Here is a 72,089-nt window from a genome sequence, read left to right as displayed (position 1 = left end):
ATCTTTTCTTTTTTTTTTGTAACGTTAAACCGCATATAACTATGCAATTTTTCTGTGGATTCTAAATAAATTGGCTTCTTTCTCGTATATAACGACCATTTCTTTCCGTGTGGCAATGAGATTTTCTATAAACTGAGTAACGGAAAGAAAGCAAAAACCAAAACGAACAAGCCATAATGAGCCTCCTAATCCCCTACATCTTGTTGCAAATCACTCCAATCGTACTCGCAGCCCCTAATTTAGCAAATGCTACAGTAAACAATAAACAAACACTCGGCCAGCCCCTCGTAGTGCGCATCCCCTAATGAAGCAGATCATTCTACCGGGCGTTGTTACAGTGAGTTGTATTTACAAACAGGTGTGGATCTCTTTAAAAGCCCGAAGAGAAAATGACCCCCCTCCCCCCCCCAAAAAACACTGAACAAAATATCCTGGTATCTATTAATAAGGAATAAGGAACGAGTATCAGCCTTAGGCGAATAATGTGACTCATCACTTAATCTAAAACTCCACTGTCTCAGCAGTTATACTTTAAGAGGAGCTTTTGTGTTAATACCTGGTTTTCGAGCGAATTTTTTCCATTATTGATTTCTTTTACTGAAGCAACTTTGACAAATAGTGGTTAATGCAGTGGCGTTTCTAGCACGGGTGTCTACCCCCCCCCCCCCCCCCCCGTCTCCTTCGTTTAATATAAACTTTAAATGTTGTATATAAACATGAAGGTCGTAAACTTTTCGGAAACAACTCGTTTTTATTTTTGTGGTATAACGAAAGTTTAAATTTAAAGACCAGAATATATTACGAATGGCATTTTATGTAAAATTTGCCCTAGACGCATAATTTAACCCATTTTACTCGCAATATTGAGCTCGTTGAAATTAAATATATTTTAATTTAGGGGGGAAACTTTAGAATTCAAAAAAAAAAATCCTTTTTTCCAGTCTCTTAAATCCACATTGTCCCAGATGGATGTTTCACCGGGCAGAACAGTCCCTAGGCTTCTGTACCCCCTCCCCCCCTCTCCCCCCAACAAACACATAGTGACACTGTTGGTTAATGCTTAATGCGATATTTCTTTCTGTATTACGTATCGTGAAATAGATTACTATGGGGTATTTTTATTTCGTAATAAATGCTGTGTGATAATAGAGACAGTTTTGAACTTCTTAGTTTCAAACGTACATAATTATATTTAAAAAACAAGAATTTTAAAAAGTTGTGCTTAAACGTTTACTTACCCCCCTCCCCCGGAAATCTTCATCATTCACCAAACGTTCCCCTTTATTCTTATGTGTGAAATTTAAAACAGTAAATCATTTTATTTCGCTTAATTTTCATGATTTGAAACATTTAAATTTTTATTCCTTAAAAATTTAACTTTAAACTGACACCGTTAAAAATATCCCTTAATCTTTGAACTCCTAAGAACGAAACCATGAATATAAAACTGAGATCACTTTTAATGATTCGCTTTCGGTTTTTCAGAAGTGAAAAAATTTGCTTTATCCCAAGTAAGTGATCACTCCCAACCAGTGGAACAGCACAACATTTTCTGGTCGCTTTTGTTTCGAAATTGTATAGAAAGAAGTTACGGTTGCATGTTCATCACAGAGAAAACTTTCTAAGCCTTATTTCTTAACATAAATTACGATTAAATTGCGACAATTTAGTTAACGATTGTTAAAGTTGACGTAATCCCTTTTGGCCCAAAACTTGACACTTAACTCTGTTTGGAAACATAACACGAATTTCATCCCGTCCAGTGTTTACAATACGACCAAACATTGTTCTGAAATATGTTGTTACACATGGACTGCTATAATTTCCGTCGAAAAACTAATTTTTAAAAATTTTGACTGAACTTCTTTTGGAATAAAAACCGTGAAATAGACAAACCATTCAACAAAAAATTACGTAACGGATTTAATATGTTAATTTTAAAGGACAGAAAATGGCATTTATCTTCAGAGCTTCTCCTCTGTGAATAACAATAAGGCATGCTAAATGATAATCGTTATTTCAATCACGTTTCTAGATATTAAAAGCCACTCCGTTCTCTTCAGCTTTTAAAGTGACAATTACAATATACGTTTCATTTCCCCGTTTAAGAGATAGCTACTGATTTGAAGTTTTTGGATTATCATTAATTTTCATTAAAATGAAGTCCAACTCAAAAAAAACCAATGTTGACCTTTCTTTTATCTGCAGCACTCTAAATAAAATGCAGTATTTTTGGAAGGAGATATTAGAAATCACTATTTGCACTACTGCTTTGAATACCTAAAATATTTTTACTAGGGTATAAGAAGAGGAACAAAAGATAGGGTTATTTGCTCTTTGACGATGGGCGGCAAGAAATTCTGACACAGTTACTTCAACAACGGGCTAAAAAAAATTAAAAACCTGGTGGCCTCAAACGAAATTACCGTGCCTCTAAGTACAGTAGCCGCCGCTTATATAAATCACGTTTGTTCTAAACAGTTTTGATTCCATAAAGCGGGCGATTCAATAAAGCGGCTGATTCAATAAAGCGGCTAATTCAATAAAGCTGGATTTTATTCTGATTTGGAAAATTTATTCATTAAAGCTGTTGATTCAATTAACCACTGATTCAATTAACCGACGTTCACTGTACTAGATCCGTATATGGCATTCACGATTCCTTCGGCCCTATTATGAGGTTTTCGGTTTCGGATTCAAAACGGGATTGGAAAAATAGAAATCTCATCGTTTCCATTCTGAAATAAGTCAGCTGGAACATTACAAGCTTATCAGATAGGAAAAGTGAGAATTGATCTCACTGTGAGATGGGATGGTTTTTCGGAAAGAAAGTATGTCGTGGTTTTAGTATGCATTGGTTAAGAATTTATGAAGCTTGAAGCTTCTTTTATTTATTTACTTATTTTTTGCAAATTTTAATAGCGGACATATATTATTATTATTTCTTTACTGCTTTGCAATTCAGAAGAAAACCTTATACCTCGACCAAAAGCAGGTTTGAGTATATTTCGTGGCATCTACTTTTCAGTAAAACCTGCTGCCAATTTTGATCGGTTCTACCTGATTTCGGTTTAGACCTAAAAGCAGACTCATCATTTAAGGGGGCGGTCAGAAAGGGGCAGTTAGTGACCTGCATTTGAGAAATTATTGTATTTCGAATTATACAGGTGTAGTTATTGTTGTTCTTCGATATAATGTGCATTGAACATGTACCCTTTGACCCCTTCTCACCCCCCTTCTATCATGAAATACTTGACATGACGTTCCTGCCTAAAATTAAAAGTATTTGTTGATTGAAATAAAGAAATATTTACCAAATTTAACTCTGAAATTGTCATTTATTTTATTTGGGAATGTAATAGTATCGTTGGCAATCAGTAGAAAATAAATTTAAAATGCAGTAGATTTAAATTCCACTTAAAATCGATTTTTTGTTTTCCTCACATGCACTGTTAGCAATGGGAGGCGCGAATTCGTTTTTCATTTATTCATCAGCTTGACCCGACTTAGGAAACCCGCTTGATTATTCCTCAGACACAAATAATAGGAAAAGTGTTATTTATACTTAGACATGATGAGCAATAGGAATTGCTTAATTTCCTAGTTAGCAATATGGAACTGGCAATTTATTTACAATCCATAAACAACAAAAAACATGAGTTTATGTTCCATGTTTTTCAGCTAATTTTCAAACACATTCATTAGGTTCGTTAAAATAAAAATATCCATTATGGTTAAAATAAAAGTTCGTTATGGTTAAAAAAAAATATCCATTTTCTCTTTTCTTGCCCTTCCAACAAGCGTTTTCGTCAATCTTGGAAATTGAAACTTATCTTCAAGATTTCATTCTGTACAGTAAAAGTAAAATGAATTTAGATGTTCAGTAAATATTTCCTTGAAAAAAAAGTAGGTTTTTTAATCATCTTTCTGTTGAGAAGATTCTACACCTGATTTTCCAATTTTCCATGAACGGAACTTAGTGGTGTTCAATGAATGGTCATTAAAATTGTTATAATGTCTGCTAATTTCTTACAAATTGTGTGAAAGTTTTTTTTTCTTCATGAAATGTGCTTTTATGGCTTTAAAAACCAATGCATTACTCTTGAACACGCAACACCCATAATCTCCTAAAGTTTTCGGAAATTGCTCACCTAATTCATCCGAAATTAGTGTATCATGTTCTTTTTTACCGCATTCGTGCATGTACTTTTTTTTCTGTAGTTGAAAACAAATATGCAAAATTTTAGAACACAACAAAATTTTCAAACATTTACAAATATTCAACGTTTTCGAAAACTTAATTGAATAGTAGCAAGCATGTAAATATTTCTTTCTTAAATTTTTGAAGTTCTAAGGCAAATAGAAAATGAAAATAAAATAATTGAAAGTTACTGGAATGAAACTTAATTTTGTTCAATTTTTTTCCTTCTCTCTAAAAACATACTTAATGTTTGAGTAACTTTCTATGGTTAAGTCGATAGTTTTATGGTACGGAACATTATCACCGAATTTAAATTGTAGTCATCTTTACTTCATTAAAGCTATGATAATTGTATTACTGCATTTACACCAATATTAAACTATATAAAAGTGAAAAAAAATAATGTTTTTGTAAAAGAAATTTAAATATATTGCGTTCCTTAGACGAAGGATTGCATTTAGTTTTCCTGGAAAGCTAAGTTAATGTTCATATTTAACATAATCTTTCGATGAATATTAAAAAAAGTGAAAAACGTTTCTCTAGAAAATTATATCGAAATGTACGACAAAAGATTTCTTTTTTCTTAACCCAATTTATTGCATTTGTTTTCCTTTAAGTATTGTTGTATACATTTTGATTCTAATGTTTCCCCAAGCATTTATGAACAAAAAAACATTCAAGCTCAGAAGTTAGTGATATAGTTTGAATCCAAAACATTTATTTTCTTTTGTAGCTTCTAATGTGTTTACTTATCATAAACCGATAACAAATTTTGATCATCATGTTTTAACTGATCAAGCTTATTAGTACGATTTGTTTTATCAAAGACTTTTAAAGAGTTTCAAGATTCACAGACAATTCATTTTTAGTAAAACTTATTCATTACTTGCTTTTATCTCACATTCCATTTGGATTAAAGAAATTTTAGAGAGTATCTGTTTTTACTCCTGTATCATCGTATAAGAGGTTAGCAATTTTTAGAGCGTATGAAGAAGAACTGTTTAATTACCTACTCCATCTGGTATTCCATCCGGAGCAATGAATTTTTAGAGAATAGGAATAATATTAATGTCTGTTTTTACCTCTCTGTTATGAAGTATGTTTAAATATGTATTAATTTCGTGCTTTTCTTTGTTATCTAACTGAATGAAGGTTTTTTAGAATATCTGAACAAAAACTTTGAATCAGTTTTCAATTCTTAGTTAATGAGAATAAAGAATGAATCTGTTCTTAATTTTTATTTACTAGGAATAAGGAATTTTTAGAGTAAAAACGAAAAAATAAATTTTCAATTATCTGTTGTTCTCTGTATCTCTATGTGGGGTGGAACATTTTAGAGACTACGAACAAAAAAAAAATTACTGATTACCTGTTTTTCTTTGTTATCCTATCTAAAGTCAATCAGATCCTCTTATTAAATTGCGCAAAACAGGTGCAGTTATGAATGTAAATAAAAATATTTTAAAGTCACATATGCCGAAATTTACAAGAAAAGCCTCTAATTCTGCTTTCTCTGCATGATTGTTTAATCAGTTACGTCAATCGAGTAACAGATTTTTCTTCCACGAAAGCCGGAAATTTACTTCTAGAATGTGACACAACCCCTTTAAGCACTCTTTCAATCGTAAATGCCAAACTATGCTGTAAAATTGTTGTATTCCTCTACAAAAAAATGGCCGTAGTCGAGTTAGTTACTACTGAAACGGCATAAAATTCACCTGTGCAAATTTTTGTTTTGTGTGCACAAAACAGGCAGAAAACCGGAGTAAGGAAGATGAAGTGGGATTCACTTAATATTAATTCATCCATGTCCTACGTGGAGCATCGTTAACTTGATTCACCTTATATTAACTCACCTGTCCTTGTCGTGATCCCAGCTCCCTGATTTATGATTCTCAAACATGTACACATGGAACTTTCGGGTGATCACCTGCTCCGTGGCCTGTGAGGGACTACGTAAAGTATGGTTCTTGTTTTAGTTCATGGAAATAGAGATCCAAGCCCCCATAAGCACATGTTTGCTTTGGCTCGATGTACATTATGCCTGCAGTAAATGTATCATGGCTTACTGGAATCACGAAAACGTCCAGTCCGTTGCCAAGTTGGAAGCATGATAGCAATGATTTAATTTACTACAGTTAGAGCATTTTATCACAAAATTTACTGTTGTCACTATAGCTTTATAATCATGTTGAACTGTTGCATCGTAATTTGTTTTCCTTGAAAACTGTCTCATATTTCATTACTTATCGTATTACAAACAAATTCAGTGGCTTCCAAACTTTTTCAAATATTGACTGTTATTAGGAGAATTTGGAGATTTTTACTGCCTTTCCCCCTTTTTCATTAAATTATTTATTAAGACAGAAAAGACAATAAAAAGAATTGGTTTGTCCCCATGAATGAACTATATTTGTTTTTCTCTTCGCTTGTGATTTTTGCTTATCCAAACCTTAAAAGGAGAATGTAAGCAAAATTTTGTTGTTTGCACCCTTTGGGTGAACTAAATTTGTCTATCGCACTCTTTTTATTGTTGACACATAAAAAGTATTTTATGTGTATTGTTACACTCAGCGGTGTCCCCCCCCCCTAAGAGCAAGGGCGCACTCCCCCCTAAATATCTCGAAGAACCCCCAAAAACAAGAGCCCTCTCCCCCAAAAAAAGCAAAAAATACCCCTCAAAACAACCCCCCTAAAAATTTCAATGGCGCAGTCTGCGCCCATGACACCCCCTAGGTGGGTACATAAGAATAATTCTTTTAGAAGCAAAACTTTCTTAATTCTACTTCCCTGCACGAAAACTAGGTACTTCATTCCTATTTCATTTACAAACTGAAACTCCACACCACCTTTTTGTAGCTATTCTTTAGGGTAAGAGAAAGATAGGCTGAAATAATGTTACACATAAATATGCAGATTTATGTGTAATATTACGTCAGAGATGATTTGGTGTACGTCAGACACCTATAGAAGATCCAGTTCATTAATTTCCAGGTTTTTTTCCCTTGAAAAATCAGCAAATTAATTCCTTGTGTAAATAAATAAACAAGAAATTTAAACGCATACATATTATGCTGAAAGAGACACTTGTAAACTTTATTTATTACAAAACATGTTATATGTGCTCCAATGTATGGGGGGGGGGAGGGAATGCTCGAACATCATGTTTAGTATGTATGAGAAAATACAAAATATCATCAAAGCCGTATATTCAAGATTTTATGACATTTTCCCCCCTCTCAACCGTTCAGGAGCAAGGCACTTTTTTAATATTTTCCCCCACCATCACAACACAATATTTTTCACAATACTGCAGCGAGCAGAAAAAGGTCAGTAACTGCAAATTTTGCATTTTTTTGCATTCTTGTCATCTATTGTACGTTTGCTTTATTGTATTGTACAAGCTTGTTTATTTGTGTTCCGCAAAAAAAAAAAAAAAAAGAAACAGGAGAAAAAAGCGTCTTAATTTCAACATTACCCTACTGTCAGTATGGAATCCAAAACGCGTTTTTTAATTGTATTTTACTTTATTTATTTATTCATATTTATTTATTTTTATTTATTTATATTTATTTATTTACTTATTTTTTTATAATTATCTACTAATATTTATTTATTTATATAATTGTTTTTTTTTTTTTTTTTGGGGAGGAAACTACCTGAAGCACACACATTAAGAAGTGCAAAGATCAATCAGTCTTAAATATTTTCAATTCCATATGTCTGCTTCATTTTTGTTACGAGAATGCACGGAAAAAATATTTCAGTTTTTCCTGCTTCAGAAAATAACACATAGTATACAATGTTTATTTATTTCTTTGTAACTGTTACGCAATTTGTCTTCATTGCGTCGCAACCCTTTCGTTGAGTGTAAAAAAAAAAGAAGTCGCCTTGGAAGAAGTGATGGATCTCGCACGCCTGTTCCAAGTCACGTGACCCGAAAATTATGAACCCTCTAGTAGCAAAGTAATGAGTGTTAAAAAAAAGAAAATCAGGTCAAATTTGAATACTGCGCTACCCGCTTAAAGATACTGATAAATGCGATAAAAAAGGTGGCTCGGAGAATAAAAAACACTTCAGCGAAAAAAAAATCAAGGTTGCCGCTTAACTTATAGTGTTTTGGTCCGGCTGAAACCTCCACGTTCTTTGACATCGAATAATATTACGTAATTTCGCGCGCTTCTGCGCCCACGTGACCAACTACGTCATAAGAACCACTACGCTCAGTTTTTTTTAATTGGCGGGAAAAGTCGTAAATGGTCTTTTGTTATGTTTGGAAACTTTTTCTCCGGTCAGCTGGCTTCTTCTCCATTTCTTCAAAATATGCTGATGTGTTTTCCTTGAAACGAACCAGCTGTAAAGCGTCTCGGCTCGCAGTATAAAATTGTTTGACATCGAATGGGGATCAAAATTTTATTCTTTTGCATTTCTAATCTGGCTTATTTTTATGAAACGCGAAATTTTTAACTGTTTCAGACAAAATACAAGGGTGCCCACCTAGGAAGAGTCATGGCGCAGATTGCGGCATTGAAATTTTTAGGGGGATTGTTTTAATTGGTAGTTTTTACTTTTTTTTGGGGGGGGGCTCTTGCTTTTGGGGGTCTTTGCGATATTAGGGGGTGCGGTGCGCCCTCGCTCTTAGGGGGGTCACCCCTGAAAAATAGAACATTGAAGTTTTGTGCTCCTGACAGTTTCCATGCGGCGAAAAAAAAAAGCCAATCCCTGATCACCCGACAATAAAAAAAAAAAATTCATCAAATTTCATAGTAGGGTAGACTGATCAGTGAATTAACAGTAAGCGCAATTTCATTTCGAAAAAATTTCGGTAGCATTTGACTGAAAACCATTTTAATTGATACATGTAATTATTCTTAAACAATTGTGAGAACTTTTACGGTTGTGCGTCAGGTTTTTAGGGGGTGTATATGAAAAAACTGCATCAACCCAATGAATGAACGCCCCGCACTAGTGGAAAACCTCAGCAGTTTCTATAAATCAAATCGGGTCTAAAAATATATTTCGTTGAAACGGATATTTCGTTGAATTGATATTCGTTGTAACGGGATTTCACTACTGCCAATTCATCTAAGAAAACACGGTTGGAGCCTTATTTAAAAAATACGACATGTCCATTCACTGGTTCGTCTACCCGAATAACATTTTAAAAAATCTTTGCAATGACACTGCTGTCAAATCTTTCCAACGTCTGCTACGTTTTGCATTTATATTTTCAAAAACGTTTGTGAATTGCAGTTTTACCGTTAGTTATAAAATGATTACATTATTTGACATTCGTGAAAAATATATTTCTCATTGTAAAAAATTCGTAGAATATATTCAGTTATTTATTTCCCCATTCATATTTTACTTCAGACTTCAAAGCGTTTCCTGCATATTTTGTTACGTTACTTGAAGAAGTGTAATTGAGACTTTTTTTTTCAAAGCAGCTTTCTTTTGAATTGAGATTAATGTTGTTCCATATTATTAATAGATCTTGTTTACTGAGTTTTGATCAACTTCTTTAAATATATAAAAGATAAAAGGCACAAAGAGCTGTGTGTTTCCCTTGAAAATTTAAGCACTGCTGCTTGTTATTCATGAATTTGAAATTAGTCAACAAAATAAAAATAAAAACAAATTTCCTTTCATTTTGTTTATGCAAGGGAAAAAACATTTCCCTGTCAGTGATATTTTTTTATTGCACTATAACCATGAAAGTGGAAAAGTAATTTACTTTTAAATTACCCCGCATGTGTATTTTTGTTAATAAAATATTAAGGAAAATGAGTTGGTCTGCAAGACTTCAGATTCCTATATCCTTAGTGAACCTTTTTTTTTTCTAGTAAACATTAGAAATATTTTAGGTGAAGCACTGAAATATTGGATAGTTAATACTTCCTTTATGTGATGAATCTCCAAAAAAAATCCTATTATAAAAAAGAAAGCATGTCGGCCTTTCTGTATATTTATGTGTCTGTATTTCGCGTAGGATCTAGACCATATCACTAATTTAAAAAAAAAATTGATATAAAGTTAGCTCTGAACTTGCTCTTCGAAGGGCAGTTACACTTTTTTCTCTCAAACTCGATTTTCTTCTCTTTTTTAAATTTCAATTTTAAGCACATTTTTCACATAAGTCCACTAAAATGGAGACGAAAACCAATTCTTGCACAGTTCAAATTTTCATACCATTTGAAAGTCTGGTGTTTCCACTTTAGATGCATTTGTTCTACTTTAAGCATCTGCGTTAACTTTGAACGAAATTGTACTTGTTTTTTATGTAGAAAATGTAAAGGTTTCAAATACAGACGATTTTTAATTCCTTTCCTCCTTGAATATTAAATAATAATTTTTCTAGCTATCAAATCACCTGATTTCTCATTTTAATCTTTTCTTTTACCGACGTTACTATTTTGCTTTGAAAAAAGGGTTCTTTGTGTAATCCCGAACCGCGCTGCGAAAATTTTAATTGCTATATATTCAATTTTAACGTCGTTATTTGTCTGTACTTTTACCAATATTCATAGGTAAAATTTCACAAATAGCTAAAAATGGAAAATAGCATTAAGGCTTAATGAGACTAAAACAGTTTTTTCTGCCTAATCTTTTCTACTTTTTCTCTTATCGAAAAATATCGGTCACATAAAGGCAAACATAACAAAACTAAACTTAGCCTTAAAATAGGACACTGAGTTTTGTTTTATCTATTTCATCCTATTTATAAAGAAATTTAGGGGTATTAAGATAATCTTTCTGATAACTCATCAATTGCCCGAAATAATAGAAAAAATATCAACTTTTTACGAAACACTTAAATATTTACAAATGATGGTTCGTTATAGTATTCAACTTACTATTTAATTAAAGATTCCGACAAGAAAAGCCGAGTTACTTGCAACTCAAATTTCTCTTTTGATGAAAATGTAGCAGTAACCATAGTAAAAAAAATAAAAAAAGAAGAAAAAAGAAATTGAGAAGTTGGAAAGAAATTAAGGTAAAGGTTCAATAATTGAGTGACATCACAGTAAAACAGTAAAAAAAAACTTTGTATCGGGTAAAAGGAATTCGTTTTTGATGTAGTTTAATGACTTGAGCGTAATAGAAAATATGAACTCAAACAAGTTGAACTCTGTGAGCGAAAATACCCTTGCTGCAATGACTTTTGTTTACTTTTATCATCTAACAAGAAAATTTTACTTAAAATGAAACAGTATTATGAAAGCACTATAGGGATCTGTATTATTTTGCACTGAATAATAGTATTTTATTTTCTTTCAAACAATTGTTCCATGCTGGTACACTAAAATTTTAATTTTATTTCGCTTAGCTTAACTAACAATGCTCAGTTACTTCCTGTTTTCAAAGCATTGTACTCCAAAAATGAGTCTGTATTGGATGAGTCTTTGAAAACATAGCCTCTGAAAAGCATTCAACGCTTTAAATGACTTTCGATGTAATGAGTGATTAAAGGCACCGATGTAAATATTAATTGCTAAAAAAGTTAATAGCTTTTTAGAATTTCTGTTGTCTTAAAAACCTAGTACACTTTTCTAAATATCCCACACGCACTATCAACTGAGAAAATAAATGTAAATTATTTTTTTTTATTTAAACTTCATCAGTATGCTGAAGAAAAACCAAACAGTTCCGCTAAATAATCGAGGATCTAAAAGTAAGGATTCTAATTAGTTTCTTGTTTGAGTTTGTGAGTCAACAATGAACAAGAACTGTATTTATGCAGTTGATGTTAATTTTGTCGCGGAAAAATGAGAAGGGTCGAGTGTTTTTAGTAATATGCTGTTGTTACACCAGGTTATTCTTGTTCATTATGTAGAAATTCCTATTTTAAATAACACAGGGGTGCCCTCCTAGAAAGGGTCATAGCACAGATTGCGCCATTGAAATTTTAGGGGGGAAGAGTGTTTTGAGTATTTTTCTCTTTTTTTGGGGAGGGGGGCTCTTGCTCTTGGAGGGGGGGGTATGGTCTAAGGTTTTTCAGACCACAGCGCCTTGTTGCCCGTCTGACTCACCATGTTGCGCTTTTGAATTGCTATTTAGCTATCTTTTTTTGACAAACGTTTAGAGTACCACTTGTGTTCCTCACGCGATTAGTGAAATTCAGCTTATCGCGTCAACGATGTCCACTTCCTTGGAAAAAAAAAAAAAAAAAAAAAAAAAACTCTTCCGATCCCCTTTAAGCCTTTAAGAAGACTTTTTATACCAATAGATGCTAATCGTTTTGTGATGGTTCCGTTTTTGCGATAGTGATTTTTCGTGAAGGATCCATTTTTGCGATGCTGATTTTTCGTGAAGTATCCTTTTTTGCATATGTAATTTTTCACGAAGGTTCTGTTCTTGCTATTGTGGTTTTTCGTGAAGGGTCTGTTTTTGTGATTCTGATTTTTCGTGAAAGTTCAGTTTTAGCAATATTGTTTTCTGAAAAAAGGAAATTCTGCAACAGAAAAATTATCCTTTTGGAGGAGAATTTTCAAAATGATTTCACCTCATCTTTCCTCCCTGTTGCGATTTCGCTTTAAGGATGTTGATAGTGAGATTTCTTCCTTCAAAGAGGTATTTTCTAATATAGTTTTAATGTTTTGTGTATCGTTTCACTTTTTCATTTCCTCTTAAAAAAAAAATCTACAACTGACTTTTTTTCCCCTTCTCATGATCCGTAAGCATGCCACAATGCTTCTTTACGTAGCTTTTCTGGATTTTAAAGTTAATACGGTTATGTATTGACGGTTCTTTTGTTAAAAAACATTAAGAGGTTGTATCCATCCTCAAAAGTTTTGTCCAAATTCACAGTTATTTTTTCTGAAGAATTTAGAAAGTTATGAGTTTATTTTTTTTTCTGAAGGATTTCAAAAAGCTTTCTTTTAACCGATAACCCTCGAAAGAATTGGCAAATACCACCATTTCAATACTTTTTGAAGAACAGCATATTAGCATAACGTTGTAATAGATATCTCGAGCGATTTTTTATCATCCTTGCTTTTGCAACCAGGTTATTACTAATTAATTTCAGACCAGACGAGCTTCAAGTTTTTACGGTTCAATTTTGAACGTTGACAGTTATGGATCACAGTGCTATTGAACCCATTTTTCTTTTTATTTTAAATAACCTCTATCTCATCGCTTTTTGTACAAAACATTAAAATGCCTTAACTGTCGAATTCCAGTGCTTATCAATTTATTAGTCAACCAGCGAAATATATAAATGGTTATTTTCTCGGTATGTTTGTGTGTTTTTTAAACTTAATTAACGAAATTTGCTTGCTTTTGACCTCAATTTTCGCCTTTAGTAAACAAACTTTTTAGACAACTTTTCAAGACGTTTGCATAGAATGTATTGTAACAAAGATACCATTTTTTCCTACCATCAAAATCATGGCAAAAATCAAGTTTTTGCTGCATTAAGCTGACGTAGTAATTCCTATAGTTAACACTCTGTTTTGCCAACTGTTTCATTATAACTTCGTTTACGAAATGTTTAGGAGAAATGTTTTATATAAGGTTTTTATGCAATTATTAAAATAGCTTAAAATGATGTCTAAAACTAAACAAACATCTAATCTACATGTAGAAAACTATTTTATTATTTTTTATGTAGTCGTTCCCGTATATATGGAAGCCGTATGGTCCGACTTTGACTTTAACGTAATTTTTGGTCCATTTAACTTGGCTATAAACAGGTGCGACTGCACATATATGTGTCATCAAGATGAATATTTAAGTAATTATGGTAATTCAAAAAGGTTAAGCACCTTTTTTTCAGCACTAAGCAATAGTTTTCATGAATAAGTATTTTATTACATTAATAAAAAAATTCTTGTCTCATATTGTGAAAGTATTGCAATAAATTACAAATAATGTAATAAATTGAATATTTAGCTGTGACTTTAACGTAGGCAAAATTACTATTTTTTCCTAAAATTTACTTTGAATCTAAGAGACGCGCATAATGGTACTAAGTCAATTGAGTGGAATTTACCGACAGTCCGGTTATTACATGCAGAGACTGTAGTTTCGTCCTTGTTATGAACTCTTCGGTCTGTAATAATGAATAACGGAGCTGGTTGTAGATGTCAACTCATTGAAACTGAGAGCGCCAACAAACTGGTAGGTACAGTCAAATTATCTCACCAACGAGAGTCCACAGCTTGGTGCAGTTAACTGGTAAACTGAAGGCAAAGCTTTGGTAATAAGCAGTTAACTACAGCCCTTAATCCAGGGCTATGGTAGAAATACATGCAGTTGGGCATCTGCCACCCAGCTCAGGTTTTCACTATTCCAGACTGATGAGTCCATAACAAGGACGAAATTGCAGTCTCTGGATGTGATAACCGGGTTGTCGTTATAGCGCATGTATTTCTACCTTAGCCCAGACATAAGGACGGAAACTCACAGCTTATTGCTTAGTCGATTGATTTTAGCTCCAGAAATATCGTACATAGACAAATGTATGAAACCAACACCTTTTCTTAATTAGACAGTTTTACACACTAACTTAAAAACCACCGAGTTGAGTAGTTATTCAATGAGCTATTAATTTGGTTTTATTTCAACTAATTATTGCTTCGTTTTGCTCCAAGACTTTAACGAGATATTTTAAACTTTTTTTACCAAACGCACATTTTACCAGAAATTAAAAGAAAACCTAATTATATATCTATTTCACTTTCGTTTCTCATTTTCATTCACTTAAAATGGATAGATGGATAGAATTAGTTAGAAAAAGTTAGAGGAACTTATGTTTAAAATTTTAACTCAATATCAATAGTAAGCCGTTAATAAGATTTCATTTTTCTTGTTTGATATCTATACTGATGTACATAACTCTGCCTTTGAACTAGTCTTCCACTTATGGCTAAAAGATAGGCTTATTGGAATCGACTTCCTATTAAGTCAAAAATCGATTTTAACAATTTGCAAGTAGAAGTTGACTCCCAATCAGGAAAAGAACTGGAGACGAAACAGAGGATTTTCGTCCCAAATTCATTCAAAGCAACAAATTTAAATGAAGAAAAAAACTCCAGACTTAATGCATGCAAGAATTTTTCACCGTTAATCTTTTTTTTTTTTAATTACTAATTTATTGGAACAGGAAACCTGATTTAGAGTTTAAATCTTTACATTTATTTATTTATTTCTGAAAGTTAAAAAACCCCATTTTTTTTCTTTTTTTTAAAACTCTCTATCATTATTTTATGCGGCCCTGGATTTTCGGAACCTCTCTACAGCGAGCTCAAAATGTTACAGCACTTATTTACTATAAAACACCCGAAGGACAAATCGAACTGTTTCCCAAACATTCATTTGGAAAAATATCACAGGCGGAAAATATTTGAAGTGCACATAAAACCACTGACGTATATATAGCCTTACCTTCCCTTTTCCTTATTTTCGCCCAGTTGTCATTATTGAATAACGCAAGTGCTTCGATTCAAAACAGAGAATTTGGTTGTAGCTGCTTAGGGAAATTTCGATTTCCAAGGACGCCGACTGCCAGGCGCTTGTCTTTAACGTGAGTTCGCTGACTGAAATAATGTTTAACTGCTGGCGAAGGCAGCCAAGAAAACTGTTCCTGCTATTTGACAGGTAGTAGTTGCGAAATAGTGCGGCTGATCGGTTTGTTTGCGTCTGAGGAAATTAGTCAACAAAACTGTTAATGTAAAAAAAAATTATAAAAGTTCGAAAATTTGGAATAGTAGAAATAACGAACTATTATATTCAGGGGGCTTGTATACTTTGCTCTAAAATAATAAATAAGCAGATGTGTTTGAGGAAATTTGTCAACAAAGCTGTTAATGCTAAAAGGGAAATTAAAAAATTTTTGGAATAGAAATAACAGTAGCAGTTGCGAAACAGTGCGGCTGATCGGTTTGTTTGCGCCTGAGGAAATTTTTCAACAAAATAGTAAATGTAAAATAAAAGCTCGGAAATTCGTAACAGAAACAACTACTATCATATGCACGGGGAATAGATTGAAAGGGATTTTAGGAACTAAAAAGTTTAACTTTGCTCTCTAAAATAATAAATAAGCAGCTGTGCTTGAGGAAATTTTTCAACGAAGCTGTTAATGCAAAAAGTTAAAGTTAAAAAATTTCGGAATAGAAATAAAAATAGCAGTTACGAAACATTACTGCTGATCGGTTTGTTTGCGCCTGAGGAAATTGTCAACCGATCTGTTTATGTTGAATAAAAGTTCGGAAGTTTGGAATAGAAACAACGAAATATCATATGCAGGGGTTGAGTCGATAAAAACGCATTTTAGGAAGTAATTAAAAGTTTAACTTTGCTCATGAATAATAAATAAGCAGATGTGTTTGAGGAAATTTGTCAATAAAGCTGTTATTGCAAAAAAAAAGAAAGTTAAAAAATTTGAAATAGAAATTACAGTAGCAGTTGCGAAACAGTGTGGCTGATTGGTTTGTTTGCGTCTGAGGAAATTCGTCAACAAAACTCTTAATGTCACATAAAAGTTCGGAAATTTTGAACAGGAATAACGAGTTATGATATGCACGGAGTTGAATCGGTCGAAACTCATTTTAAGATGTAAAAAATTTACCTTTGCCCTAAACTAGTGAATAAGTAAATGTGTTTCAAGAAAACTGTTAATGCTAAAAGCGAAAGTTAAACATTTTTTTACAAACTATCACATACACGTATTATATCGATAGTTAGAAAATGAAAAGTTTATCTTCGCTCTAAAATAATAAATAAAAATGTTTGGCTTCATCAGTGAAAAATTAGTCAACAAAGCTGTAAATGCAAATAACAAATTCAAAAATTTGGAATAGAAGTGATCTTGGTAGCAGAACTTTTTCAGCAGCCTGAGACGTGTATTAAAAATAAAAAATAAAAAATAGTTTTCGAGATAATTCAACATTAGATAAACCATTAAATTTAATTCGGCACCGAAAAAAGCTTAAAAATAAGACGCTAATAAAAGTTCGTTCTACTTGCGGATTCTATCCCAGAAAATAAGATACTATTGACCCGCCCGATTCCCCCCCCCCCCCCATCCCGAATTTTATTGTTTTTCCCCCTAACTAAGAAATAGTCTGCAGAAAGAATCAGCGACGCAACTCGCAGCGTCTCGAAGTTTCTGCTGCCGAGGAAGTGACATACTATCACTTACACTTGTTATACAGGGTGTCCGAGAAATCTTTGACACATTTCAAAAATTCGGTAAAAAAAAATAAACGAGATAGAAAGTAAAATTAAATTACACTTATTACCTCATATAGTAAAATTTTTTTTAATGCAAAAATGGCCGCAAAATTGCAATGCAAAATTGGGTGCGGGAATTTTTAAATCGAGAATTCCCAAACAGGTGGATCGGACGAGAGGGTCCCATCCAGTGGCTCCGGCTTTCTTTCTTTGGGGATTCGTCAAAGACACTGTGTATTCCACCAAAAAGCACAACATTTCAGATCTTAAACATCGCATTACAGCTGCAATCTCACAAGTTACAGAATCAATGCTACAACGAACTTGGTCAGAAATTGATTATAGGATGGATATTCTTCGTGCGACGAAAGGGGCCCACATCGAGGTGTATTGATGCGTTTAAAAAAACTTTACTATATGAGGTAATAAATGTAATTTAATTTTACTTTCTATCTCGTTTATTATTTTTTTACCGAATTTTTGGAATGTGTCAAAGATATCTCGGACACCCTGTATATCTAGGCTTGCCAGATTTCTGAAATGTTCAACCGGGACACCGGAATGTCCCCCCCCCCCTCCGTCGCGTCGCTAGTATTGAAAGGGGTACACTCCCCTAACTAATTTTTGGAGCGTTTTATAGGGCAGTTTCTTCTCAATGCTATAAATAAAAGCTTACTAATCATGAACCTAAAACAGAGGTAATAAAAAATGACATAAGCAGATAAAATTTGAACATTGCACTTCCGAGATGTAAATATTTACAATTTATTTCAATTAGAAAAGGCACTTTGAATGAGGAATAAAAAGTTGCAAATAGACATACTTTTCATTTTATAGGATTTTTAAAAGTCTTTTTTGGTTTTAATCTCCTTGTAAAAACCCTCACAAGCTAATCCGGGATTAATTTTACAAGTCAATGATACAAATGATAAAGTAATTATCCGAAAAATTCATTTACAGTTAACTATTTTTGGTCATTTGTAATCAAATTTATCTTTTTCCGGGACGTAGAGAAAACCGACCGGGACACCGGAATTTTGTTCAACATCCGGGACTGTCCCGGTCAAACCGGGACGTCTGGCAAGTCTATGTATATCTCGCTAGAAAGTGTAATTTCGTTTATCTTTGTTTTATAACAGAAAGTAAACAACTTTATTTGCGTCTGAGGAAATCAATCAACAAAGCTATTATTGCTTTTAAAAAATCGAAAATCTGGAACACATTTCCGCTTGACTGTTTCATTTTAATGAAAATATTTTCCCACAATTTATGTTAAAATAATTACAACTTAAATATTATACTTCCTTCCAACTTCCAACGGCAATAGAAATAGCTGGGGGAAAGGAGGAATGCTATATTTGAGCCATAAAAGCTAATTCGGATAAAAAGTACGAACATAAAAAATTTGATTATATTTCCATTTTAATTCGTCTAAAAAATAAATGTATTAGTGTATTTTAAGTTCAATGGAACTCTAATCTTAAAATATACATGACATTTATCTCATATATTTCTAGTTTATACGGTGCTCTTATTTATATGGTGTTCATCGTATAAATTAATGCGAGTTTATACAATAAAAAAATTGTCTGAACACATGCAAAATTAATGATTTTTTGGCATAAGTCATGGAGTAATTATGTGATCCATAAACCATGGTTATGAGCCAGATCACAATATTTTTCCATTTTTCTCACATTTTATTCATTTTCATCCATGCTGAAAGGAGATTTTTATAAAACAGTATACAATTTTCATCATTTTGAAGTGATCGAAACTGACCACCTTTCAATGCCCTCTCTCATTTTAAGTGATTCGTTCAACAACGTTTACCATATCTTGTGTGTGTGTGTGTGTGTTTTTTTTTTTTTTTTTTGAAAAAACTGGTTTCTAACTCTTAGCTTCATTTGGTTCTGGTATCATAGTATGTACGAAGAAAAAGGAACTAGAGGGTATGCCAGTAGAAAGTCGGGGGTAATCTGTCTGCTCAGTTAACGCGTGGTTTTTATTTACCATTGAGCGATACTGTCACTTAGTCACCTGTCAAGTTTCGTTAAGTCACGTGACGTCCCCTCTCTGACTCAGGTTCGGTCATTACTTTTGTAATCAAGAATCGATCCCGCGTCGTGTATCTATTTAGAAAACCAAGGGGAAAAAAACTTTCGTAGAGAAGTGAAGCATTTTTATTTCTTTACTCAAATCAAGAAGTCAAGCAGGTTGGAATTTTATATTAACTCCAAAAATGAGCATAGGAAATATCTGTTTGTTCTGTGGAACGGAGAAATATACATCCAGAAAAAGAAACTGTGTCAGAGGTTAGTCACATTATTTTTGGTTTTTCAATCATTTCTTTCCTAGATGCCCAGTCATTCAAAATGACGGCTTTCCGAAGGGTAATAATAGAAGTAATTTTTGAGAATACAGGAGAGCTTCTCTTGTTCTGTCAAATGTTTCCCTCTCAGAAACTTATTTGCATTGTGCATTAAGACTATTTCCGTTCTTGAAATTGATACATTGGAAAGCTAGATCGATTTTTATGCACATTTGGAGCGAAAATTACCTTCGCCATGGAAATCAAAATACTGTTCATCTGCGGGTTAACATTTTTTCCTTCCCCCCTCCCCTCCCTGGGATGGAACGGTTGCAGACACTTTTAAAAAGTTATCAAAGCAAGAAGCAGGGGTGGACTGGCTCGCCGGCCCTAAAGTCTGAACACCTTTTTATTTATTTACTTTTATTTATTTTTAAATTTATTTTATTTTTGTATTTTTTGGTGTAAATTTCCTAATTTTTTAATTAAAAAAATCATCTTATTTTTTTTTTATTTTTTGGTGCAATTTCCCCAAATTTATTATTTATTAATTTTATTATTTTTTTTTTCTTTTGAACTCACAAGCCTGTGCGACTTCACTTCGCTTTTTTTTTTCTTTTCTTTAGACCCGTAAACGTGTATACCGTCGTTTTTTTTTTTTTTTTTTTTTTTCCACTTTTTCTTTAATTATTTTCTGCGTTTTTTTTCCCGCCCTTTGGAAGCCAAGGTTGGCGCCCTCTTGCGGGACCCAGTCCACCCCTGGCAAGAAATTCTAAAACATACCATTAAACTACTCTCAGGTTTGTATAAGTATGTAAAATCGATTTTTAGAACTTTTAAGATGTCAATAATGAAATATATAAATATAAAAATTAAACGAAATTGACATGATGAAATGAAGTGCATCAATTCGGCCTATTAATGAAAACCATAGCAAAAGCGTATTCCTTTGGCATGGATTAAGTGAAATAATTCAACTTACTAATACATAAATAAGTGAACTTTTTCAAATATAAGGAAGTGAACTAATTCTATTTAGGACTTGCTAATAAGTTGTAACAACATTCGTTTTAATTGTGATTGCGAAAAATCACATGAATGCTATAGCATTCGCTTAAAAAAAAAGTTATGCTTTCATGTATAACGTTGATTGATGGCTTGCGTTCTCGGACAAAATGTGAATCAAAATGTGGATTTAGCGATTGGTTTGATAATAAATCATCTGTTTTTATCTAGTCACAACATTTGACTCTCACTTGCGAAACAAAAACTAGTGTTGTACACATAGAAGGGCGCAGCAAGGGGGAGGTGGTTAAGCCTACCCTCCCCCTTCATAGGTATAAGTTTAAAATTTTTTACTGAACCTAGTATGTTATATACACATGCAAGTACTGTATGACCCCCCCCCCCCCGGAAGAAAATAATGGCGTAGCTAGTGATACATAATTACTCACTTCGAAAAGTTTAAGCACGGATCGATGAAAATCGTAAAAATGCCATTGAATTCCTTTAAAAAGTACGCGGTTGTGAAAGAAATGTTTTGATTTGCTGATAAATACTTTTAAAGGTCAGAACAAAAAATACCGGTAAATTTATTGCCAAAGGGAGCATTTAAAAAGACTTTCATTTTGAAATAATAGCATTCAAAAGCTAAAACAAAAGCCCTATATATCACCATTTATACCCCAGACAGATAAGTAACAAGTCATAGTGCAAAAAGGAAAAAAATCCTTTGATAGTAACAGTTTATGCAAAAAGTAACGACGCACTGATAAGCAAAAGCTAGGGCATCTTTATCTAAAATAAATTTAAACAGACCCTAACGTTCTCAATGTCGTGAAATTTTCTACTTCACCCGGTCCTTATCATTTAGCCCTTGGCCGATTTTCAGTCGCTAGTTATCTTTTACTTTATGAGAAAAATTGCTAGAATGTGTCAGGTGAAGGATTGATGTTTAATTGCGTATTATCGTGATTTTTTCTCATTTTTATCTATTCAAAAATTATTTAGGTCATTTTTTTTTTAAAGCTGAAGTGTACAACGCTGCACAGGTTTTAAAAGCTACATGCCAATTAATAGGAAAAAAAATGAATAATAAAAGAAAATACTTAAATGTTTTGAAAAAATGAAATAATTAAACATGAGTTAAAGTACCATTAAAGTACCAAGTGTTTAAAATTACATTTACCTTGTTTTATCCCTAGTAAAGCTAATAAACATAACTCAATATTACGGACGAAGGGAAGACGAAATATGCAGTGAAAAAAACACTAGTTTATTTTTTACCGTCAGATACGGGCTTTCTGGCTTTTTTATCAATTGCAATACCCACCGCCAAGTTGTCCAATTGATATGGAAGTCTTTTGTGCTTCTGTTGAACGTGCTATACAATACTAGCCCGAAAACTCGGCCTAATTTAAACCGACAAGTGACCCCAACTATGAAAATGCCTGGATATCGAGAATGCGTGCGCAACAGCTTTTTCTTGGTAGATTTGTATGTCTTGCATGACAGATTGTAGCCGAGTTTTCTCGATTCGGTCGTGTTACCGAGTTCTGAGTGTTCGAAACTCTAATGCAGGGATTCCCAAACTGTGGTCCGCGGACCCCTTGGGGTCCGTCGTCCTTAGTAGGTCCACGGCAAACTTCAAAGGAAAAATGTTTGAAAAACGTTAAATGATGTTTAAATAATGCTTTTGCATTTGAACGAGCTTGTCACCTCCTGACTTCATCTTGTTTCCACTATTAAAATCAGCGCTGAAAACAAAACGTTTTGACGCCATCGAGGGCGTCCAAGCACATATCTAGGCAGCCATTTGCAGATATCGCGAAACAGAACTTTAAGTATGCCTTTGAGTCTTGGAGAAAATGTTAATGCCAAAGGAAAAGAGTTGCAGTTTTATGTATAAGAAGCTTCAAATAATTTTCGATAGCGTTAAAAATATTTATACGCTCTTAGCGATATTGTGGAAAATTTGGTATAATATAAATGGTCTCGACTGTTTAATTATTATAATTTATACAAATGCATTCAACGGATAGGGTAAGAAAAGGGGTGAAAAAATTCCATATGTGTTGCCAAATACTGTTTTACAGAAATCGTTCATCGAGCGTTGTTCAATGAGATCAGTTCTTAGAATATTTCTCTATTCCTACTTAGTTTTCCTTTTTTTATACCTTACTAATTTGAATTAAAAAGTTCGGCTAAACTGAGCTAGATGAACGAATTAAAGGGGGGGGGGGAAAGATGTTTTTGTGAAAACTTGTTTTTAGAAGAAATAGTTTTTTTTTGAAGGTAAAAATATCGACAGAACAATCATAAATTGAAAGTTTCAAATCATATAAAAGTGCAAGATAGTTTTTCCAAAGAAACCACAATTACACATTTTGAATAAAATCACGTGAATTTGAGTTTTATCTATCTTTATTTTCTCTTTCAGTTTCGTTTTAGGCAAATTCCGCCGGAAATTTTGAGAGGAAAAAAAAACTTTGTCTCCGATTTAATATTTAATAGCCTCAAAGTCAGTTTAAAATATATATATATATATATATATATATATATATATATATATATATATATTTACTAATTTTCTTGCAAAATATCATTAATTTTCGCTGATTTTTGAACGTTTAAAACGAATTGCCAGCGCAATTTGAAAATATTTCATTGCGCAACTTTAGCAATTATCGCGTTCTAACTCTTTAATCACAGATTTAACTGAAGTACTTTCTTTATAACCATAGAATTACCTCAAGCAGAGACACACCGCTACCTCGCTCCAATTTGACATCTGTCATTCTCACAACCTGTAAAATCGCGCTCTTTTTTTCCCCCGTCGTCCCTTTCATCTCTCTTCAAAAATCAAACAAAACAAATGTTCGAAGTCTGCGGCTTGGCGCCTTGCCAGGTAAAGTTGCTCTCTCCTCTTTGGCGCATTAGTACCTCTCTCTGCGCTCTCTCTCTCCTCTCTCTGGCGCCTACTGTTAAAAGTGGCGGCAAAAGGTTTGCACTACTGAATACTTCTTCTATTCTGTCTAATGACCCAGCTTATAAATGCGGCCACGTGATTAAGATTTAGTGTAAGATTTAAGATCCGGAACTGAAAATCTTACGAATCAATTGTTTAAACGAAGTTGTAAAATAAGAACAAAAGAGGTCTTTCTAAAAGTAGAAATCGATTTTTTTTATTGTTGTTTAACTTTTGAAAATTTTGGGTTCGACTCGAAAGGATAAATTAACTAGCGTTATTGGGTTTTGGTGAGGTACACATAATTTTATTTTTTAGTGAAACAAATACTTCAGATATTTTTACGTAAATAAATTTTGTTTAAAATTTCAGTTATCTTTCTTTGTTACACATATTGTGAGCTTGTGTGATAATATTGTGTGTGTATATATATATATATATATATATATATATATATATATATATATATATATATATATATATATATATATAATGTGTGTTGTGTGTGTGAGTGTCACTGCGGGGGGGGGGGGGTTAGTACATTCAGATCTTAATTATCCTCATCGCGAGAAATATCTATGTACAAAATCATGCATAAAATCGAACGATCAAGAAAGAAGCGACATGCTTATAAAATAACGTAGTAAATGAGGAGTAAAAATTCACTCTTTCAAAATAAAACTTAGTAGTGAATCCCACTAAAGCTTACTTGTAGTGCAAAAGCTTGGGATGCACATCAATCCTTTAAAACCCATCAAGTCCCCCAAAAGGCCCCTGTGTACAAAAGTATGCATGAAATCAAAGGATCAAGACAGAATCGATGCTTTTATAAAAAATAGCGTATTGGTAATGAGTAGTAAAAATTCACTTAGTTTCAAAATAAATCTTAGTAGTGAGTCTCACGAGCGCTTGCTTGTGATGCAAAAGCTTGGAATTCACTTTATTCATTTAAAAATCTCAAGTCCCCAAAGTGACCCTGTGTCAGTCATGCATAAAATCAAAAGATCAAGAAAAAAGCGTTTATAAAAATGGTTTAGTAATGAGGAGTAAAAAGTCCCTTTATTTCAAAATAAATATTAGTAGTGAGGCTCATGTATCATCTTTTCTAAAATTGTCAGCATCGTGAAATTTGAGTTGAAGAAAATATAAGATTGGAAAAGAGACTGAATTTGTTACAAGCAATTGAGCATTTTTATATTATCAAAAAAAAAAAAAAAAAAGCCAATTGCTTAAATGTTTGATACGTTTGAAATATTTGAAGAAAAAAAAACATTAACAGTAATACGATGCCTAAAAATATAAAAAATGGCCGGATTAAGAATAATTGAAAAACTACATTCTTCGCAACTCCAAAGACAACAAAATAACTCAAGGGCAAGTAACAGTTTTGTAAATCAGTATAGTTCAGATAAGTTATGAGTCTTATATTTCCCTGAAGCTCAACTGCTGACATTAATATTCTAAAAAAGCTGCTGAAAAGAAACATTGCTGATAGATATCATCTTATTTATTCTTACTCACACTCACCTAATGTGATAGATATTACGTTTTACCTGAACTTTTATGCCATTTCGATCAATACATTCGGATAAAAAGATAATATAAAAAGTAACTTTTTCGCTTAAATCTCTCTCTTTAGAGTAGGCATGTCGTAAAACCTCTTATTACTGTGCGCTAATTAACTGCTGTGAGAGATCTGTCAAAGAAGGAAAAGCAGATGTTCAGAGGTTCATCTTGTCACGCAACTTCAACATCACACTTCCTGGACTATTCAATTTTTTTCCCGATGTGTGGTGCGAAGCTGCAGACTTTGTTTTGTTTTACCGTAAAAACTCTCCATGGTGCAAACTGTTTTAAAGATTGATTTCGCGTAATTATGCAATTGATCAGTTAGTTTTTAAGAGCGATGCTTCAGTTTCTATTTTAAATACGATGATTCACGATTTTTGTTTTCAAACACGATGTTTCATGATGTATGTTTTTGAACACGATGTTTCACAATTTCTGTTTTTAAAAACGACGTTTCACAAATTATGTTTTCAAACACAATTTTTCAAAATAAGTTCGGAGCTGTCCTTCTTTTATGCTTTGATTTTTTTTAATTATACAACTGAGCAATTAGTTTTTAAACTCGATGCTTCAGGATTTGTTTTTTAAACACGATGTTTCAAGATTTTTGTTTCTTTAAACACGATGTTTGAAAATAAATTCGGAGCCCTTCATTTCATTTTTATTATTTTTTTAACTAAGCAAATGAGCAGTACATTCTCAAACATAATATTTCACAACTTCTGTTTGCGAACAAGAAGATTCAAAATACATTTTTCTTCATTCTTTTTCCTATGTTTTGACCTGTGATGCTCTTGAATTACTGATTTTACCGAGGTTTTTTCAATCGTTTTCTTTTTAATTGAACTTTTCTTTTTAATTCCGATTTGGTGGATTTTCCGTGCTATGTAAAATTTAGAGCTGTTTGTTTTAAATATGAAGTTTTAAGGATATATAAATATATTTTTAATCTAACTTTTCTAATGTACCGCTTATTTTGAGATATCTTACGTTAAAGTCCGTTCTTTAGATTAATGCTACCTCAACTACTTACTAAATAGATTCTTCATACCACTTATCAGTTTAAAATAATTCATTAAATGCGTTTAAATAAAAATGAATTTTAGTGTAGGTCAATTTTCAATTTGGCATTCTCTCTTCGAGATAAAAGCTTACAAGTTTTTTTATCCATAAATTCCATTATTGAAGAGTAGGGGGAGATTCTTTGCATTCGCTTTAAATAAATTCAAAATGATCACAATGTATTTCCAAAGTTAACTGCAAGTCTTATGAAACAACTTCAATGTTAGTAAAGATTTATTTCATCAGACGGCCACATTCTTCGCATCATGTTGTATGGTAAAATGAAACATTTTGTATGGCTAAATTGAGAGACGTCATCTAACAGGAGTGTAGCGAGGAGTGTTAACCGTGCTCCAAAACCCTCAATTTTAATCCCCCATTGTCCCAGAGATCAATAAAAATTATAACATCGTTGGCGCGAATGAAATATTTCAGACATCAGACAAATTATTCCTCAGAGTGTTGCATAGCTTCTAACAAATCCTTTGTTTTGAAAGAATAAGTCGCCAAGGCGTTTTTTAGTTCCCCAGACTATTAGGCGTGCGGGATTTTCCGCATTCTATTTATGACCTCCTCCCCTACCCCCAATCTTAAAAAGAGGGAATTTTCTAGAAGGCTTCTAGAATAAACTTCTTGTTTGCTATGACGCCCACCCCCCGTCCTCCACTAGTAAAAATGAAAAGTTTGGCTGCGCTACTGCCGCCAAAAGTACCCTTCCACACCTTTTTAATCTGCGTTCATCGCAAAACTTTCGTTATGGGATGCCGTGTTTGCAATGCCATGAACAACAAATGAAAACTGCTGGTGCCTTCGTTTCCTTTCATGTGAGACGAAGAATAAATAAGTGAGAATTTCAATTCGTGTAGTCCAAGTCGATTTCGATTCAATAAAGAACCCTGATTTCTCGGAAGCATGTGGGAATCATTATAACTGGTACCTGAACATACCCTGCTGATTTCAATGGGTGCTCTGAGCACAAGCACGTAGGTTTAAATTACTTTATCACCGTCTGGTGAAGCAAATTCCCCATATTTGGCACCAACTTGCCATGAACCCCACAGCTTTACCTTCGCCATTTGGGGTAATGTATGCGCCAGGATGGGAGTATTTTTACACTCACCGGGAAATAATCTGACCCCCTACAGATCTACTAACGATACTTAGATACCTACTTGTTAAACGGAAACGTAAAAATAAATATCATGAGTGGTCGAGTTTACTTTTCTTATCGGATCTATATAAACGAAGGGTGCGGTAATGTAAAATCCGGTCCAAATATACTTTTCGTAAATAAATAATTGAAAACTTGTCATTTGGTTAAGGTCAGGAAAATGGAAACTTTCTTAGAATTATTAAAATCTGTAATTGGTTTCAAGAGCATTGCATATATGTTATGACGTGTCGCGACAGTTCATTTTTTACGACTCAGGCTTTTGTTTTTCTGGAAGAAGAACTTAAAAAATTTTGGGTAAGATTTAGAAAAGTGAAAGTTACAGCATCTGTGATTAAACGCGGTTGTGGGCCAATTGTCTCAAAAAAGGAGATGAGAAAATCAAACCTGTGATGGTTGGTTTTAATTATTACTGCGAAACTTTTGAAAAACATTTATACAGAACTGTTTGTAAATGAACAGTACCAACATTATACCTCGAAAGTTACGTACAAAAGAAAGTTTGCATTGTATTGTTAATTAACTATTTAATGCCAGCACATTGTCTTCTTGCTGGTAGTTTTTCTTTTTCTTTCTTTTTTTGAGCAATCACGATTGCTTATTGTTCTCATTTGACTGTTTTGATGTCCTATCTTTTTATTTTCCCACCGCCACCCTCCGCACCCTGTCACCGTCGACCGGGTCCTCACGATGCTGCTCCTATTGCGAAAGCCGTCTCCAGGTTGCATCCATGTCCTACACACACGCGCATACATACGCAGCTACACACACACACGCACGCACACACACATACACACAACTACCCACACATTCATGCCTGCACACTAACACAAACACATATGCCTACCCACACATACACATACCCTCCCCCCCACACACATACACACATTCATATACACAACTACCCACACACTTATGCCAGCACACAGACAAACACACATGCCTACACACACACATACACATACCCCTAGACACAAACACACATACCCCACACACAAACACACACGCCTACATACACACACTTGTGATTGCGAAAAACATAATTTGAATTCAAGATGTCAAAATTCAAATTAATTTTTTTTTGGTAATATTTGCTAAATTTTATTAAATGTTTCCATTTCTAGCGAAACGTACAACGGCAACGTAGAGGAAAAAGAAGTAAAATATCTGTGCACTTTAATTTTTCAATTAACAACAGCATGCTTTCAATTTGAAAACGGTTCAAGAGATTAGGTATAATTATTAGGTATGTTATGGGGTCCTCGAGGGGGGAATTGGGTAATGGCACGGACTTCACCATTGGAATGTTTGTGGGTTATATTAGGGGGTCTTTTGGTTTCTCTTTGGTGGTATCATTCATAAGAGGGATGCTTCGGAGCTTTCTGGAGGGCACGCCATCGTTGCTAGTAGCACGGGCTTGCTTGAAATATTAAAATTATTCTTTTAGCGCCCAATATCTTCTACCTAATCATACCAGAATTAAAGCATTTCGTAGATATAAGTTCACAATGTTATTCGATCTTTTTGTTTTAAAGGGAGAGATTTTAAAAAATAAAAATGTTTGAAGAAAAAACGTATTTATTCGTTGATATCAAAGAACTCTCTCAATAAAAAATCTTCGCAATATTTTTCCTTGATATAAATACTTGAGCACAATTGCAGATTCAAGGTTGCTTCATTGAATATTTAAACCAACAATTTTAAGAGCAGCGCAACTGTTTCTGTCATTCATGTGCTATCTTTCTCAAACCACGAAATGACAATTCAGATTCAATTCTTATCTCCAGCGAGTGCCGTCAGTGAGTCGCGATCTTATCTCTGGCAATTGTTACCACTAATAGGCATGCATATTCCTTATAAATGTTAGCGACATGATAAGCGGTAGTACTTTTTCAATGAACAATTCACTCTTGCCCGAGCTATTATGTTCCTGATTTCTGCTTCACATACAGCTGATTTTCGATCATGCATTTGCAATTACTTTACAAACTCAACTTCATAGAATAATGATGCGAAACAGAAATCGAAAGTAGTAAGATCATGTCATCTTCATAAACAGAATGTGTTGACATGTTTTTGATAAATATTTACATCGAAACAACACGAGTTAGCCCTTTTTTGAATACGATGAATGAAAAAAATATAAGGTCTTATTTTATTGGTACTCTGATAAACATAACAAATAACATTATGAAAGTAAAAAAATCAATAAACATCGAATTGTCGGAAGAACTCTATTGCGGAATTAATTCGAATGACGTAAATAAGACAGGTTGTGCGTTTTCAAATTTGTTTCGACTTTGGGATCAACCCCCTTCATATTTTTCTAAAGTTACCAATGCAATGCACATCACATAGTTACCAATGCAATTTCCGAAAAACATCAAAACAATTTTTGATTTATGTTTTCTTCCGACAATATTGATGATTACTGGTAGATTAACTTTTATATTGTTGTATGTAAAATACATTATTTACCTACATCTATTTATTTAATCTTGACTTATACATTTTTTATGCTCTTATGGCGACTACTTTTTTATACACATAGCTCCAGCTCATGTATAAAAGAAAAAACAAGAAAGAAAGAAAAAGGAACGAGGAAAATTATGGGAGTTGCCAAGAAACCTCTTCTTAATCATTTAAAAAGAGATTTCTTGCAACTCCGAAACATGTGTATGCAATTTTCATTGCAGTGCATTAGAATGTTGTTTTAGTGTAATATATGCAAATACAATCATATTCCTGGAGGATAGACATTGGCACGATTATTCTCGCAGGTAAATAACAGGCTATTACATGCAGCAAACGAAAACCACTCTCCTCCCACATTCGCGCCGCCATCAAAATTCTGAACCAATCAAAAAATTTCATCTGCTCTTTTCAGCAGTCTATGCAACTTGATTGAATTAAGCCTGTCCGTGATGCCGTTTTAGGTTGGGATTGTAGTTGACGTTTGAGCAAACTATACTTCAGCATATGCTCCTGCATAACGAGCTCGAAGACGTAAATGAATTAACTCTTGTCACTTTTGCGTTACGCATTAAATAACCATGCGTACATATAATTAAAACGGTGGCCGAACTATCTTTGGCACAAAATAAATATTCGTGTTTTAAAGACTCACGATACACGAATAAACATTTTCCAGGGAGGGAAAAAAAGTTAGTACTTTGAAGAAAATTTCGGGCAGCTTAACTGGTGTAAAAGAAAATTTTCAAACAGAAAAGACATTTCCAAAAGTGGAGTTTGTTTTTTGAAATTTACTCCATTAATAAATGTTGATATTTAACTGATTTTTTTTCCAGGTATGAGAATTTGCTTTTGGATAATAAGTCTTCTTTTGATTTTAAGAATATCAAAAATATACTTAATAATGCAAGATAATTCTAATATTCTTGAAAATGGTTCCTAGAAATTAACACTTAATTATCTTTATCAGGTGTTTATTTACATTTTGCTTTGTTCCCATATTGCAGTTTTATTTTAATCACTTTTTTATTACTATTATTAAATTTAGCATAAGGCATGGCTATATATTTTATTACGTTTAAAGGTATTTTTTCAGAATTCAGGTCTTCAAAATCCTAGCCTTGCTAACAACTGAAGCAATAATTTGCAAAATAATTTATCTTCTCTTTCGCTACCTAGGGTAACGGCATCAGTAACAGACAGTGATAAATTTGGATTTAAATAATAAGAAATTTAGGTGGGTAAAACTTATGTGTTTGCGGCCCATGAATACAGTGCAATCATCTAGTGTTATCAGAGTGAATTTTGTGATTCAGTTGGTATATACAAGGCGTTTGTTTTTTGAAAGACGTTTGTTTTTTATACAAGGCAGTGGTGGAAGGTTATGAACAGCTACCATGAGGTCAGCTGGTGTTTCATGTACATTTGAATTTAATAAAGGCTCTAAAAATAAAGAACTTTTGCACATTTGAAGAGAAAAAGACAATTTCGTCCATTATTCATCCTTTCCTCAGTCTATTTGTTATGGGTATCATCAGATTTTTCGGTGTCTGTTACTGGGGGTTGGACCTTTTCTCGAAATTGAGCAAATAAAAATAGAATTAACTAACTCGGAGGATCCAGATGCAGCCAAACGTTAGATGAGATATAGTTGCATGAGAGAAAAATAGTTTAAAAAGTTTAAATACATTAAAATGATCAGAAAATTAAGTGCCGCTACCCTACTAATTAAAGAAGTAAGATTTCAGTGAAACTAAAAGAATACACAAAAAAATATGGAATCTCTTAAAATCTTAATCGTGATGCATGGTCTAAATCCAAAGTTCATCATTCCCTTTTAACTCTTCACCAATTAAAAGGAAGAGCTTATCTCTAAAGAGTCTAAACTGTCATGTCATTTCGTCTCTTCTTCCCTTCTGAACTTAGAACCTGGAACACAGTCCCTCTTCTTTCACTAACTGCTTTATCGGAGCAGGAAGGCACAAGTACATTGCATCATTTTATCTGCTCCGTTCTTTACTCCTTGATTTGTTCCATATTCGAGAGCATTTGTTGTTGTTTATGTGCCCCCCCTGCTAGGCACTTGTCACCGAAAAGAGATAAATGTGCGCTATGGGAGGGAACATCCGAGTGTAACTTCGGGAGCGATACATTATCAGATAGAGCCATTGTATGAATGGAACCAGGGTTTGATTGCTTCAGTTTTGTTGCCTGGACAACCTTCTCCGTAGCTTTTTTTCCAATCAAATTAATGCTTCGCTAATAATGATGAATGTCCACCTAAGTGTTTAAAAAGCGTCAATACTAAGCCTAGGCTTACCTCTGAGAATGTGGAGCAAGCATTACGGTTGAAGACCTGTCATTTTCAAAGAGATACTTTGCTTCTATGTGACAATATTTTTCTACGTGTTTATAAATACCAAATTATCGATTTAGCACCAAATTATTGAGGTCTGAATTGGTCTTATAACTTATTTGTTTCTTTTGAAGACCATGACTTAATACGGATTCTTTTTTTTTTTTTTTCATTTTCTAATCTACTTTCTTCACACCAGTCATTTGATCTTCATACTAATCAATTCTTTAATTTTCAAGAAAATTAATGCTCAGAGATGATAATGATGGATTTCAGACTTATGGACGAAACATCACTATTGAAGAGAAACGTTTTGAAATATTTATAACAGTGAAATCCCGTTGAAACGAATACCAATACAACGACATATTCGTTTCAGGGAAATAATTTTACTCTCCCGATGTATCGCTTTAAGTTCATTACAAGAAAATTTCCTTCAAAACAGACAAAGTTTGCTATCCCTTGAAGCTCGTTGTTCCCGAATTTATCTCTATAACAACTTTTTTCCACACATTCATTGAAAAAGATTTTCGACTTAAATGTAAAATTACAGCCCACTTCATAAGGATGCTCCTCAAACATTTTCACGATTCGACAATACTAAATATGAGCTTATACGGAATCTGGATCAAACAATTCTTTTGATCATTATTGAAAAAACAAAAATCAAAGGAACTTTTTTTTTCTTTTTCATATTCAAATGGTTTGTTTTTTCCTTTAGTAAATTTGTAAGAATTAATTCTTTGACATGTTCAATCAAATAAGTACTTACTACTCAGATAAGATACATCTGCAAAGTATTTGAAATGCACCGATACTAATCCAATGCATTTCTCTGAATGGAACGTTATAGTTCAAGAATATAGTTTTCAACAGGGCCGTTATGGAAACAGGAGGTGGCAATTGCCCCCGTGACTTTGAGAAACAAGTGTCCTTTCATGTATGTGGCCGTGACTTTCTTGTTCTTTGATTAAACTCGCATGGAGTACCTACCTCCCCCCCCCCCCCGGAATTACTTTAAATGACGGTCGTTATTTTCAAAAAAAAAAAAATATATATATATATATATATATATATATATATATATATATATATATATATATATATATATATATATTCTGAGCTTTTTATACCAATTTATATTTGTGTACAATTCTAAAACTTTGACTCTTGAAGTTTTTCAAAAAAAAAAAAAACATTTCTTTAGAAGTTTTTCGAAGATTTCACCATCACATAATCTTAGCAGTGAATCAATACCAAAATGTTTGGTCATTACTCAAATACATAATTTTAAAGGATATTTTAAGCAAAAATCTGTTTTTCTGATCATTCTTAAAAAAAACTAGTATTTTGACTTTTTAAATTAATTTAAGGATGTGATGCTTAAGAGCCATGAAATAGATAAACATAACATGGAACATCTATAAAACCATCTTTGTAGATATTTCATTTCTAATGGCCACGTCATCCATTGAATAAGAAATTGAAAACAATCGATTCTAGTTTTTCTTTGACTCATTTCGTTGTCTTTTTTTGTTATTATTCATTGTTATTACATTACCTTTCAATTGCACACTGACGCAATTTTCTTTGAATGTGTTTAAAAACACTGAGCAGAAAAGGATGCACTGTATTTGCTCTGCAGAGTCTTAACATGATAACAAGTACCTTTTCACTTTCTCTCAACGTTTATCTTTCCCTTCCCCTCTTTACAAATAAGAAGGGTAGGTGAATGCTTATTCATCCAGTCAGATAAAAATCTAAGCTCTGCTACATCGAAGTTGAGAGCAAACTAATTCCCATTTCCATTGAATGCGTTGTAAACAAGATGTTTGAAGACCTTTAAATGGGAGAGATACCAATAATTATTTCTTATCATGGAAGCTCGAGTAAAAATCGATTGCTAAGAAATATCGATTATACGTCAAAGAAACCGATAATGATATGTGCTTAGTTTTCCATGGATTTTATGTAGATATATAAAAACTTTCCAGATATTTTTTGCGCCCCTTATACGCGTATTTCACGTATTGAGTATGGAAAATACTCTCAAAAAAACTTATCAATGGTATTTCCGGAAGTGAATATCGAAAATACGCTCCAAAGATTTTCTCAAGCGTATTTTGCACATTGAATATCAAAAATACGCTCCAAAAATTTTCTCAAGCGTGCCTCGCGCATTGAATATCGAATATACGCCTTAAAAATTTTGTCAAGCGTGTTATACTCAGAGAATGTCGAAATTACGCTCCAAAAATGTTTTCAAGCATACTTCACGCATTGAACATCGAAAATACGCTCCAATGGTTTTGTCAAGCGTGTTACACTCAGAGGATATCGAAAATACGCACCAAAAAATTGTCAAGCGTATTTCGCGCATCGAATATCGAAAATACGCTTAAAAATTTTGTCAAGCTCATTTCACACATTGAATATCGAAAATAATACACCTCAAAAATTTACTCAAGCGTATTTTCACGCTTTGGATTTTAAGCAAAAACTTAGCATCTCAGAAAGTAGGATGAACAGCAATTGGAATGTGAAAAATATTACATTTGAATAGTTTTTAGTTTTTTGAAATCCAAACTGTCCGAAAATTTATAGGATAAAAATCAAATAATACGCATCTTTTCTTCTCCTGCCATCTTCCATCTCATCCTTAGAAAGTTAGTTCTTTTATGGAATTGATCATTAGTTTGGCCTTCACTGCTTTCGTATATTTCTAACTCGTCCGAAATTAAGATCAATCATCAAAAAGTTGTCAGGAATTATTTTCTCCACCTTGGAATAATCTCTAGCCCAGAGCATATAGCTACTTGACAACACTTTACAACAGACTTGTTTAAAAAAGAAGTTACTAATAATATAGTGTTACACTTCTAAAAAAATGCATAATAATACATTGGAATGTCTGGGCAATATTCCAAGATTATTTTAAGATGGTATTTCCAGAAGTGAATATCGAAAATACGCTCTAAAAAATTGTTAAGCGTATTCCGCGTATCGAATATTGAGAAAAAGCGCAAAAAATTTGTGAAGCTTATTTCACGCTATCGAAAAAAAGAATTTTAAAATTATGCACTCACACATTAATATATTAAACTTTACTTTCGTTATGCCTGTATTTTGCTAATCAGTAATTTCTGGATGAATCAACTATTTCATTTAATTATTTTCAGTGTTCACAATTCAATTTATCAATGTATTTGGTCTTTCCAATTTTATCCCTGTCCACCTCTCATACATTCTCACTTTTTTTTTTTTCAATTTTGATTAATTATTTTTTTCCTAATTTCTTTAAAATAATAATCTTATTAATTATACGGATCCCAAAATGGAGTTACAAATTTTTGAAGATTTTTTGTGAAATGGTTTCCATAATAAGTTCTGCCAAATTCTCACTCGTCTTTTTTTTTTTCTGTTTTCCAGAGTAACAGGTTTTCATGCCGTTGTTACACAGCTAACCTCAAAACACGCGCAAATGTTGACTAACCCTCATCCTGAACTACCATATAAAAAAAATAAGATACCGTTTGAAAAAATCTGGTACTTTTTCTTTGTCGCCTTTTTGTTTTTGACTTTTGGCCCCGAGTATATTTAGGCTGTCTGCACCTGGTTGTCATTCTGCTTGCCAAAATGTCGAGTGTCATTGGGGCTAGATAGACCCTCCTGCAAATGTCAAAAGGAATAAAAAAGTCGGAACTCTTTAGCGGTGGAAAGTGACTTTCAGATTGTGCCACGGTCATTTTGCATTATTCCTTATGTAATTGGCACGGCTTTTTATGTAAGCATTTCTTTGATGTTTGTCACCTGTCGCGTGCAGTGAACAAGGGGGAGAAAAGCCGCTAGGGTATTTTGACGAAGTTTAGGATTTGCTGCATGTGTATGATAACCGTTTATTTTTCTTTCTTCATAACGGGACGATTACGAATTTTAGGCATCTGCTCGTGTACATTAAAAAAAGTGCCCTTCGCCTTCTTATATATTTTATGACAGACAAAAACGGAAATGAACAGTTAAAGCGAAGAATTTGTGCATTTTTTAATGTACAAATTTGATTTAGTACATTTGGTGTTGACTTTAAATAAAAATGAAATTCTTGGCAGAATTTACCCATAAAATCAAAATTGCTTTAAGAACTTTGATTTGCATTCGTGCTTTTTTTTTTGGTCAGTCCACGAATTAGCCATAAGTAAAAATACCACTTTTATGAGTGTATTAGGCCCGGGTAGACATAAAAATGTTGATTAATTGGGCATGATTTAATTTACTGATGTAAAAATGCTTTTAAAACTACGTCCAGTGACTTTTAGTTGAAACATTCCGTGCTCCGTTTTGTCACTTCAGAAAACGGGACATTTCAGTATGTGTGGGAACAATGGGACAGGATACCTGAAACGGAACTGTCCCGTTAAAAACGGGATGTACGATCACCTTAAGTATGTGACTATTAATTCAAGAAAAGAAAACAGATAAGTAAAAATATCTTTTTGAAATAAAATTATCAATTCTTCGATCCCATTTATTCACACCTTTTATATAACACGTGGAAATAGTTTCACAAGACGCATTTAGGTGGCGCAGCGGTGTAGCGAGAAATATTTCATGGAGAGGGGAGAGAGTTCATATTGAAATTTTTCGAAATTAAAGGTCGAAAAGAACAATTTTAGGCCCTCGCATGTGTACATATAATTTGAGCCTTATTGGGTGGGGAGGGATTATGTCCTTTTTATCCCCACCCAACCTTGGCTACGTCACTGGGTGGCAGTAACACCAGACAATGCCTTTTGATGTCGTTATCCTTTATTATGAGTCAAGCGAAGCTGATATTCAAAATATACCAGCATTAAAAAAAAGAAAAAATGTTTCTTTTCCTGTGTTAGAGTCAACTCCTGGTTGGATGATTGTTTTACATACCAAGAAAACGAATGTACAACTCATGAGTTCATAAACTTTACTGTAGGGTAGTGCAATGTTTTATTTGCTGAGGGGTCGTCCGCAAATGATGTTACACTTTGAGAGGGAGTTCATGGTAGGTCGCAGAAGGTTTTGTCATCCTTCCCTGAAAAACCACAGTATTAGTTTTTATCTTTTTTTCGCATTTCATGCACCTCTTTCATGATCATTGCTTAATTTACATGGGAGCTCAGGTCCTCTTTTTAATTTTGTTGGAATTTTCATACTATTTAGGCATTAAAATAAGTTTTGAAGGCCATAGGGCACCCGCACCTCTTTCATTGGAAATTAAGCAGTGATCATGATCATTGTAAGCAGGTCCCCTTCCCTGATCGAGCTAAATTTATTCAAATTGCTTATATGAAATCAAAGTGATTTCTCTCCATTGTATGTTTTCAATTTTTCTTAAACTGTTGAGAACTTTCAATAAAATTTCTATCTCGTAAAGTATTTCATTCACTATTCAAAAAATACTATGAAAGATTGAAAAAATATAAATAATAATAATTGTTTATTTATTATTTATGACTGACGTTAGAGCACGATATCAAACTGCGTGATCGCTAACTACATTTATACCGCATTTAATCTGATATTCTATACCTTTATACTTTCCAGGTTTGAATGATTTATTGCACAAAAAATTGTTATTTCCTTGAAAGTTGGTCCCACATTACATTACAGTCTAACTGTCCGTAAAAGCGTAACGCCATTTACTACTTTTAGCATATGTCGCAGAAAAATCAATATCGAGAATATAAGAGAACATATATTTATTTCATTCATGACTTTTTACCAACCCAGCTGTATTATTGCCTCTTTTAAAATGCTAGAACTATGTAAAAGTTTTAGATTTGATATTTCAATGGTTGAACTAAATGCAAGGCATAGGCAAGGCTAGATGAAGGGATGTCGAAGCTATATTTGTTCGTCAGGGGAAATCCATATTTCACTACAGTATGTTGGGCTTGTTAAATAATTTTGAATCAATTTTCTTCTTCTTCACACTTTATGTTTATTTTCAGTTTAAAAAAACTTAAAATTCCTGGCAATTCATTTTTTCCCTTGAATATAAAGATTAGCAAAAAGTAATTTCATTATTGCCTGTTAAATTAAAAAGTAACTTGCACATTGTTTAAATTTATTTTTTTTAATTGTTAGTTTAATCCTGCTTAATACAATAATTATAGATTAATCTTACGAATACGTTTAAAACATTATGTTCGTGAAATGTTTATATCAAGTTTAATCTCAGCAGCATTAAACAGATTTTAAAGGAAGAAATCATAATTTAAATAGATCCGAACATAAGAGAACGCTTAATGCTTACATAAGTTTAACTTAATCAGTGAATAAAGATTTCAAAGCGAAAGATCATGGTTTAAAATCTTTTTGTTATTTTAGAAACATAAAAAGAGGAAGAAGAAAAGCCTTTGAGGTGTTAATTTATTGTTTTTTAGAATTAAAAGTCTAAATAGTACAGATTAAATTTAAAAATATTACTTGTATTCATGAAAACTATGAAGATTATTTCACAATAATGGTTTTAGACATGAGAAAAAAGGACACTGAATGTTTTTATGTCCTTTCCATCAGAGTTTTTTGCCTTATTAATTACACCTTACAAATGGGGATTAAACCTACGAGCATGACATCAGTCTCTTATGTTAAGTCTTAGAAGTCAAAGGTGTATGAAAGTTTAGTCGATCTAAATACTCGAAGCATAATGTCAAAACATAAGTAAAATTGTTTTCTCTACTGTATTTTATCTGTTTTGGTTTTACCCAAACTACCTAAAAATCGATGAATTTGTATGCGAAAAACGCAAAGAAAAAAGACCCGTCTCAGAGACGGATGTTCCTCAAAACAGAAGTAAAAAACGTACTCCGGCTAATTTGCACTTCTTTCCATTTATTTGCATGAGAGCTCAGCTCCTGCAATTTTTTCGGTTTATTTGTATGAGAGCTCAGCTCCTGCAAGTTTTCGGTTTATTTTGCAGGAGAGCTCATCTCCTGCTATTCCTTCGGTTTATTTGCATGAGAACTCAGCTCCTGCAGTCTTTTCGATAAATTTGCATGGAAGCTCAGCTCCTGCATTTCTTTTCAATTTTATGTTAAAGTAACATTTTAGACCGAATTCAAAACATTTACGAAAGAAAACTGAACTCTGAAGACTAAAGGGTTCCTGAACTTCTTTTGTTAAAGTCCTGTTTTACAACCGTCTGTTAAGTAAATTTTATGTCTAACAAGATGCATCTTGCCCCTTACGTGTAGACAAACCAAACAAATAGATGATTCAGGAGAGAGAGGTCATGTTATTTCAGAATGCCCTAGAATCTCAACGTAGGAGTGTCGACTAAACTTTGTTGCTGGAGTAAAGGGATGTCGTATGTAAAGAATGGCATTTAGGTGGAGACATAGGATAGAAGCCAACAGGAGCCGAGGCTAAATGTTGGGGTTCGTTGCTGAGTAGACATATCTTTGAGGGAAATAGTTTTGGTGAAATGCATGACGTAACATCATCTCGTGCTGTTGAAAGTCTGCCCAGTTGGCGAGATCCCATAGCGGTGGTGCGTCATGATTGGCGACATCTTCGCCTTCAAGTTACCTTTAACACATAAGTACCCTTGTTGTTACTTTTTTGCACTGGAATTTCCATTTCTCTTGTTACATCAGAAATGATTACATAAGTTACTGAACTCGAGCTCTACACCTTTCCCGAACTCTCTTCCTCTTCAGTACAGAGATGTGTTCTTATAAAACCAAATGTATGTTTATGCCAGAATTCTCCCCACTGGCGCAATTAAAGCCAGATAAAGATGAGGTTAACTTTGACCTACACGTTTACGATTGTGGAAAACTTCCCCAAACGTTGGACGATATTTTGAGAGCTCCTTAAAAGTGATAACTCAGTGGGGAAAATGAAAAATTTGGTTATTGTCTTCATCTGTACTGTGGTTGTTGTCTTGGATTACTATTTTCATTTGCTGCATCAGCATCGGCCACATAAGCTGCTCAATCCGAGTGTTGTGCAGAAAATATTTCTCGAAATATCTTCAATTTCATTACTTCATCATTTGCTATGAAGCCGAGACTTTGTTTATGTCAGAAATTTCCTCTCCGTTTCAATCGTTGGCATAAAGGTGAGATTTCTTTTTTTTTTTTTTTTTGTTTTTCTTTTTTTTTTTAAACTAACTTTGTTTACAACAACCCAGCGTTGGTCTCTTCAACTCATTTATTTTTTAAAAAGCTGTAAAAGCAGTATTTACTACTGTGTGCTTTACTATGTTGTGGGTTACACGATACCTTTCGACCCCGTAATTTGTAATCTTATATATATATATATATATATATACATATATATATATATATATATATATAATTAGCATTGGTTTTGCGAAATTTATTACGGAAAAAAAGAAATAAGTGCAAAACATTATGAGGGAAAAACAGTAAAAAAATAAAATCTTTTCAATTGGGACGCAAAATATAATCGCTAGCTGGAGACACACTACAAAAAAGTTAAAATACTGAATCAGCAAACCAATGGTATTTATAGCTCCAACTACAAGAAATATTGCATGCATATATCGGAGTAAAATGTGTTACAGTTGTTTTTACTCACAACTTCGTACATTGATGGTTGATCAAAATACCAAAACGCGTTATTTCCAACTTGTATTAGTATTTTTTTTTAATTTTATTTTAATTTATTTTTCTTAGTTATTGTGCTGTAATATTTACATTGGTTTTAACATTTATTGTTCTTTCGCACAAGGTCGTAGTTTCCTTCTTAAAGCACGAGTTGACAACAAACGTGTTTATAGATACATTTTAGCTTTACAACTTATATGCATTTCATCTTGAGCGACTAATTCAATCATTGTCATCATGCAGTTAAAATAACAGAGACACGATGCCCAAAAAAAATCCTTTCACAGTAAAAGAATATTTTTACGATCAAACTCTTAACCGAGAAAAATATAAATTGCAAAAATCATTTGAACTCCCAAGAAAGTAAAGAAAAACGTCGAATTATATTATGTTTAAAAACTCTATGCCGAAGCTATCTCGATTAAGTGAAAGAGAATGCAGCAACCCGCGTCAGCTGTTCAAAGAAAAATTTCCCGGAATCCCTTATTTTTTCGATATCTTCGCCTCGAAGCTATTAAAATTTCTCGATCTACCGAAACCCTGGCACTTTCTCGGCGCCAGTAGCGTACTCAACGAAAAGTTAAGGTTCTTGCACTTCCCCGCTTCCATCATTACCAAGCTGATATCTGCGCCTATACAGAGTTATGAATTTTCAAAAGAGGGTAAAAATTGGTTTCCAACCCCGGTTCTGGATTAAAGAAAAAGATCAGATAGGAATGTAGTACATTTTTTAAAATCTTGAAAGAAGAGACTGTTTACATATAGAAATTGAAAATGAACAATGATTTTTAAGTTTCTTTTTAAATTGTTGATCCACACTTTGAAATAATCTTTTTCTATCGGTCTTTTATAACCAACATTTATTTCTTTATCTATACATCACCTCTTTTTATTGATAATACAGTAGAACCACGTTTGTCTGGATTTCTGGATTATCCGGATCAAATTTGTAGCTTTAACAAAACATTGTGTTTTCACAGATAATGTGCTAAATTATGATAGCAAGAACGGAACTAATGCCGAATGTTCACTTTTTATTTTGATTAAAAGTACATCTCCTGTATACTTGTACATTGTACAATTAATTATGGTATTCTACAGGAGTGCCCACCAAGGAAGGGGGGTCATGGCACCGACTGCGCCATTGAAATTTTTAGTTGGGGTGCTTGGGTATTTTTCTCATTTTTCGGGGGGTTCTTGCTTTGGGGGGGGGGGTTCTTCGCGATATTTAGGGGGATGCGTCATTGATCTTAGGGGTGGGCACCCTTGTATTCTAACAAATACCACTGCTACGGAACTAATTATATTAGTACGAAACTAGTAATTTATAATTAGTGTAAACATTCTGATACCGGTGACATCAAAATACGGAATGATATCTTCGTTTAGATTCTTACTTGATAGAGTTGATATCAAATAGGACTACTAAAGAGAATAGCCAATTATGTCTATTACTGATAAAGTCAAATTGTAATATGTAACTAATTTACATCCCTTACACCATGAGCTTCCCACTTAAGGGGAAAATACGAAGGGGATCCGGGAAGCATTTCTAAAGAGAGTGCCATGAATACACATTTCTTTATTTTGATGACATTTCCTTAGTTCTTCAATTAAATTCAAAACACACGTCAGCAATATCATTTGTAGAATGTTTTGAAAAATTAAATGGTTGTCAATTTAGGACTATATGTTAATGCATGTACTTGTTATCTTATGATGGCTCGATTTTATAATTTTTATCTGGGAGCTGGAGTAACCACTAATTTGAGATGCGCCACTCAAGCCCCGTTACAACACCTACAGGGTGACAAGAAATAACTTGGACACACCTTATACATTTTCATTTTAATGCGAATGAAAATATTACAACCCAACCTCAAAATATATATGAATACATTATTTCTTCTAATATATTTACAAATTTTCAAAGTGGCTACCATTAGCCTTAATACAGAGCTTTAAACGTGTCACAAAATTTTCGACTATGGGCCGCAACTCACTGACTAAATTTTTATCCCATTCCTTGCATAAGGATTTCTTTAGGGATGCCAAAGTTTTATGAGGTTTAGCACACACACCCTTGTCTCCTAGATGAACTAAACAGAATAATCCATTGGGTTCAAATCTGGGGAATACGGTGACCATTTTTGAGCTCCAATGAAATAAACGGAAAATGTGTCTTGCCCAATCTGAGTGCCTTCAGCTCTGTGTGTAGGTGCGGAATACTGTTGGAAGGTTCATCTTTGGTTACCAAAGAACTTTTGCGTCCAAGGTAAGACAACATCTTCAAAAATGCGTTTGCGATATGTTTTTCCACCTCAAACCATTACAGACTGGGGTCGTTGACGCCATTCAACAATGCAAGAAGGTCTTGGAGACAAGGGTGAGTGGTTAAACTTCATAAAACTTTGGCATCCCTAAAGAAATCCTTATGCAAGGAATAGGATACAATATTAGTCAGTGAGTAGCAGCCCATAACCGAAAATTTTGTGACACGTTTAAAGCTCTGTATTAAGGCTAATGTAGCCACTTTGTAAATATATTAGACGAAATAATCTATTCAAATATATTTTGAAGTTTGGTCGTAATATTTTTATTAGAATTAAAATTATACTGTATTAAGTGTGTCCAAGTTATTTCTTGTCACCTTGTAAATACTCGCTCCAACTCTGCTCCGTGATAGCTTCAATAGGAATCATTGAAATATACATTTATTTAATCAAGTCATTTTATTATTTCTTCTACATTCGAAGTACGTGGAGGAAAGTATTTAATCGTGAACATTTTTATATTTTGGCAGACTTGTACGGTTTAAGGAGTACTGAACCCTTTTTGACCTTTTTTTTTAAAAAAATAACTGTATGTGCTTTATTTTGTATGTGTGTGCTTTATTCTGTATGTGTGTGCTTTATTCTGTATGTGTGTGCTTTATTCTGTATGTGTGTGCTTTATTCTGTATGTGTGTACTTAAGTCCATGAACACTTTTTGCACCTTTCAATGCAAAAAGTAATTCAAAGAATAGAATGAAATTTGCTATTAACGCTGAATAGGTTTAGGGGTCAATCGCTTGACAAGAGTGATGCAATAGAATATTCTTCTCTTTCAGCGTAACTCCTATACCGGTGAAGGTAATACAAGGTTTCAAAAAACAATTGATATACTGATGCACCCCGTTGGAAACTGCTGCTGATTAAATTTTGGCACCAATCTCTCCAGGGGGCAAAGCAAAACTATCACATCACAGGAAGTAATGCGAATAATCAAATGGAAATTGGTATGCAGATGAATCCTTGATGGGAAGTGTTGCATATTGGCTATTAGTGCTAAACGCTCCAGAGGGTGGTGCAATCGAAAGTTTTTGTCGTTAAGAACGACTCCTGTGTCTCAAAAAGTAATGCAAGTACTGAACAAGAAATGATTTACTAATAATCCCGACGGTAAATGGTGTCGATTACTTTTTGGTGTCAATCGCTCCAAGGCGGGTGGCAATATTTTACAATTTTTACTATTTGAAGTACTCATATGAAAGATAAGGTAGAAAGTTTAGTGATGGCCATAACGTACTTGTTCATGTAGATGGAATAGGTTTTAAAGACTATCAGTAAAATGTATCAGAAAAATATACATCGATGCGTATTAAACATAAATAATGTAAATAAATTTCATGACACCAGCTTGTCTTTACCAAGATAATAAATTTAGAGAAAATATTCAAGAGTACAACTTGATTGTGATTGACAGTTAGAAAGATAAGTATATATATATATATCCAATTGCATAATACATGATATCGTACAAATGGATCACATAAAATAACAACAAAAAAAAAGTGAGGAAGGGAAATAGCGTAATCTCATTGCCAGCCGTCAAATATTTAATTTTACATAAAGAGAAAATAAAATAAAATAAATTAAAACCACTTTCATTTATAGTTTAGATTTTGAATGAAATCCTTGAATGAAATCCTAGTTTAAAAATTAAAAAATAATAATAATAAAATTAAAACATCACAGCATTGGAGCGTAACCAATTTCTGTGGCTCCACTCGTTCAGCTCTTCCTTCGTGCTTCGCTCCTTGTGTCTGATTTTGATAAAATATACGATAAAAAAATTCGTTTATTAAAACATCTAGTTTCAGCGAATTGAATTTGATCTTTTCGGGTGATAGAGATAAAAAACTCTTTAATTTTATACATGAAGTACCTATAGAACATTTATATAATGAGTATTTAAGTAAACGTTATGTCAACTGTAGTACAATAATTCAGTAAAAAGATATTTAAAGACCAAAGCAAATTCAAAGATGTCAAGAGAGCAGTTTTCTTGTAATTTCCATAATCACTAATGAAGAAGTAGTAGATTAAGTTATCTTTTAGTGCGTAATAAATAAACAAATCTTTAGAGGTGCAACAGAAGCTGCTTTAATCATTAAAAAAAGAAGAAGAAAAAAAGAGAAAAATGACGAATTAAAGGCACTCACTTCCTTGCATAAAGTTATCCGTGCATAAAATTAGTCAAAACAGAACGATCGTGTCAGTTTGAGTTTTACACTTACTGGAATTGATTCTCAATTGTGAGTGTTGATCCATGATTATGTTCTTGCAAAAAATAGTATGCAAATACTCTGCAGTCGATGATGTCAAAACAGGAAACAAAATCAATTTTAAACCGTGTCTCCAGATAGGACATTTGGAAGCGAGTAATCAAGGTTATGTCTATTACTGGTGCTGCCAAATTCAAAACCGAAGTCGGCAATTGACGTCAAGAGGACCGTAGGTTTTAACGCAAGTAGTAATAATAATATTTTTTACGAAACTGATTACCAATTTTTATCTTGGCGATTCATGTGTTTTGTTGTTCTTTTCCTACCCGAAAAGTCTTTTTTTTTTTTTTTTTTTTGTCAATTTGCTTGCACCTCGGAAGTAAAAAGAAACTGAAAATTTTGCCTTCAAAACGTCGATGAAATTTGTGGATTATAAAAACATTAAATCGTCCCGATTTTCAGATTTATTCTGAAGGAAAAATTAAGTAATATTAAGTTTTTGCGTTAGCGTGAAATTGATCATTTTTGTTGTGGAGCCTAGAGAATGTCAGATATATTTATTTCACGCATGAAATCAGCATGTGACCTCCCAAAAATTTCCTTACTCAGCAAATTTTGACGTACGACTCCGAAAATTTGGAAATATCACTGCAAAATTGCAATTTTGAAAAACACATTTAAAATGATCCCGTTCTCATATAATAGCATTCGGTAAAAATCGGAGTTTCATTTGGCCAAATTCCCTCTTCCCGAAAATTTTAATTCGATGCACTTCCTGGAAATATGATACATATACATATTCAATGCATTATGATAAATTATAAAAAAATATTTTAAGTTATTATGAATATCTCTGTTGCATCTTGGATGTTGAAAATGAAATTGAATGTACTTAAAAGTAAAACAAAAAATATGAATTAAAAAACCCATTCAATTTTTTTTTAATGAATCGTGATATTTTCTCTCTTTCTCTCTTTTTTTCTTTTTTTGGTAAAGTGGCCTCAAGAAATATTCAAGCTTGAGTTAAATTTATTTAAACAAAATTAAAAATATCCACATATAACTTTGAATGAAATAAAAAAAAAAGTCTCTTATTAATTGATATGCATGTTTCCTGAGTCAATAAAACAGAACATTTTGTAATTAAAAGTGCTCTAATATTAAAAAAAATCATCAAATATCAGTTAAAATTCTTTAAACAAAATGGAAATTAAAGAAAATATCCGCATAAAATTTCAAGCGATAGAAAAAACAAATTATCTTTTTAATTGATCCGCATGTCTGCTCAAGTCAGTGTGTCGATTTTTTTTTTTTTTTTTTTTTTTTTTTTTTTTAAGTACTCAATCATTCGAAAGAAAAAAAAAGGCTATATCTGTAACATTAATACATCTTAAAACCAATGCCGCGAGTTTAAAAAAAATTCACATCCTAGTCTATTTTATTATTGTTTGCAATCACTTTGCATAAAGCAAGGAAAGACGTAGGTCATTCGTTTCAGCAGACCAGTTTGTCTGGCCGACGCGTATTCCTCTCGAGAACCTATTGTTTCTCCCCAGCTGTGTGTCAGAGAGCTTCTTCCTTTAATCTGCTGTCTAGTTTGATAAAGCTCCCAGTATACTTCTTACCTTAAATCCGTATTCTTGCGTCACAACACTGAAGACCAATGAGCGCTTTCCTATTTGACACTAAGCGCCATCTATGGAGACGGTGTAGAACTCTGACTTAACTCCGTATCTAGACAGATGACAGAACGCCGCAAGCTGGGTAACAGTGTTGTCTTCGGCTTGTTTGAATGACCTTCGTCAGAAGTGTTGAAGATTCGCGACCTTGTTCTGTGTTTTATTTTTTATTTCTACGAATCAACTTAGCAACTGTATTTTCTCCGCTGTGATTTATTATGCGTATATTTTTCTAGTTATAACAATTTCGATGTGTCAAATTGTGGATTACACGTTACAATGACAAATGGACCAAATTTCTCTTTAGGATAACTTTAAAAAAGTGGTATGTATTCTTCTTTTACTAACTTACAAAACAATCAAATAAGCATGTCAAAATGTATTCTTTCACGTCGATATATTTTTTAAAAATTGAGCCTCTTTTTCAGTAAAAATTTGGTGACAGCTAAAATGAACGACGTACACATTATTGCGTATTTTTTTGCACTTCCGATGATTATTTTTCAGTCCTCTGGTTTCTGCACACATATATGTTGGCAAAGATAGAAATGGTATCACAAATCTAAAATTATTTCCTTTTGAGTTTTAACTTATAAAAATTGAGCTGAAGTTTTCGTACAGACTTCGTGAAAAAATTAATTTAACGATGGTCGTCTATAAGTTGCACCGATTATTTCGCAGTCTTGACTGACTTCTGAAATATAAATTTTAGCGAAAATGTGAACAATATCATCGATATGAACTATTACTCATCGTGATGACAGGTTTCGCCGCTCCTTCCAAGCGCGACTTCAGAGTTCTTTAGTTTTGGTCGAAGACTTTTTTCTACGCAACTTCCCCCCATCCCCCACCCCTCAGTAACTTCAATCATGCTTCCGGACAACCTTTTATGCTGTAAATATTATTTATTCCCAATGACTTCAAAGCAGAAAGTCTCAAGTCCCAACTTTGCGCTTCCCACCCAGCGCTGCGGTGATTCAGTGAAGACGCGCTTACAGGGCGGGTTACGAGGAGGATTCGGAGTTTAAAGAGAAACCCAACTTCTGTTTTCCTTTTAAAATCGGGTTCCTTTTAAGAAAATTTGCTAAAAGGTGCGCTTTTCTAAATTTTTTCACTTCTGTCACAGGAAATCTGTTGTTTCCCCTCAATATTTTCACCTAGATTGTCTTTTGTGGTGCAGTGAGACAGTTTTCCTGGGAATTTCTCTGAAAGTCTGTATGTCTGGATTTCTGGATGTCTGTTACGCGCATAGCGCCTAGACCGTTCGGCCGATTTTCATGAAATTTGGCACAAAATTAGTTCGTTGCATAGAGGTGAGCACCTTGAAGTGATTTTTCGAAAATTCGATTTTGTTCTTTTTCTATTCCAATTTTAAGAACATTTTACCGAGCAAATTATCATAACGTAGACGAGAAAACTATCATATGCAACCATGGGCGAGCAAATTAACATAGCAAATTGGCGAGAAATTCATCATCCATTATTTGTAAATATACAGGCGAACCAAATAACCTTTTAATTTTCTACTGCGGGCAAAGCCGTGCGGGTACCGCTAGTGCATACATAGTTTCAGTTTCTCAGAGGGATAATAACCCCATTCCTTTTAGCTCACTGGCAGTTTTTAATAAAAGTTTAATGGAATTGCTCTAATAGGCGTATTTAATTCGAAGAGAGAAGGCGGTTGTTCATTTACAACAACATTTCCCTACCAAGCCGGCACAACAATTCGAACTCAAAAAATAAATAATAAATAAAATGCTTTTCTTTTGTTAGTTAATTTATTTATTTATGCTTTTTATGGGTTATTTTAAAAGCATTATAAACACCTACTAGTTAGTGCTGGATCAAACATTTAATTTGTTTGCTGAAAAAATAGTTTACTCTCCTTGAGGCGTTACATTTGTACATTTGAAATTTTTATTAGCGTATGTAATACAAATACTTTATGCTTTCTCTCCCTTAGTCATCTACTTTAACTATAGACTAACTATTAATAACTTTATCTTTTAATGATCAACAATTCACTTTTTCAGCGTCTAAAAGAGAAAGACGGAAAAAAGGAACAATAGATTTTTTTTTTTTTAATCCTGGGGGATTATGTTAGGTCTGAACTTTTGATCGAAAAACACACGCTCTTTCTGTGATATAAATGTCAATTGTATAAGGTCAGTTTTATATATCATGATGACGGAATTTCTTCAATACTCATGTGTGTGCTGTATCAATGAGCAAAACTATCGACTTCTCATACAATACCAATTAATTTACCGATAATTCCGCTAATTAATTTACCAATTGTGCGAGGTGATGAATTCTACAAAAAATAATTTCTCCTGACGAAATCAAGCGAAAAGTTTGTTTCAGCCCGTTTCTTATTAAGACTGAAAACTGTTTAAACATTTTCTTTACCATGAGTCAAACTGAATAGGTAGCTTTACTATGCTGAACAATTTATGTAAAGTTAAGAAATAAAGTAAAGGAAATTTATCTAGTACGTAGTGTTAATGACATGTTAACTTAACAGAAGTAAAATATGAATGTTATGTGCCTTTAAAAGTCTCAGAGTTATGTTGTATTTTAAGCAGTCGCACGTGCAGGAAGACCGTTGTCAATTGGTGCTTACAACAGTATCTTGTCTTTTTGATTGATGATGAGCGCAGTCATTAAAGAATATTGCAAAGCTTAATAAAATATGCAATGATACATTCAATGTTTGTTTCATATTGAGCTGTTGAAGTTGAATCTTTAAGTCAATTCAATTATATGAGGTCATCAATGATAGTATAATTTCATTGTTGCATGGAGCATATTAAAAATAAATTATTAGTTTTTTCATTATTTCAACTCTAACACAGTTTCATTTCCCGTACTACATGAAGAAACAGCTTTTTCAATTAACACATGGGTGAGAATGTAATTCTTGAAATCTTGTACGAGTTTGATCGCTGAAAACAATACATAAGCTGTCAAAACGAGAGAAAGCGTGACGTAGATTAGAAATCGTACAGGTTGGAAATGCCATGCGCGGTATCAGCTGCCGATTTTTTCCTGCCGTTTCAAAATGCTATATCATCTTCCTACAAGAATTTGCTTTAAAATGTCAAGCAAATGTTGCATTGTCTTATTATTTTAGTTGAACTGCTCATTTCGCACTTTGACTTTTTTTTTATTTTTTTTTTTTTATTTTTTTTTTTTTTTTTTTTTTGCGTCAAAGGGAATGTTATTGTTTCCTTATTCTCAAATCAGTTTGAAAAAGTACGCTACAAGGCTTGAAAATTCCCGTCAAAGGGAATGTTATTGTTTCTTATTCCCAAATCAGTTTCAAAAATTATGCTGCAGTGCTTGAAAATCTTTAAACGTAAATAGGCATCTCCCGCTAATGTGGCTTTAGGTTCCGGATCTTTTCTGGTTTAGTTTTTAGTACATAAAATATGGTGGAAATGAAACATTGATCGCTCAAAAGATGGAATAGGTCCCCCCCCCCCCTATTGCTTACTTTTACAGAAATTATGGGTCAGTGTTGAATATTTCATTTCGTAAAAATGTTTTTAAAAATTATGCATTACGATGCTACACGTTGTTTAGCGAAAAGCGAAGACATTGATATTATAAGCCTTGGAATAATTGGAATTGCACTTCAGCTAGCTTTGTGGCGTTATTTTAAGGTGGTCTACTTTCGAATCAGGAACTGTGTCGACTGACATTTTTTGCGTATAATAGTCCAAAAATATGGTAATTAGGAAGTCAATGGATGATGGATATGTATTCTTTTAACTCTAAAGCGTTCTGATGAAAATTTGATAGCACTTTTAATTTCTCGCTTAAATTTTTACATTGCATTTTTCTTTAAAAGAATAGAAAAAATGAGTAAAAAGAGATAGTTAATTAAATATTAGTAATGGATTTGATTTAAATTAGAATTATTATAATTGCATTCACTGTTTTGCATAACGTTCAATTCATGTTAATGAACAAGGCATTAATGAATTATTTTTATGTATATATACACACACATATATATATATAATCCAAAATACATATCCTTACTTTTTGGACCATTAATGAGGACACCTTATCAACAAGGAAATGGGACAGCCGAAAAGTTTAATTTTGCTATTATGAAATTTCAATGCCTTCTAAAACTTTCATTCCATGAAAAAAAGAAAAAAGTCGTTTGTTTTTATTTTAAAAAAAGGTGAAGACTTGTCAAATAACAGTACTAAAATCTCAACTTAGAGTGACTCTATAAAACCACGGACTCAAAACTAATTATATTGTACCAAAGACTAAATTTTAGAACTTATATTGCAAAATGAAAAAAAACTTTTTAATCGATGACAAATCTGAAATACTTGCGCTTAATGAAATTCCGATTTTTCAGCGTGACTTAAATTGGTTATTAAGAAGAGAATGCCACCACAGATGATGTGTTGATTGAGACAGGTTTATCAGCACGCGTGTCTTTTTGTTCGCTCATCCATCATTTGATCCAGCCTACTTGAGAGCAAATGACTGTTATTAGTTCGAAACTTAGTTTTCAATGCTATCCTCAGAACTTTTGAAGTTAATCTCGTATTTATATCACTTAGCTTGTAATTACAGCTGCGTAATCTAGTTTTGAAGATTTTGTTCAATGTGTTCAGAGTTTTGAATGGAAAGAGTGACTAGATAAAAATGCAACTCTTCCGCCACATTATCTTTGTGCCTGATGTAAAGAGGATGCATGAAGTTATACGATGGATAAATTGTGTACTGTAGATCAGTGTTATTGATAATTACTTTTTTTATTATTATTTTTTTAAGCTGTGAAAACATTCCTGGACATTTTTTTGAGTAGTGACATTCAGTTTGAAGGAGTGAAATGTACGAAAGCCATAACGATTCTGTAAAAAAAAAAAAAAAAAACTTTCTGAGGAAATAGAATGTTAAAATGGAATATGGCCGGAAAAGAGGAGATTCGTACTATTTTGATTTTTAACAAAAAGAATGTGTGACATTTTGTACTTAAAAAAACACTCAAGTGAAATATTTTAAAAACTCCACCAGTTTCTTCTTTCTCTTTTTTAAAACCACGATGCTAAACTTGCATTAAAAATTAGAGTGTGAATGTATTCCTGACTAAATATTTGAGGCCTATTTCCGTTTTTAGTGTGTGAAATACTCTTGTAGTGGCGTTAAATATATCTCTGGTGTAAATTATAAGTTTATTCCATTATTTATTTATTTACTCATTTATTGTTTTCTGTGCAAAAAAGATGTAATTCATTTTCAGAGATGTATAAGCTACATTATACCATTTTCCTCTTGAAGAAAGATGGTTATTCAGCCAAGTGAATACAGTTCACAACATTTTTTTTTTCAAATGAATCATCGATGTGCATATAATTTAAGAATAGTTACAGATCTACAAACTATGCAAATGATATTCGACTCGATTGAACGATTTTCAAACCGGTGACTCGAGAAAATGTTTTGTTTTTGGTGAATGACTCCGCTCTTTATTTGAAGTTTCAACGTTCATTTTATATTTTTTTCCTCCCCCTCCCCCTATTAGTTTTATTTATTTTTTGATAATGGGAGGGGGATGATCTGGCTATCATTTATTCCCAGCATTAAAGGGTATAATAAAGTAATAAGAGGAAATATATAGCACTGCTAAACCTAGTCGCAATTAATATCGGTACGAAATCTACTAATTTTGAAAATTATCGATTTACACTAAGCAAGAGAGAAATATATACACTATTTAGTGGCCGTACAATAATTCTTGGGGGTTCTGCCAAAAGTCAATAAGTCCAAAAAAGAATTCGATACAGCACTCCATTAAATTAGACTTGCAGTTATAGTTATTTCCAGGATGTGAACCAATTACAAGATTTAAAATTTACATAAATAAACTTACTGTAATCGCTATTTTTAGGACGATTTAAAAGTTTAGATTGGATGTTTCAAAACTAATTCTTGACTTTGTGATTTTTGCCTGAACGGCGACGAAAGATTTTCTTAAGTTAATGAAACATTATCTTAAATATTCTTCTTAACATCGAATCGTCTATTCAAATCTAGCAAAATGTTGCCTCTTTTTATGTAACCTATCAAAAGGGACGCGCAAGATGGCAGCGAATTTAAGGTTTGTAAAATGTTTTACTTGCAATGACGCTGTTCCTCGATCTTACGATTAGATATGCTATATTTACCAATGTGTAAAATACTAAAATCGAGAATTTGTGCCTCGAACTTATATATATATATATAGGTGTCTATATATTTAAGTATTAAATTCTAAAATTTCGAAGAAATTCCTAAATAAGGATTGCAAATAACTTTTTTTTTTCATTGAGTATTTTATTTTGTTTAAAATGCCGTTGTATTTTTTTTTTTTCTAAAATTAGCTAAAAAATCAAAACAAACCAAGCAAGGACATCAAAGTTGCTGAATCTAATATTTTGCTACAACTTTTTATTCGATGAAAACAATAGAAATCTTGTTATCATGCATAACCAAACCAAATACACCCAAACCTGTTTTTGTGCGGTCATTTGTTTTTCTTTTGCGGTATGTGAAAATTCCAATCAGCTTGGGACTCAATTGATGAAATTATTTATAAAAAGGGACAAAGTTATCTTTAAAATGGACGAAGTTATCTTTCAAACGAACATTTTTTAATGCGATTTTTTTTTTAATGCGTTCCCTATCCACCGCACAAAAGCAGGTTTGGGTGTAATGAAAATAAGAATTTGGTACATAATTATTCGAAAATATTTTGTTTTTATTTCATTTCTAGAATTCTTCTTTCTTACGAGTTTTACTGTCGTACTACGACTTTTTAAAGATTATTGACATTTTACCCGCAATTGTGAACTGAAAGCGTTTCGTCTTACTGGAAATTTTAAATTCATCGTAATTGCATGTAAAATGGTTTTAAATATTGGACACACATTTTTTCTCGATTCTTAATCTATCGTTTAAAAAGAAAAGAACTTTTACGCATGATGTGTAAGAGCGCAGTTTTCTCTCCATATTATTGTTAAAAGTTTCTGAATGTGTTCGTCCGTGAGTAAACAGTATTCTAAATTTCATCCAATTAACCGGACACATGAGTTCATGGTGTAACTGTTTAAAGTACAGTATAATAAAAGAAAGAACGGCACAGTTAAGTTTTAAATATCCCTATACTAAGTCTCACGCAAAAAAACGGTACGGAGGATGAAAAAAAAAATAATGAAATAAAAATGCTGATGCTGTAAATTAAATGAAAGAGACTAAATAACTGAGATCAGCCAATATATTAAAGTTAAATTGGAAACGTTAATAAACAAATAAAAAATATTTCAAGCGAATGTATATAGTTTACTTGGTGATAATCTCTCTCTCTCTCTATATATATATATATATGTAATATATATATATATATATATATATATATATATATATATATATATATACTGTTGCATGATTGTTTCAAGTTGCTTAAACTTTTGTTTCAAGACCATTCGAGCATTTATTTCAATAACGGAAAGTTATTTCGTGTTGCAAATATAAAGCTTAATGTATCTTGGATGACAGTTTGCTTACGGCTGTTTTCTAGTTGATTTATGCTTGAGAATTTTATGCACGCATTGAGAATCCCCCTCCCCCTCTTCCCTCGGTAAAGAGGACATAAAATTCAACTTTCGTTTCAAACGCACGTTGACGTTACGTGTTTCGATAGATCTAGTTGGTATGAAAGACAGTATCTAAGTCTTCCTATACGTTGAACTATCTTCGTAGCTAATTATTTTTATAGGAAAGTTGGCCGGGTAAAGTTGTAAAGTACATATAAATTTTTAAAAAGCATATAAATAGTTTTCATTTATCGCAAAAATATCATTAGTAAGCAAATTTTTAAAAAAATATGGAAGGGTGTAAAGATGGGTGAAATTTATATGGTCACCCCCCTCCCCCTCACACGTACACAATACACTTTTTAAAGAATTATTAAATTTGGGGGGGGGGGTAGAAATATTTTTGTCGAAAACTTCATTGCCGAAAATTCTTTGTTGAGCTCGGAGCACAACTAAACTTTTCTTTTTTATCTTAATACTGTTTAAAGTTGTTAAAAGGAACTTGTTAGCATCTACTACAGCAGTTCAAAAAAAAAAAAAAAAAATGTAGAGCAACAATACCACAATTGACATTTTTTTTTCTTTTTTATCATCGAATTCGAAAAATTTAAGCAGAGATTTTCCTCCTTAGACTTATAGTAGCGAAACGCCAAAACGAAATTAGGTAATTGCAAGCTCCTCTAAAGTGTACGTGGAGCTCCTTTAAAGGCTTGTGTGTAAACAACTTTTAAAATGACCAATTTTCACCTTGCACTTAATTTTTTGTTGAGTTAATATATAATTTTTATTCCTTTTTCTAATTAACCTAAGTAATGTTTGATGAACTGGTAAAATTTAATCCGGATTCATTAAACAAAATAAATAAAAAAAATAGACCAAATATATTGTTGTTCAGTTTCTGGTTAAGAAAAAAAAGGCTGCTGAAAACCATTTCACTGATATGTTTTACCTTACTTTGCGGTGGAGCAAAGGCTTGATTAACTGATCAGATTTAATTCGCATTCACTAAACAAAAGTAATTTTTAAAAAAGATACCAAAATAATGTTATTCAGTCAGCAAGTAAGGAAAAAAATGACGGAAAATAATTTCACTGATATATTTTACCTTACATTGTAGTGCTTCAAATGTTTGATCTATTGATCCAATTTACTTCGGATTCATTCTATAAAATGATTTTAAAAGATATACCAAAAAGGTTAGTCTTCAATCCTGCGAGTAAGAAAGAAAAAATGACACTTATAATAATTTAACTGATATGTTTTACCAAACTTTGTCGTGTGGTAAATGTTTGATCAACAAAAAAATTTAATAAACAAAGCATAGTAGAACCGCGAGTACTAGAGGTAATTGGAGCCGACTGTATTCGAAAATCGAAATTTTCAGATTACTTACAAGTTGGAGTGATTTTAAGGTATAGCTGACGGTTAAAATCTAGAAGTCGGGATCTGTCATTTTCTCTACGAGTCTACAGCTCTATCAGGGCTGCGGAGCTCCAGTCGGACTGATTTTGGGGTAAAGTTGTAGGAGAAAGAGGTTTTAAAATTTTAGGAGTCTGAGTCTGTCATTTTTTCTCCGACTTCCCAGTCCTACTCACAAATATATACTCTTATTTCTTGTCTTAAAAACACTTTATAACAATTGAAGCTATAGAGAATAGAAGCATGAGAAAATTAGCTCACTACTATTATACACATATCTGTACTTAAATTTCGAAATGCCAACTACATGTAAAGGAATGTGGGGCAAAGTGAAATAGTTAAGATAACTTACTTTTTTTTCAAAATGAACAAATTGTAAATTAGTTTTGAAAATTACGGTGCACAAAGAAATAAATATATATATATTTTTATAAAACTTGCGTAAAAACCTTTTCTTTTTTAAATTCGGCTCTAAATTTGTACCTTCAAAAAAGGGGGGGGGGGAATTTTCACAAGGGGTAAAGTCTAAAATAAAATAATTTTCGAATAAAATATTTTTTATTTAATAATTAAAAATATTTTTAGTCTAATGGATCAGTAAATAAAAGAATCCATGATGAGTTAATAGATAATGAGATTAATAAGTGAATAAAATAATTAATAGATGAGAAATATTAAATGAGTGAATAAAACAGTGAGCGAATAAGAAAATAAGTAAATTATTAAATAAACGAATGTAAGTAAATTAATTAATAAATGAATACGTAGGTGATTTAATAAATGATTGAATACGCAAACGAAAAGAGCTATTTTCGCTTTGAAAATTGCTCGTATCATAATATTTTTTCAATTTTCAGAGGTAATTTTTTCTTGACTGGAGTAAACTACATGTGTTACTACACAGTTAAAATATTGTTTGTCAGATAGGTCGTGCTGAAAGCATAGTAAATATTTCACCATTTCACTTTTCCCCACGTTCCCCTAAATACCAATTTCATAATAAATAAATTAGTTTATGTTAACAAAGAGTTAAGGTAAAGATTTTCAAATAACCGCATGTTTAGTAAATGAAAAATATACAAAAAATATTTTCATTTCTCATTTAAAAAAGGAAAGGCAGTAAAAAATTTTGTTGGTCACATTTATTTGTTTTATCTTACTTTGTGATTAAATAGTTGCTTGAATTGATTAGCAAATATTTTCCCACATTAATGACGAAAAATATTTGTCTCGCAAGATAAAAGGTAAGAAGTTATCTTAAGCAAGAATCTAATATTTTGAGGGAGATATTAAAGACACTTCTCTCAATTTGTAAATTTTATTACATTTTGTACATTTTATTATATTTTGTCGATTTTATTATTACATCTGTTTTCAGTTTAGAATATTTAAATAAATTAGAAAGAGAAAAAAAAATCTCATTTCGAATAGTTCTACGCGTACATTATAGGAAAGTTTACAAATCTTTTTGACAGAACTGGAATGACATGAAAGAGAATCTCCATTTTGAGGATAAGAAATAATCTCCGTTGCATTATTTCTTAAACAAATAAAACGAAATTTACATGCAACGGTCTTCGGTCATTGTGGTGGCTCAGATAAGATTTATTGACATATAAGGTCATAATCTTGTTACTTACATTTCGCTTTAGAGCGTTGATAAAATTCTCATCTGTTTTATATGGACTTCATGTGTTTGTTATGACAAGCGTACCCGCAACGGTATTTTATTAATGAAAGTTATCTCTTATCACTTTTACACCGCAACACTTGCTCTCTGTATTAATATCAGGAGGAATACACTTCATTTTTTAATGTAAAATTTGAGAAAAGTGCAGTTTTAGAAATATCTACCAAAAAAAAAAAAAAATCAATAGTTTAGTATCGTTTTCTGTTCGCATTCAGCAGAATAAGGTATCGAAATATTGGGTATGGTTTGGATAAATGCCGTATTATTGCCCTATAATGCAGCATAAATTTTAAATAAAGTAATATTATTAACTAGTGATACCCGCACGGCTTTGCTCGTAGTTGAAAATTAAAAGGTCATTGTTCGCCTGTATATTTACAAATAATGGATGACGAATTTCTCGACAATTAGCTATGTTCATTCGCTCTCCCACTCCACGTCATGATAATTTCGTAATTTACTCATCCATCTTTTGATAATTTTGCTCTGAAAAACGTTCTTAAAATTGAAGTAGAAAAGGAACAAAATCGAATTTTCGAAAAATCGCTTCGAGGTGCACACTCTGATGCTACAAACTAACTTTGTGCCAAATTTCATGATAATCGGCCGGACGGTCTAGGCGCTATGAGCGTCACAGAGATCCACACAACCTACAGACATCCAGACATCCTCCAGACAGAGAGACCATTCTCTGTATAATATACCGAGGAGTGAGTGAACTACATTGTTGAACTTAGAATTTGATAGCAGTAAATTTTTAGAAATAGTTACAGAAAAACAATTTGTCCGTATCTATTTGTTTACTCATACACAGAAGAAGATATCGAAATATTGGTTATGGCATGGGAATGTCATGCTATTAAGCTATAAAGAAGTATTGGTTTTAAATAAAAATACATTATTAAAGAATCTACCATAAAGTGTCATTCACCGCGAAACCTGCTCTCTATATAAATATGGTGATGAGTGAATGCACTTCATTTTGCAAGGTGCAACGTACAATTGGACTGTAACAAAGTTTTAGAAATATAGTAATAAAAAAAAATCAGTATTTCAAAATCTTATTTTGTTTCTTATCTGTCCTCCACACATAAACAGAATGAGATACAGAATGAAAGTATTATTAAGCTTTCTTAAAATATTTACCATTTGAGGCTGCTACTAAAATGAATGAATAAAAATGTAAGGCGCGAAAAATGTGGCTGCTCTTTTTTTTTTTTTTTTTTTTTTTCGATTTAAAAAAAATTATACATTATGGATTGTTACAAACTATTTTTGAAATAGTAAAAATGAAGGTTGGAATTCGTCTCGGGTAAAACTTCTTTTTTTTAAAAAAGTCCCCAGAAAACTTGCGCCCGAAATGAAACAAACCTTAATAAAGCAAGCTTATTAAAAAATTAATTAAATGGAGAAGCTACTTCTTAATTACATTGCATGCCGGGAGAAAGCAGATTCGAGGAAAAATTTTATAAACAAAAAAAAAAAAAGACTTCCTTGTTAAAAAGTTAATAATTGTATGAAATGAGTCTTTAATTCCTTCTTTTCACTTACAACGACTTTATATAAGTTCAATAATAAAAAATATATTCAAGTTAATTATCGAAATTGATTGTATTCAACAGGCAATGCGATATGCAAAAAATGCATGAAACTTTTTACTTTGAAGTAATGCTCTAAGAATAATTCTGAGGAAAATAATAATTATAGTTACTCTGTTGAGACCCTTGGCTTCTTATAACAGTTCTTGTCAAAATCCATTAAAAAAAATTTTTCGACCCTTGTCTTCTTATAACATTTCTAGTCCAAATCCATTAACTTTTTTTTAAAATCTTTGACTGTTGTATGTTAATGTTGAGATACCACCGCTGATGCACATTCTGAGGCTACAAATATGCTAGAAAAGCGATATAGCGACTAAGTTTAGCTGAAGCGATTTTACTTACTTGAACTTACAATTCAGCAGTTGGCGAAAAACAATCTATTAACTTGTTGTATCAACCCTTAAACAATTAAGTTTGGAGATCACTGCACTTCTCTGATAACCATTGTAATTTCGTTTGCTAGCGTCTTTGTTGACTCGGGAACGGCAATTTTTGAGTGAGTTGTAAACGAAACTTGGTCGTGTATAGAAATTGTTAAGAATCGCCCACGTGGGTGGTAAAAGTTTAAACGATTGTGCCTTGTGTCGTCACATATCTAACTAATTTTACTCACTGTTTTTTTTTTTTTTTTTTTTGTGAGAAAATTGTTCGATGAAAGTTGTCTTTATATCGCAGCATTAAAAAGATCCTCTTGCATATTTTTTTTCTTTCGAATAATTTTAATCCTTTTAGAGCTAGCTTATTAATTCGCAGAGCTTTTAGGAAAATTCAGATTAGCCTAGTTTCTGAAAGATTCTTGTTCTGCAATAACTAGTCGCTAAGGTATTTTTTAGTCGCCAGTTTTTGTCGAAATCTGGGTTTAGGTATATTATGTATCTATTTTCGCATTGAATAAATTAAAAGGGTTTTAAAATATTCACTTAACTAAAGTTAGTACGAGTACTATTAGTTAGTGATTACTATGTTTTTAAGTTAACAATTAATAAAAAAAACCCTGAAGAATTATTTCTTTTTCATAAATATGTTTAGGATTTTTTTGATATTAGTTGAACTTAAAAAAATAATTGATTCAAAAATTTGATGCTAAACATTATTTTTCTACTCGTTCCAAACGCGCGTTATTTCATCTGACCTCAATTTTCTTCAATGAGCAATTGCTCCTCTCATATTATCGATCAATTTTGACCGCTAAAGATGCTTCTCAAAGTACTTTTTTTTTTCTCTTAGACATTTAATTGTATTATTGATATTTATCAGCATTTTTTGCTTTAAGAATATCCCTGCGGTTTTTCTGCACTAGGTTTTTAAAACAATTCATAGTGCCATAAAATTTTTGATTAGTTAAGAAAAAACCTCCGCTTTTAAGTTCATTTACATATTTTTACCTTAAATTAGAAATTACAGTTGTTATTAGAGAAGATTTTGAATTCAAAGACATCGTGCACAGCCAGGTATAACTGTTCAATTTATATATACATATGTATGTGTGTGTGTATATATATATATATAATATCTATGGGAAGAGTCTGAACAAGACATCAAAATTTTACTGGATGATAAAAAAAATATCTAAACAGGCAAGAATCAAAAGGAAACATAGTTACAAACACAACGCTGTCTCGCTAAATGAACAAATATTATAAATTGGCGGAAGTGAAACGCGTCACACATTTATCACACAGAAACGGTTTTACACAACATTTTAGTTTTTAAGAAAAGTTTAAAGTAGTGTTTGACATTTACGGTCTGTCTATGCTATACGTACATGTGTGGCAACGACAATGCAATGACGAGCAATTCTGACCAGCTTTCACGGATCACTGTGTTGTCGTTGCGACTTGTGTATTGGAGTTACATGCTGCAGTTGTAAACAACTGCTTTAAACCTTTGCCAAAAATTAAGATGATGTGTAAAATTGTCTTCGTGCTAAAAATTTGGGACCGCTTTCACATTCGTCAATTTCTGGCTTTGTGTGCATGTAGCATTGCATATGCGACCACGTATCAGACATGATTCGGACTTTTTTAGATGTTTTTCTACCACTAGATAAAGTTATGCTCTCTTGTTAAGACACTCCCGCAACTTCTTTACACACACATTGAGGTCTCTGCTATTCCACTAAGGACGCTTATACCTCTATTTATCTACAACTATTTTAAATTTTCTATTCCAAGGACAATACATATGAAAGATTTACAAATACATAAGAAGGTTAAGAAAAACACCCAGGACTACAGGCGGGAATCGATCCCGCACCTCTCTGCTTACAAAAGCAGTAGGCGAAACCACGCGGCCACCGAGGCCCCTTAAGACACTCTTTCTCTTTTATATATATATATATATATATATATATATATATATATATATATATATATATATATATATATATATATATATATATATATATTTATATATATATATATATATATATATATATATATATATATATACACACACACACACACACACACATAAACAGTAGTATAATCCCGATTTAATGATTGTCAAGGAGCAGGAAAAAGTTATCGTTACATCGAGGAGCATAGACATTCAATGCAGTCAAATCCGGAGCAGTGAAATATATCCTTATATTGGGGAAATCGTTTAATCATGTATCGCTAAATCGAAGTTATACTGCATATATATATATATATATATACATCATAAAAATCTTAGAGGAATTATTTTTAATACTTAAGTCATTTTATACCAAACCAAACGAGAACAAAACACACACACACACACATCTTGAATATCGTTTTGACCATTTCTACCTTTGACCCTTGGGACTCCAATTAGTATAACCTTTGAGCCTAGGACGGGTCCAGCTCCTGATTTTTAAGAGAATCCTTTCCGGGATGGGGAGTCATAAGTATTACTTTTGGGCATAAATATGCGGTCTTTGGTCCTTTAAGGGTGGTTTATGACAATGATCCCCACTGGATCCGCACCTGCTTCAAGCGTGAGTCGCTACAACCTACCTATTTTGAACTGCATTGTTTTCTTATATAGATATATATGTAAAGAGACCGACAAAACCTAAAATCATAGGAACCCGGAAAAACTCTTAGTCGCCATACGAATTATTTCTGAGAATCAATATTAAAATTCAGTGGAACTTGTCTTTTGAAAGAGTCTTCTTCTGAAAGAACTAGTCGTCAAAGGTTTTTTTTTTTAGTCTCCTGTGATTTTTAGGACCCTGTATACATAACATGTCTCTCCGTTTTACCTGTAAGACCTCTCATTTCGCAACCGTTAGCCCTAGATGCTTACTTCTTACTGCAAAAATGTTCAAAGTCAGGTGCGGACTTAAGATATTGAAAGTTTGAAATGAGAAAAAGAAAATTAGTAAAAAAAATTAAAAATCTATTTTTTGTATGCTGATTCTAGGTTCCTTAACTTATATTAAAGGAAATAATCCCCATCGAAAAATAATTATCGGCTAACAAGTGTTTAAAATTATATATATAGAGTTCAAACTGTACGAGCTTTTCTAACGTGTTTTAAAGCAAGATTTGAATTTATTTTTCAATAGAAATGAAAAATATAAGCATTTTGTGGTTTTTAATTCGACAACCTGTCACTCTTTTGAAAGGACGATAGGTTCCAATCTCATCTTCTGCACGGTCCCTTAAAACTTTGAACTCTGATATCTCTTTGAGTTTTGGTCGCAATAGTTTCAAGTTTGTTGTGTTGAAATTATTTTTCAAAGGAGATTATTTCCCTAAATATAAGTTAAGAGTTCGTATAAAAAGTCAGATTTTGTATTTTTCCCCAATTTTTTTTTTTTTCGCTTCAAACTTCCGATGCCATGACTCCAAACAGATAGGACTAACGGTTGCGAAAGTAGAGGTCTTGCAGGTTAAACGGTTACACGCTCCACTACGTTCGATACAGTTCGTCTACACACACCAAAGTTGTATCAAAGACTGCCTCCACCACGTATGCCCACCACATTATCACGTTCTGTGGCCTGGCCGATCCCCTGATTTGTCACAGATTGAGGATATCTAGAATCACATGAGACAGTAAGTTGGATAGCCTACGAGAGTAATCGAATTATAGGCACGTTTGCAGCAACTGTGGAACAAGACAACGCAGGACATCGTACGGGACTTTTATGCTTCAATAACCCGCCTGTATTGCCCGTTGACGCGTTAGAGATGGTTCAACAGGGTGCAAAAACCTCCATTCGTTTTGGATTTGTCCTGCAATAAACGATCATTTAGCTTTCATTTTGTAATAACTTTCTTTTGTCATTGTTCTTATGAACTTAACGTTTCGTTTTTCTTTGGTGCGCAAATTTTTATGGCATAGAGTATATATATCCTTAGAGAATATTTTTTTCTTCTTCTTTTCTTTCCTTTCTTTTTTAATCAGGTAAACCGACCAGTGGCTTAATAGCTCACATTTTGTTTTAAAAAGTAAGGTTTAAAAATGTACTTTGATGAAATAACAACAATCAGCTCCTTCCAAACAATTCCGAAAATTAAACGGCCAAAAATTGCGTTTGTCCTCTGATTGAGGACATTCAGTTACTCAGTTAGTGCTTTTTTTTTGTCATTTAAACCAAAAAAAAAAAAAAAAATCTGATACAGAATCATAAAATTTTTGTTTTTGCTGATAGTTTGTACATCAGTAAAATGATATTGTCATGTACCAAATCTATGTGTACGAAAATGATTGTATGCGTGTATGTGTGTATATTCCTTATACAAATCTACAGTTTACGTCTTTGGATCTTTACCAAATTTGACACAGGGACCAAATGCACAGAGGTCTTTTGATGCTCAGAAGTTCCCATAGGGGTTTTTTCTTTATACAAATCCACGGTTTATGAAGGATCTTTGCCAAATTTTACGCATAGGCCCTTTGATACTCAGAAATTTACACAGGGTGGGGAGGAGAAGGTCGCAAAAGAATCTGAGAAACGGGATGTTAATGCCTATTAATAACAATGAATGAATTTTGGAATTTACAAAATAATCAAGAGGTCTAAATTTAAATTTTGAGTCAAAAAATTACTTTCTTCTACACGTTGACGGTAAATTTTGAACTTTTTTTCCTTTTATTTAAGAGCGATTATTGAACATGCATCAATTGACACAACTTTTATTTTCAAGGCTGACCGTGCAACGACGGGCGGATCCACGCAGCAGGGATTAATGTAATGATATCACACAGTTCTGAAATTGTAATTATTGTTAGTTCAATGGGCAGACTACTGAAACCCGATGGCGGTTATCACACCAAACGCATTCAAAAATAAAGTTACGTTAAAGATCTTAGCTTTGCTGCCGAACAAGTAAAGCTTTTTATTTTTATTTATTTATTTTTGAAAACTACAATTGTTGATTTGTTTTTTCTGAGAACTATAAGTTATATTTTGAACTAGTAAAGTTACTGTTACAGTTTTAATTTTATAACGATGAAGAATTCTCTAGTTGTTGCTTAAAATTTCTTTTCTTATGTACCAAAATCAAACTATGTAAAACCGAAAAAATAATTGAATGAACTCTGTTCTACGTAGCCAAGTAAGTAAGGAGCTGATGTTTGAAGCGTATGAAAAAATGCAAAGCGGAAATAAATATTTCAAAGATTTGATTCTTATAAAAAAATCTACAAGCTATATGCAATTTGTGTTACATATGTGCTCCTCAGCATTGTTTTTGACATTCCCAAGGTGTTGGCAATTTGCATAACAGATTAAGCTGGCCCGTCATCTCAAATTTTTCCAGGGGGGATGTATAGAGTACCTGCACTTCAGTTATGGGTATTTCTGTCAAAATTTGTAAAAAAAAAAAAAAAAGAGGTAATTTGGTATTCTCCACATGAAGCATTTTATTTAATTTTCTACTTGTTTAAGTTTAAAATAAAAAAAGTTTTGAAAAAAAAAAACAGTTTCATCCGTAACAGCAATTAATGTGTACATTCCTTTTCACTGATTGTACTCACTTTTATTAAGTTCAATTCCTTTATTAATCACAAAATTGATGCTTTTTCCTCTGAAAGTTTTGAAATCTCTCGGTGAGAGTGCAGAAGTTATTACTCCTGTATGCGCTGTTTTCAAGTTAATAAACATGCATTATTTAATGTACCAAAACATTGTACGATATCTATTAAGTGTGATTATACATATACGTAAAGCTTATTTTCTGGGAGCTCCGTTCCAGCTCCACTTTTTTTTTCTTGTGAATTTTACAAATTAGAAGGAATTTAAAGTTATTTGGTGTGAATATGCGTTTTGAAAAGTTGGGTTCATGCGCTTTTTTTTTAAAAACAAAGTTTTGTATGTATGTATATGTATGTATTTCAAAACTGTTCGACGTTTCAGGGGAGTTTTTTTCTTTTTTTTTCGGATAAAAAGAAAACTTGTAAGGTGTTTTGCAATAAAATTAAAACTTAGTAATATATGTTCCTTTTAACATTGTTGGAGTTAAGACTATTCAAATTTTGAACCTGTGCGCAATACTTTTTCTCCATCGCCTATACAAAATCATTCATTAATTCTGAACAATTCATGAATTTGTTTGTGACACATTTCTTCCTAAATGCCGTAACTTAACTGTTTTTTATTTCTCTTCAGCCAAGGACAGTCTCCCGATGCACTTATCTGACGACGCCATGCCGTATCCGCGACCAGAGGCCCGCCTGGCCGGCGAGGCCCGCCGAAAAAGACGTGGAAACCTTCCAAAAGAATCTGTGCGCATCCTTCGTATGTGGCTCTATGAACATCGTTACAGTGCATACCCATCTGAAAAAGAAAAAGCCAAACTGGCAGAAGACGCTAAGTTGACTCAATTGCAAGTGTGCAATTGGTTTATCAATGCGCGACGCCGTATTCTTCCTGACATCATTCGCAAAGAGGGTCAGGATCCATTACAGTACACTATCACGAGAAAAAGTGGCATGAATGTGCCTAGATCTGTGTCTACATCAGCCAGCATCAACAGATCTAACAGCTACATCCGTTCAATGGACTCGAACAGCAGTCCTGTATCGCTCACAGATGACAGTGTCACAGATATAGACGCCGACAGCGAGGACTCTGACAACAGCACCACATCAACTGCATCATCCCACGTCAGCTCGTCCCATGAAGGTTGTCCTCTCAAGTTAACTAAGCGATGGCAAAGGACGCACGAACAAGAACTACTCGTGCAGCCACCTTCAGACACACCTCTTCAACAATGTACAGTAATGCATAGTCCGCCAACAGATAACGGAGAATCTTCACACAAGAATAGCTTTGATTCAAGCTCGAGTGCACTTTACCCATCCAAAGAGGACACTTCTCTCACGCGCAACTATGACAATTCGACTCAGGAAATGTGGAGGACCTCCAGTAACACCCCTCCACTTACTCCTCCATCTTCCTCGATGGATAACTCACTTACTTGCCTTTACATTCTGGTCAATGTTGCCTGCGAAGTTAGAGATCAGCAGAAACGTGAAGCTAAACTGGCCAATGTTGATTTATGAAAGGCTGTTGAAGATTAACTGCATGCTTCATTGTTTTAGTGCCTTAAGGAAGACAGTCGTCAAATTTAATATTTGTTGTCCAGGGCTTTTATTTTCCTTATATAGAATCTACGAAGAGTCAATTGTAGAATCATATCTTACGTTCGAGGCATTTTAAGTTCCGTTTTGAGGAAATATTTGCTCAGTACATTACCTGTAGTCTAAATTCTAGGTAATAATTTCCTATAAATGTTTCTGTATTAATCTTTGTTTGATGTCCGAATGTGGCACTTAAAAGAGTATCAACAACTGTCTCTAAATATTTCGTTTGCATTTATAAAATGTTGATCAGTTGCGATTAAGGTGTCCAAATTTAAAAAGAAAAGCAATATTCATTAAAATTTGAAAGGATTTTTTTCGACAAAAGTAGCATTTATGTTAGTAAATTATTTTTGCATGTTTATAGCATGAGATTAGAAATCAATCGAAACATAAAGTGAACTAACTATAAAAGCTCATGCTTTCTCTGGAAATAAAAACTCCAGATTTTAAAACTCTGTATGAAACAGTAAAAAATAATTTTCCGAATGAGTAACTTATATCAACTATATTTGAATTATACAATCTGTACTATTTCTGCTTATTGGAAGAATGTCTCCAGTTCTTCTAAGCTTCATTACTAGAATAACCGATTTAAATCTTCTGTTTTATTACCGAATTATATCGTCAGATGAATCTGTGAATTCTAGCCCTGGATGAATTACTTCTTGTATAAAGCCGTGCTAGCTTTGTAAGTTCAGACAATGCAAGGACTCGAAGTGATTACAAGAAAAATATTTGATAACTATTTTGAATGACTGATTTTGAAAACAGATGTGTCTATAAGAGGTGTGCAATGAATACATTGATTTTTTATTTTACAGACTTAAGTTTATTACAAGCTACATGTGAACGATGGCTACTGCCAAGATTGATTCTCTGCCACATTATCTTGTATATTCTTTTTAACTTTAGATAAGCAACTTTTTTATCCAGCATTTCCTGTAGCTACCCATGTGCGCATTTTATGCCATTCATTATTTTATCTTTTTTGCTTATTTTTATATAAAATCATTGAGTGTCATTAAACACTATAAGGTGCCATCCTTCTAACATGATGTCATTTACTATTAATGAGTAAGAATGCTTTTTACTGATAAAAATGTATTACGAATTCTGATGAAATACGATGTCAGTGATGAGGTCAACCAGTAAAATATTATATTAAAGAAACAATTATTTTCGAAAAATTGTAGTTTTGAGCTAGGCTGCAATATTTTGAAACAAGATATTTGAAAGTAGCAATTAATTTCATTGTGCCATCAAATCAAAACGATCCTATATCGCTAAATGCGTTAGAAAGCTATTTTTGTCATACGGGCGATAGCGTAGTTTCGGCAAAAGCACCTGCTGGTTCTAGAAGGATATTTCTTATATTTATCTTAAAGAAAAGAGATGTAATACAATTTAATTCTGTGATCTCGTTAAGTGCATTATGCTTATAAAACAATGTGATAAGAAATGAAGAAGTGTGTGTTTCTCATTTTTCAAATGAATTGAAATCGGAGAATTAACTAATCAAGTCACGTTCTTACTCCATAGAGGGAAAAAACAAACATAGGAATTGATTTTGGATCATAAGAGTTCACGTTTTTAACAATTCACCATCTTGTGTTTTTAAACTATTCATTAGCTTTTTTAAAAAGAAATGGTGATTTTACTTAAAAGAAGAGGCAAAAGTCGCTTTAGCAATGCAACTCATCTTTTTAAATTCAATATCACTCATGGCATTTTGATGGCATTTTGTGGTCTTTTAAGAGTGTGTGCTGATGGTTAACATCTGAATATACTTATATTTTTGTTCCGTGATATTACACCTTCGATTTCAGTAGTAAAATATAATTTGTTTATATTTCACAGCTGTCTTTGAAATTCGAAATACTAAACCCTAAGCAAAACTAATTATTTAATTTTAGCTGAAGTCTTTGGTAAGAGATGTAACTTGAGTATTGTCAAAATTTTCCCTTTTGTTCAATCGAAAAAAATCTTAATTTCTCCTAACGTAGGTTTAAATCACTAATGAAATGTTCCTCACTCCCTCGTATTTTATCAATCAGAAAACTTCAGTTTTAATATTCCTCTCTGAATATTCCTTCACCAATAAGTACAAAATCTTAACGGTCCTCGACTTACTACCTCAATTTCTGCTTTGTTACCTATAAAACTACTTGTTAGATTCATGTGGTTACTTTTAAAGGCGTCATCTAAGTTTGTTTGATTTTCAAAATCAATTAATTTCATCAAGTCTTCCGTGTTTGAAGCAAACAGACCAAATATGTCCCTTTAATTTGAGTCCTAACTGTCGAAATAATTCTCTATGTGCCATTCTACCAGGACTTTTTTAAAGTGACCTGTCTCATTTTGCCGTTGAGGCACCTATGATATATTTGCTGATTATGACACATTTCGAGCAGTTGCTTTTGACGTGGTTAATTCCATCCCTCTTAACTTGACAAATATTGGAAACAGCAGCCGATTTTTTACGCAAAGTTTTTCTGATAGTTTCAAATGCAGCTAAACTTGTAAAACATACTTCAGGTTGAGGGCAGACCTTGGTCTCTTGTTATTATAGCTTCCTGCCACAAGAAAACTGTTTATATTGTCCTTGAGCGTGATTTCAAAAGTAAACAAAAAAGACATTGAAGGGAGTAGAAACAGGGCCGAGAACTGTTGTAGTTTAGCTAAGAAATTGTCGTTTTATATCCAGGCGGGGAGAAAGCGATATATTATCGGAATCAAGCGAAACAGTAATGCATATTCTATGGGTTCCTAGGAAGATTTGCTTTCAAATTTCGTCGCCATTATCTGCACGAAGTAGATCGTGCTCTTTCCACTTGGATACTTGGAAGTTTGCCCCTGCCTTAGCTCTTTCAATTCTCATAATTTTTTACGGTTGAGATCAAGAGTATCCCTTAAGTACTCATTTGTAATCTTCCCAGTTCTAACTTCCTCCTCTTTACTGAAACACCCACACTTATAAATGTCATTTCACCCGTGAACATCCGACTCATTAACATGAAACTAAGCCATTAACAATCTACAGATTTTTTTTTTTTTTTTTTGCACATCTGAGTGGAAAAAAATCTTTAACTTAACATGTGTCCGGTTTTCAACCTGATAACTAAAGCACAGAAAAAATGATAATTCTTAAACTTTTGAAAATAGACCTGAAGCGCTTGGCAAGGGTAAAGTTTCAAATCCAATCAACTTTAAAAGGAAACTTGAAGCTTCGACTTTAATCAAAAGTTGGTTTCGAAATTACAATTGTAATTGAAATTTTCCCATCTAATACAGAAACTTTTCTTCGAAAAAATGTTCTTAGAAAATCGAATTGAATTTGCTCCAAATCGATGACAAAGAGTGACATTTATTAACTTGAAAAAAAATTATCTTGAGAATCTAATATTTTAAATATTATTAATATCGAAAATGTTTAGTGCGTTCTCTTATTAAATCATTGCGTTTTGGTAATCTTGCTAATAATAAATTCAAACTATGTCTTCCAAAACTGAATCAAAATTTCATAATTAACGGAGGAAATTAAAAATTGAAAAAGATAGTGCTAATACTGTTCCCTCTGTCGTACCTCTTTGGAGAAGAGAATTTCCAAAAAACAACTTTTTATCCATATTTTTCTTCTCTTAAGAGTGAATTAAAAAATATATATATCGTTTCTGTAATATATATTCCCTCCATCCATTTTTCTTCTTTTTAAATTTAACTAAAAATATTTTCCCTGAATGTTTTTAATCACAGAGCGCGTGTCTTTTTTATAAAACATGAGTTATCCAACTGCATCGCTTACTAATCTATTTAAAAATCAGTAAATGTACAGTCAGATTTATTACAATTTTAAAACCACAAAAGCTGCAAAATGATTTTGAATCAATACTAGTTGATCAAAATGAACATCCTTAAATCTTTTAAATAAAAGTTTCCCTTTTATAGTAAATAAACACTTTTTCCCGGCTCCTCCCTCCCATGTATAATCCCCAGATTTTAGCAATTAAACTGTTCTTCGTTGACTATACATTAATTTTAAAATGAGGGATCAAGTGGTACAAAAATGCCTCTAAATATTAAGCCATTCTTAAACCTCCTTGTCATAGAAATCCTTTGCTTGTGATTTAACTATGAATTTTTCATTTTATTGTTCAAATACATTTTTTAAAAAGCAAAACTAGCTTAGTCAGCTAAATAGTTTAGTCAGCTTATTGTGATTCAAGAAATTCAGAAAAAGAAATGAAAAATTGAATTGTGTAAGTTATAACTCATCACCGTGAATATAGTCATGTTTGAATGTAAACTTTTGTTTTGTAGTAATGGCTGGTGCATTTTGGGCTTTTGACTGCATGACAACCGCTGTCGATTTCCCATAGCTTCAGTGCAATTATATCGATAGCTTATGTTGCAAGTGCTTTGAATTTGGTTAATTTGTAATTATTTAATGGTAAATTATGTGCTGGTTGCAAAACTTTAAGTTTTCCTGTGAACAAATCTTACAAAAGCATTTGTTGGGATCAGTCAATTGCTCTGAAAATAATAGATGTCAGGCTTTTAATCTATCTATAATCCAGCAAAACATTTGAATTCACTTATTCCCTCACCATTACAACGGAATGGGAAGTAGAAGTCTTTTTGAAGGATTGTATAAGTCTGTTATATTTTCCAAGTTTTTTAAATTATATTCACGAAGAGGACTAATCTGATAAATTTGAGAATATATATGATTATACGCCGAGTCCAATTCTTACTGCCATGTTTCATCAGCCGAGTTTAACCCCAGTCAGACGCCTGAACTGCTGACTGAAACCTTCTGATGGGTTGAAGTTGGGTTCTATCGATGGTTTGAGTGTGTGATTCAGTTTCAACTTGGCTGGTGAATTCGGCAATTAGACAAATTTAGGCAAATGAAAATGACTAGTGTTTATTTCCATCGTTTCAATTCATCAGAAATGGTTCGTCGCTGTTTCCGTTTGAAAGAAATTTTGAAATCATGAAAACTGAGTAATTCCAAATAAAAGAATAATATGCAGTTATTTAGTTTTAACTTCGAGCATTTCATCAAATATTTATTTTTGATTGCTGTTGCAAA

The 72,089-nt window shown here is 32.8% G+C and overlaps 1 protein-coding gene across 1 annotated transcript; it reads left to right on the top strand.

Annotated features, from left to right (window-relative positions):
* Window positions 1-47,221: 47,221 nt before the first annotated feature.
* Window positions 47,222-68,327, top strand: LOC129231869 (homeobox protein AKR-like). Its single transcript, XM_054866259.1, has 3 exons — window positions 47,222-47,445; window positions 66,021-66,631; window positions 66,761-68,327. Exons 2-3 carry the CDS (start codon window positions 66,038-66,040, stop codon window positions 66,914-66,916), a joined length of 750 nt encoding a protein of 249 aa, XP_054722234.1. The 5' UTR covers window positions 47,222-47,445; window positions 66,021-66,037; the 3' UTR covers window positions 66,917-68,327.
* The last annotated feature ends 3,762 nt before the right edge of the window (window positions 68,328-72,089 follow it).

The sequence above is a fragment of the Uloborus diversus genome, chromosome 10 (assembly GCF_026930045.1).
Source record: "Uloborus diversus isolate 005 chromosome 10, Udiv.v.3.1, whole genome shotgun sequence".
Lineage (NCBI taxonomy): Eukaryota > Metazoa > Arthropoda > Arachnida > Araneae > Uloboridae > Uloborus > Uloborus diversus.
Note: the sequence above shows the minus strand (reverse complement) of the source record. Positions and strands in the feature narration are given on the sequence as shown.

What these genes read in the sequence shown, in the direction of transcription:
- LOC129231869 (XM_054866259.1), top strand. Translation starts at nt 66,038, where the DNA reads ATGCACTTATCTGACGACGCCATGCCGTATCCGCGACCAGAGGCCCGC. An exon ending in CACCTCTTCAACAATGTACA is followed by an intron (nt 66,632 to 66,760) that starts GTAATGCATAGT and finishes AATTCGACTCAG; the next exon opens with GAAATGTGGAGGACCTCCAG.